The 72,089-nt window shown below is 36.4% G+C and overlaps 1 protein-coding gene and 1 long non-coding RNA gene across 4 annotated transcripts; one reads left to right on the top strand and one right to left on the bottom strand.

The window, feature by feature from the left end:
• Positions 1–5,356: 5,356 nt before the first annotated feature.
• LOC145794843 (uncharacterized) lies at positions 5,357–6,838 on the bottom strand. Its single transcript, XR_014334790.1, has 2 exons — positions 5,991–6,838; positions 5,357–5,593 (listed from the first exon to the last, which is right to left on the bottom strand). It is a non-coding gene; the product is annotated as an uncharacterized LOC145794843 (long non-coding RNA).
• A 5,179-nt stretch (positions 6,839–12,017) lies between these two features.
• On the top strand, positions 12,018–46,032 carry LOC114315562 (large ribosomal subunit protein eL20z). Of its 3 annotated transcripts, none has more exons than XR_014336352.1 (6): positions 12,018–12,410; positions 12,924–12,999; positions 14,187–14,274; positions 14,515–14,770; positions 44,838–44,895; positions 45,579–46,032. XR_014336352.1 is itself a non-coding variant. In XM_082879686.1 (6 exons), exons 1-5 carry the CDS (start codon positions 12,200–12,202, stop codon positions 44,881–44,883), a joined length of 663 nt encoding a protein of 220 aa, XP_082735812.1. In that variant the 5' UTR covers positions 12,039–12,199; the 3' UTR covers positions 44,884–44,895; positions 45,579–46,032. The 3 variants fall into 3 exon arrangements, 2 of the variants coding, with proteins under 2 accessions (XP_082735812.1, XP_082735813.1); XM_082879686.1 differs by having other exon boundaries at positions 12,039–12,410; positions 14,529–14,770; XM_082879687.1 differs by lacking the exon at positions 14,515–14,770 and having other exon boundaries at positions 12,043–12,410.
• The last annotated feature ends 26,057 nt before the right edge of the window (positions 46,033–72,089 follow it).

Genomic DNA, 72,089 nt, shown 5'->3' with positions numbered 1-72,089 from the left:
GGTTCGGTTTTTCTTTTAACCGATTTAAATGGAGCCTTAGTTAGTTTCGCTTTTACACAAATCTCATATTTGTGATTAGGATCAATTTCAAACTTTAGTATATAATCCAAACTAATTAATCTACGCAAAGCATCGAAATTTACATGTCCTAATCTACCATGCCATAAATTCAACTTAAGAATATAAGCAAAAGATGTGTTATTCTTATTCATATAAGTTTTGGTACAACCACCATTACATTCAATTTGAAGAGACCATCACTCATGTATCCCTTACCAACATACATACTACTCTTTGATAATACAAATTATTAGACTCAAATACAAGCCTAAAACCATTTTTACTTAACAAAGAGCTAGAAACTAAATTCTTTCGGATGTCTGGTACATGCAGTACGTTGTTGAGGGTAAGTTCTTTCCCTGATGTCATCTTCAAGTTCACTTTTCCTTTTCCAGCCACAGTAGAAGTAGAAGAATTTCCCATAAAAAGTTGTTCACCATTTGTAGCCTCATTATAAGTTGTGAACATCTTCTTGTTCGCACAAATGTGACAAGTTGCTCCAATGTCAACCCACCATTCCTTGGGATTTCCAACCAAATTAGCCTCAGATATAACAACAAAGAAATTGATGTCATTTACAGTGAGAGATGTAATCTAATTCTGTCACATTGGCTTGATTGGTGGTCTTCTTGCTTGTATTTTCGCGATCCTTCTTAGGGCAACGACAATCAAAAGCTCAATATCCGGTCTTGCCACAGTTATAGCATTTACTTTTGAACTTTTTATTGCCATTATTGTCGCCTTGTTTAAGACCATCTCCAGTAAACTTCCGCTTTTTGTTATGTGGTTTGTGCACTTGTTCAACCACATTAGCCTTAGACTCAATGGGATTTTTACCATTCCTCTTTTCAGCCTTTCGGTTATCTTCCTCAATTCTCAATCTTACAATCAATTCATCCATGGTCATCTCCTTCCGTTTATGTTTTAAATAATTTTTGAAATCTCTCTAAGCCGGTGGTAACTTTTCCACTAAAGCAGTGACTTGGAAAGACTCGCTAAGAGATATATCTTTAGAATCAATATCATGCAAAATTATCTAAAGATTTTAAACATGAGAAATTACCGTTTGGGAGTCTACCATAACGAAGTCTAGAAATTTACCGACAACAAATTTCTTCATTCCGGCATCCTCTGTCTTGTATTTTTTCTCCAAAGAATCTCATAATTCTTTTACTGTTTTCAAAGGGCTGTAAACATTATACAACATGTTGTTAAAACCATTGAGAATGTAGTTTCTGCACAGGAAATCAAAGTATTTCTAAGCATCTATAGCGGCAACAACTTGCCGATCACTTTCATCCTCTCTAAGTACTAAAGCTTCTTCATGAAGAAACCGAGCCAAATTTAGAGTTGTAAGATAGAACATCATTTTCTGCTGCCATCTCTTAAACTCAGTGCCATTAATTTTTTTCGGTTTTTCTCCATGATTTATCAGAACTTGAACATGGTTCGAAATAGGGACCAGAGTCATTGTAACGATCGGATTTGGAGTACTACTTTCAGCAGTCATAATGTCTGATTACAAAAATCAGAAAAAACCAAAACACAAATTAATTTTCTAGTTACTAAAACCAGAAAATAAATTATAACACAAAATAAAATTATTTTCCTTGTTACTAAAACTAGAAAAATAAAATGCCACAATAATTTTCTGTAACACAAATTACTATTCTGCGATTGTTAATGACACCAGTATATTACTACTAATTGTCAAAGAAAATAAACAGTATATTACTACTTTTGTCAAACAGTATATTACTACTATTTGTATTTTCCAACCAGAACATCACTTTGTAAAATCACAAAAAATTAAATGCAATGAAGACACCAAAAAATTGGTCTGTCTGAAGATTGTTGGACAATCTTCACTATATTCGGAATAAATTAAGTTTGTGTACTTAACAACAAACAAAATAAATAAAGGAAAGGAGAGAGAATGTTTGATTACAAAAATCAAACTTGAAAATAAAATAAATAAATAAAAATAGATTTTTATTTTGTTACAAAAATAAAATCAAAATCTGATATAAATAAATAAATAAACCAGAAAATAAATTAACAACTTACTCAATTAATTTCTTAAACAAATTTTTGATCAAGTCCATTGTTTAACACTGTGTCCTTAAGACAGATTCGTCCTCTCCACAGTGCTTTCAGAATGTGGACGTCTATCTTCCAGGATAAAATGATCAACAACGAATAAATGCAGCACTACAATTTATTTTCACAACGAACACACTTTGTGTTTACACTCTTTCTCACAAGAAAATAATGTAGTTAATGCAGCAAAATATGCAGAGAGCAAAACCAGAATTTTTGGACGAAAATTAGAGTGAAAAACAAATGAGGGACTTGTCTTATTTATAGATGCAGTGGTACCCTTTTAGTTTGAATTAAACAGGTAGCATACCTGTTTGAACAGGTACTTAACCTGTTGGGTTTGAATTAGAACTGTTTGGGTTCAAATTTTGAATTCGAACAGATATCAACCTGTACAGAATTCCAACCGGGTTTTTTGAAATTTAAACAGATTCAAATATGTCCGGGTGGGAAAAAATCAGACCTAATTTTGAATTTAATTTTAGAAAAATAAAACTCAAATATTTTTTGCCCAAAAAGATAGATATTGGGCCGGACAAGCCCAACCCAACTTCATACCACGCATCCATGTGTGGTAATTTTTTTTTTTTAGTCCAATGGGTCTAGCCCATAATCTCTCATTTCTACAAACTTGGGGTGCCTCTTGGGGCCCTCCCCAAGTTATAATTCCAAACTTTATAAATCCATTAATTTCTTCCCATCAAACCAATGCGGGACAAGCTTTTATTCAAACCTTTAAAGATTTTCCACCAAAATTCCATTTCTATGGAGCACATTTTGGCTTCAATTTCCCATTCACTTGATAATGGTTTTGAGCAACCAAATATACCACGTGAATCACAACGCGGCATAGAACGTGTTACCACTTAGGCCCGCAAAATTCAATGCATGGGTCCTACCTAAAAATTAGACCAAAGTTTAGAAAAAATTATGTTTTTTATTTCCAGATTTTTTCAAAAACCATTTCTAACAATGTGTAGACACGAGAATAAATAAGATAAAATATAAATTTCAGAGTAACAGAGACAATATCATCATTTTTCCATCGACACGACTAACGAATTATTACCAAGTGCTATGTGAATTAAAAACCTTAAGAGAGTCCAATATAATTATGTCAAATATTTTGTAGGGCTCAATGTCCTCCCCCCTCTAAGGGAGGTTAATGTAATTTATCTTGTTTTAAAAGAGCACGCCGGTCTAAGCATTTGAAGTTGATATAAAAGGTTAATTGGCTAAGTGTAGAAGCATAATATATTGATGAGGGAATTCAAATGATATTTAGTGAATTTTTTAAAGATTGTTTTTATAAATATTATATTTTTTAAGTGTATTTATATTAGATGTGTCTAAAAATTAAAAAAAAAATTGTTTAAAATATTAAAAAAAATTTATTAAAAACAAAAAAAATACGAAAAATAAAAATATAAAATTTTTTGAAAAGTATTTTTTAAAAACTAAAATCAAACAAGCTGATTGTAATACTTTTTTTTATTGAAGTTTTCCTGATTTCTGTTGTTGTGGTGGTCCATTGTTACAACGTGTTTTAAAATTGTGCGCAAAGTGGGCAAATTTCTACAATATTAGGTTAGGAGCCTTAAGTTGCACGCCTATCATTACATCTTGCATTAAGCCTAGTTTGATACTTTAATTTATTTTTCTTAAGCCTTCTTTTGGAATGTGGGTTGATTTTTTTTAGTTTTTTTGCTATTTTAGCCTGGGGTTAGCCTTGTTTGAGATAGGTTATTTGACTTTTTTAATTTTTGTGTGAGAAAAGATGAAATGATTATGATTTAGATGTGATATTTTGTTTTATTTGGCTAAAATAGCCAATTTTATTTAGTTATTCCAATTGGGATTAAAAAAAAAATTGTCAAACAAACTTTTTAATCACAAGTTTAAAAAATCTTAACTTCAAAAAGCCAACTAAAATTTTTTTTTGTCAAACAACAACTTAATTTGTACACATTGGGATTGCTTAGTGCAGCTTAAATAATTTTTTTATAGCCTTGACCCAAAAAATAAATTATTTATAAAATAAAGTTAAAAAAATTAATTAATTATCTAAAAACTAAAGAAGTACTTTTATTTATTTTCTGACTATTAACTTTCAGCTTAATATCAACTTTACATTGAGGACTCATACATTGCAATCGACCGTAATTTGAGTTGTTATTATCTGAATTTGTCATAAGTTCAAATTTGATAATTTCTCTCTATTTCTCACTCCAATATTAAAATTAAAATTTTTTGCTGAATTTTTTCACATCTTCAATTGTCTAGAAGGACATTTGAGCAGATGTCTTGGAGGTCGTTCAAACATGAACAAAAAAGGCTGTCAAATTGCCTTAGGTGGACATTCGGGTGAACGTCTGGTCTAACGGTAACAATTTAAATTTGATAAAGGATCAAATCTTCCTTCATTTGATGAAATATTTACTTCTACCTCTATTTAATATCACTTTGATGAAAACGTTGGAGCTTATTTTTTAAGACTTTTTTTTTTTATTTATCAAATTTGAATTTGATGATAGATTTGAGTAACGATTGAAGATGCTCTACAAAAAATTTGATTTTTTGCGACGGTAAAACGCCGTCGCAAATACCTCAAACGCCGTCTCAAAAGGTTTTTTGCGACGGTAGGTGACTTTTTGCGACGGCAAGTGGGGGGTCGCAACAAAGGGGGTTGCAAAAGAGTTTTTGCGACGACATAGTGCCGTCGCTAATGTTTTGCGACGGCATTTTTACCTTTAGCATAATGTTTGAAATTTCTTGACTTTTTGCGACGACACTATTTTACCGTCGCTAAAAATGTTATTTGAGACGGCAAATAATACCGTCGCTAATAGTCTTTTTTTTGCAACCACAAGAACACTGTTTTTGCGACGGTGTGGTGCCGTCGCAAAAAATAAATATTAAAAATATGAAAAATTCCATTTTTTGCGACAGTATACTACCGTCGCAAAAATTATTAAAAAAATAATAAAATTTCTATTTTTTGCGACAGTTTAGTGTTGTCGTAAAAAATAAAACCTGTAACAAAATCAATAAAAATATTAAAATTTTTTATTTTTTGCGACAGTATAGTGCCGTCACAAAAAAGAAAAAAACATCCTACGATAAAATTATTAAAAATATTAAAATTTCTCCATAATAATTGCATAATAATATAAAAATTTCTGTATCAAAATAACAATTTCTCCATAATAAAATATTCTTCCATTCATAATTACACATCAACAAAATTATCCCACTACATAATGTTCCATAATACATATATAATGTTTAAATACATGATTTTGTTCATAATTCAAAATAACATAAACCAAAATTAAATGTTTTTCTCGTCATTCTTCGTAAATAACAAAAACAAAAATTAGCCACATTCTGCACAGGCATGCATTCCACAAGCACACTCCTACATGAGAAATATCTGAAAAATAAAAATAAAAATAATTAATGACAATATAATTATGTGTTAATGTTAATTACAAAAAAACATAAAAATTTAACTACTATAGCATCAAATACAATATTTTTTTATTAGTCATCAAATCCCACATGGATAATTAAACATCTCAATCAAATACAAAAATAAAATTTAACTACTATAACATCAAATACAAAAAAACATAAAAATTATATCTGAAATCTAGCTCTAACTCCCAACAACATCAAATACAACATTTTGAGGATAATTTCAAATTTAAATGACCTTAAACATCAATCAATGAGTCCAGATCAAGTTTAAACGAAAATTTAAATTGAAGAAACAAAACCACTTACAAACTTCAAAAGGCAATATTTGAGAAAAAAATAAGTATTATTACCCATGAATCACCACATTGACGAGTTGCTTGAGGGAACAAATATCTGATTACCTCCAATCTTCAAATAAATTGTTTAGTTAGAATGGATTCATAAAACCTTACTGATGGATCCATATTTTCTCCTTCTATATCCTCTCCCCTCTGCAAGCATGAACAGAAGTAAATGAACCATATTTTCTCCTTCTATATCCTCAGAAATTCTCTTATGATTGATGATTTAATATTATACATATCTCATTTCCCAAGTGCTACACACCTGCAACAATGCACCATGCTTTACATCAATCTGAACTTACTAAAAAAGAGGACAATAATGTGTGATTCCAATAATGTTCCAGCACATAATTATCTTCCAGCATTGGGGAAGAGAAGAGTGAACAATAATGTTCAACCCAATTGACAACACTGGGAGCATGTCATTTTTTTCTTTCCTAGTAGCAGGCAGGGGTGATTATTCTGTATTAGAAGAGAATGTCCTAAATACCAGGATATTAATCAATTAAATACTAGCATATTTTAGGGCCCTGGAAAGGCAATAAAATGAATTCTATGATTTGAGACAAAAACACATGTCACAACCATCAAGCAACTTCTCACTGCAAAAATTACCAAATGGAGGTTGGAGCCTCCAAGGAAAAAGCAATTTGCAAGGGGTAAAGACTAAGGACAGTCCAAGGACATCTTTGTATATATAATGTAAGACAGGTCAACAAACTGCAGGCACATCATTACGGACTTTTTCAAACATTCGGAAAATAGGAGAGTTATTTTAAACACAGAGCATATACAAGGGTCTATACATAAGATTGCAACAAGAAGTGTGGCTGGTTAATCACATTTGGATACACAATCAGTTAGCAATTCATTTGCAATACCAATTTGTCTTATGCCAACAGGAACTCAGTTTTATTGCAGACTTCTAATTATGACCTTATAAAATGATGAAACCATGCATTTATAGAATACACTGATTTCACAAGATTCAGGGCAAGGAGTGAAACATGCAACAAATAAACACACTGCTTAAGTACAATACATTAATTGAAAAACTAGTCAATCTACAAAATTTCCACATTGCATCCTATACACAGAGATAAAATTTTGATCTATGGTAGACCATCCTCCTGAAACCGGTTCGATGAACTAATTGGAAAAGAACAAGTGGTACAAATAAATAAAATAAAGAGCCCTAATTAAGGAATAAATTTTCCAAACAAGACCCAAATGCCATAAAAAAAAACATGCGATACAGCAGGGGGGGAAAAATCAAAACCCAGATAGAAGCATGAAGTGCTGAAAATTTATAGAAAACTAAAAACCCTAGAAATCAAGGGCAGAAAGCAGTTCAACGAAACAAAACCTAGATAAACTAGGGCTTACGTCAAGCAGAGGAAGGAGTTCATCGACCGAAGACGGAGGTTGAAGGAGCCTATTCCCAGCTTCCTCCAGCTGCTCCTCGAACTCTCTCTCTCCGGACGCCATGCTCTTCTTTTCTCTTCTGTTTTTCTCTCCAGATTCCCCCAAAATCCCTCGATTTGAACTCAAATTTCACACCATTAAAACCCTAGAAAACCAGAAAAATAAAACCAAATCCCAACAATTATACAAACTAGAACACGAAAGAAGAGAAATGATCTCAGAGAAAGTATTGTTTCGAGACGAAATGAATGAAAAAAAGAGGTCAAACACAGCATTAAGATATTTTGGCAGAAGGGGGGAAAAGAAAGGGGGGAATTAGAAAGAGCGGGAAAACGAAAAAGAAAAAGAAGAGGGGGATTTGGCAGAAGCAGGGGTAATTTTTGTTTTAATGAAAAAAAATTAATTCTATTTTCTTATTTTTTGTGTTTTTTTGTTTTTATTAAATTTTTTTAATATTTTAAGTAATTTTTTTACTTTTTAGGCACACTTAACATAAATACACTTAAAAAGTAAAAAAAATTGTAAAAAAAAAATTTAAATTCACTAAATATCAAAAATATAAAAAAATACAAGAATTCAGTATTTTTTTTGTATTTTTATGTATTTATTAATTTTTATAAATATTTTTTTAAATTTTTTTTATTTTTTAGATACATCTAAATAAGGTGCATTTAAAAAAGTAAAAAAAAATACTTAAAATTTTTAAAATATTCACTAAAAACAAAAAATACGAAAACCAAAAAACTCAATTTTCAAAAAATTTAATCCAGAAAACTTTAAAAATGAATATTTAAAAATTTTATTTTTTGTTAAAATAATTTTCTTTTTTATAGTTAATGAATTTTATTTTTTTTTTTCGTTTTCTTTTAGTTATTAAGGTTGAAAATTTATTTGTTTCATTTTTATTTTAATGAATACAAAAGTATTATTATTATTATTTTTCATTTTGAATAAAAAATATTTTTCATTAAAATAAAGTTAATTTTTTGTCATCAATGAAAAATATTTTTCTGCGACTCATTTTTTTTTGTTACTAAAAATCAGAAACTAATTTTTTGTGGCAGAGGATAGAGAGCGGCAATAGTGGTGAAGGTGGTGGATAAGAGGTGATAGTGGTGGTGGTGGTGATACCGAATGAGATTAGTGGTGAAGTTGTGGTAGTGGTAGAAGAGATAAAGTAGCGGTGGTGGATGAGAGGTAATAGTAGTAGTAATGGTGGTAGTAGAGTGGTGGTGATGATGGTAGTAATGATAGTCGTAGAGGCGGAGCGGCAACAGTGGTAGTAGTTGTCGTAGTGGAATGTCATTTGCAGTAGTAGTGAAGGTGGTAGAGGAGATGGGTGGTGAGAGAGAAATGAGTGAGAGATAGACAAAAAGAGAGTGAAACAAGAGATGAGCGAGAGATAGACAAAAAGAGAGAGAAAGAAAATAAAAAGTGATGAGAGAGATAGAGAGACGAGAGATAAGCGAAAGAGAGATAAAGAGAAGAGAGATGAGTGAGAGAGGTAGAGAGAGAAGACAGATGATAGAGATAGAGAGAAGAGATATGAGCGAGAGACAATGAGAGAAAGAGAGAGAGACAGAGACAGACAGACAGACAGAGAATAGTGATGAGTTAGAGAGAGAAAGAGAAAAAAGAGAGGAGTGGCAATGAAAAATAAAAGTTAATTTTTTGTAGTCAATGAAAAATATTTTTCTGCGGTCTATTTTTTTTTATTACTAAAAATCATGAACTAATTTTTTGTAGTAGAGGAAAAGGAGCGGCAACAGTAATGAAGGTGGTGGATAAGAGATGATGGTGGTGGCGGCGGTGATGGTGATGGCGAAACAGATTAGTGGTGAAGTTGTGGTAGTGGTAGTGTAAATGGAGTGGCAGGGGTGAAAGAGAGGTAATGGTAGTAGTGGTGGTAGTGGTGGTAGTGGAGTGGTGGCGATAGTAGTAGTAATGGTAGTCGTAGAGGTGAAGTGGCTACAGTAGAAGTAATGGTGGTGGTGGAATGGTGTTTGCAGTAGTGGTGAAGGTGATAGAGGAGATGGGTGGTGAGAGAGAGAAATGAGTGAGAGACAGATAGAGAAGAGAGAGAAAGACAGAGTGATGAGCGAGAGAGAGATAAAGAGAGAAAGAGATATAGAGAGAGAAATCGATAGAGAGAGACATATAGAAAAATAGAGATAAACAAGAGATGAGAGAGACATATAGAAAGAGAGCGAAAAGAGATGAACGATAAAGAGAATAGAAAAATAGAGAGATAGAGAGAAAAGAGATGAGCGAGAGAGACAGAGAGAGAAAAGAGATGAGAGAGATAGGGAGAAGAGAGATGAGCGAGGGAGACATAGAGAGAAGACAAATGAGAGAGATAGAGAGAAGAAAGATGAACGAAAGACACACAGACAAACAGACAAACAGATAGATAGACAAACAGACAGAGAAATAAGAGTGATGAGTGAAAGAGAGAAAGAGAAGAGTGGTGGTAGTTGAATGGCATTTGCAGTAGTGGTAAATGTGGTAGAGAAGATGGGTAGTGAGAGAGAAAGATGAGTGAGAGACGAATAGAGAAAAGAGATAGAGAGGCAGAGTGATGAGCGAGAAAGAGACAAAGTGGTCGCTAAAAGTGCATTTTCTTGTAGTGGATCGATAAATCGATAGGGAGCTCAATAAATAAAGAAGACAGATAATTCAAAACTCTGTTCAAAACTTAATTCAAATCAATTTTTTAAATATTTTAATTTTGTGAGAGACAGATAAAGAAGAGAGATAGAGAGAGAGACACACAGAGATAGAGTGATGAGCGAGAGAGAGATAGACAAAGTGGTTGCCAAAAGTGTATTTTCTTATAGTGGATCGATAAATCGAGAAGGAGCTCGATAAATAGAGAAGATAGGAGTAAGAGAGTGAGCAAGTTGAACATAGTGAGGGAGAAATAGACAAATAGACAAGTAGACACAGAGAGATAAAAGAGTGATGAGTGAGAGAGAGACATGGAGAGAGAGATAGACAGAAAAAGAAATAGAGAGAGAAAGAAAGAGAGAGACTGAAAGATAGAAAAAGAGAGAGAAACAAGAGATGAGCGAGAGATAGACGAAAAAAGAGAGAAATAGAGCGAAAAGAGATGAGCAAGAGAGAGACACAGAAAAAGAGAGAGACAGAAGGAGAAGAGAAATGAGCGAGAGAGATAGAGAGAGAGAGAGAGAAAGATAGGAGAGAGAGAAAAAAAAAGAAATGAGAGAGATAGAGATAAGAGAGATGAGCGAGAGAGACAGAGAGAGAAAACAGATGAGAGAGATAGAGAGAAGAGAGATAGGCGAGAGACACAGAGAGAAAATGAGAGAGAGAGAAACAGGCAGACATAGAAAGAGAGAGAGATAGAGATAGAGAGAAATGAATGAAAAGAGATAAAGAGAAGAGAGAGAGATAGAGACAGAGAGATAGGAAAATGAAAAAATGAATGAAAAGAGAAATGTTATATCAAAAGAGTAAGACGACATTGTTTTTTTTAATTTTTTTTGCGACAGAAAAATACCGTTAAATTTATTCAAATCATTTTGTGACTGTATATATATGAAGCTATCTCAAAACCACAATCACCAAAATCTTTTAAAAATTCACTAAATACCAAAAATACAAAAAAAAAATACCATAATTCAATACATTTTTTTTTTGTATTTTTATGTATTTATTAATTTTTAAAAATATTATTTCATAAATTTTTTATTTTTTAGATACAGTACATCTAAAAAAAATATTTAAAATTTAAAAAATATTCACTAAAAAAAAAAACACAAAAGCCACTTTTTGTGACGGCAGAAAATGCCGTCTCAAAAAAGCAGAGTATTTGCGACGGCACCATTTGCCGTCTCAAAAAAGCAGAGTATTTGCGACGGCACTATTTGCCGTCTCAAAAAATGAGAGTGTCGCAAATAGTTCCGTCTCATATACCCAGTTTTCTTATAGTGATGGTCTAAGTTATAACATTTTGACATAAAATATGATCTTCTTGAATGCCAAAATGCCAATTGGAGTTGTTTTTAACCAAAGGCTTGTTTTGGAGAAGTAGGTTAAATGTTGATTTTTTTTATTTTTTTGACTTTTTATGAAAAAAATATAAAAAAAATAAAGAAATAATGTGACCCAAATAGGTTAAAAGTAAAAAAAAAGGTGACTTTTAGCCAAGTTTCATAATTAAGGTTTCGTTTGTCAATTGGCTTGCTTTGGCAAGTTAATAAAAAGCCAGCTTTTGACTTTTTTAGCCAAAAAAACTAATTTTTTTACCCAAGTCACTACTCAAAATGTTAGTTTTTTTAGTTAAAAAAATTAACTTTTTACCAACTTTTAAAAACACCACTATACGTTTTAGTCAAAAAATAAAAAATAATGTAAGTTGTCATAATATTTTTATATTTTTTTGTATATTTTTTTATAAAAAATTAAAAATTTGTTAAAATAATTTGATCTCAAACAAAAAAAAATTATTAACTTACAATCAAAGGTGGTCTTATTGCAATAAATTCCTCCAATCATGTCCTACAATCAAAGGTGGTCTTATTACAATAAATTCATCCAATCATGTCCTACGTATGTACACGTGTACGGTCCCCAGAAGACAAACCCAGATAAACGGCTAGGGTTTACATGCACTTTCCTGCATCTCTCTATCTAATGATCAATTGCTCTCGACACTGATACTTACGGAAGAAGAAACAATAAGAAGAAGACCATCTCTGAAAACCCGAAGGAGAAGACCATCTCTGAAAACCCTAGAAATTTCCTAATTGTTTTTTTAGGAGAAGAAGATGAGCGAAGAAGAAGGGAAGGTTCCTTATCATCACCGTCACCAGCAAGAGCAGCAACAACAACAACGAACTCAGTACGGAACGTTTCAGGGCGTTGCCAACTACCCTCCTCCGCAACCGGTGATCGGATTCCCTCAGCCTATTCCGCCGCCCGGTGCCGCCGATGCTCCACCGCCGGGTTACGATGCTCATGGGTATCAGGCTGTTCCAGGTAATCCCTGCTATTCTAGTTGAATTCTTGAAGCTCTCTGTTTCATTGATTCACTCCAAATTTAACAATTCCTGTAGATCTTGCTAGAAAGCCTCGATATGATCTTTGTTGTTCAGTTTGAAAGACATTATGACAAACAATTGAGCCAAACAGAAGGAAATTAGGGATTGAAAGTGGGTTTTTGAACTTCTATGAATGATCAGTGCTTGGTAGTGGGTAACAAATTGAAGTCATTACAGGTTTTAATCTTTAAGGCTGTGTTTGGTTTATGGATTTGGTGAGAGATTTGGAAAGGAAAAGGGAAAAGATATAAGTGAAATGTGAATGCCCCTTCCTAAATTCCTACCCAAATCCATGAACCAAACATGGCTTAAGGCAATTAGGTGTGAATCCCACATGAACTTTTTGGAAAACAAATTTGTGATGATCTATGAACTTTTTAGTTATTTGGGTTGTTATTTATGAGTTCAGTTATTTTATATTTGAATTTAAATTAGTGTGATGCTGCTCTAGGTTATGCCGTTGCTGAAGGAAGGCCTGTAAGAGAGCGCCGCCTTCCTTGCTGCGGTTTTGGGTTTGCCTGGTTTCTGTAAGTTTTTATTATTATTTGTGTGATTGACCTACCAATGTAGGTCATGATTTAAAGATTATGGCATTGGTTTGTAGATTTGTTTGGCAAGCTTTGCATCTTCTCCTTTGAGAAAACAAGTGGGTTAAGGTTTCAAATATTTAGCTGTACTTGTGAAATTGAAAATTGAAAATTTTGCTTGGATGAAATTGATTTGGAAATTTTGAATGTTTTAGGTTTTGCCCTTTTGCTCTAGCTTATCTTTGCTTGGTCACATTGTTTTGTGTTACATGATAGTAGAGCTTGAAAGTCGACACTTGCACTTGTGAAGAAGTTGGACTTTATGATAAAAACTGATGCTGTTCATCCATATTACCAAAAGAAAGTGTGAAAATAAGGAGAGGGAATGATAGGAAGGAAGGAAGGAAGGAAGGAAGGAAGGAAATGAACTAGAGAAAGAGAAAAATCTGATGTAGTTGGTCGCTGTGAAGTGCTATGCCAATTATGTTCATTTGGTGGATGAGGTTAAACTTTTTTGTGTTTTCAATTTCCTGCATTTCTCTCCATCTTCGGCCCATTTTGCCGCAATGCATAAAAAAATTGGAAACATCTCTTTGTGTGTACTTATGTGTTTTCAATTATGAAGGAAGTAGGCCTTGTTCATTTTTGTTCCAAACGGACCGGAGTTTTTTCCTATAAAGGTTGCACTAAGTGTGATGAAATGGACCCTTTGTGTGATTCTCTTCGGCCCAGTTCTGAAATTCAGTTGCCTTGTATGCATTGTAACTTGTAAGAGACTTTGCAAGTTTCTTGAATAAGCCACTTTACAATTGCCTAGTTATTTACATTTAGGGTAACATAATGAGTTTACATTGTTGTTTTTCGTACAGCTTGTGTCAATGTGATCATTTACCAATTTATAAAAATAATCATTATTAGATAGAAGAATTTCACTTTTACGCTTGAAGTGACTGGAGTTACTTTTACTTGTATCATTATTTTGGTCATGAATCTGACATGATGTGTTAATATGCCCGGGTTTCTGATTTCAGAAACCTGATATATAGTAATGTTTTGATTTCATTTGTCATTTTCTATAAAATTCTTTTATTTTTCTTTTGCTGCATTTAATCCTGCCATGCATAGTTAATAGGAATTTTCCACTTCTTCATGATGGTTGATAATAGTGAGCTGTTTGTATTATGAAGGTTCATCATTGGTTTCTTCCTTGCTGCTATCCCCTGCTATGTTGGGGCAATCATTGAGAAACCAGGATATATCACATGCACAGTTGCGGTGAGTAGTTCTTTTCTGTCATTTTAGTTTAATTTGCAGACTCAGGACAGTTTCCTATTTTTTCGGTCATTGATTTTACTTCTTGGTTTAATTCTTAGTAACAAAGTTAGCACCGTTGTTTTCGTAGTTATGTTACTTCCACATACATTGTCCAAACAGGCCTAGGATGGAAAAAAGGGCTTGTGCAAGTGTTGTTTATATGTTAGTATATTAACTTATGAAAATTCTGAAATTAATTAGTTCTGTGGAGTTAGGGAAACCATTGCATGATGTCCCCAAAAATGGTTGAGGGTGCTATGGCCGTGATTGGTTTGATCGCTATCATCTTGCTACGCCATGCCTCCCTACGTGTGGCGCCCTATGTTGAGTACGCCGGTTTCCTATCTCTGGCAATCAGCTTCTTCGCAATCACAACTATGTTTCTGCCTTTCACCTGGATCATCTGTCCTGCTGTTCTCCTTTTGCATGCGTTTGTCCGGGCGTTCTTCAAACTCCGGTAATCCTCACAAACTTTAATTAGGGTTTTCTTTTCAAATGCCAAAATTCAAATATTATGCACTCACTATTTTTATGAAAAAAGTACATATAGAACCCATAAATTTTTTTTTTTTTTTTTGAACGGGTATAGAACCCATAATTAGATACACAGATCTCAATAGTCTAATTATTTATTTATTTTTTTAGGGTAAATTACAAATGCATCATGAGATTTACTTAAAATATAAATTACTCATTGTGTTTGAAAAATTATAAATATTTCATTGTCAAATTTTTTTATTTATCAGATTAACTGAAAAATTGAAATTCTTAACCGCTGTCCTATGTAATAATAAAATTTCCTAAATTAACATCATTACTATTAATTAATTTGATGTTTTATTAATAAAAGGGGTTAATTGTTATTAAATTAAAAACCTCAAGGGTTGGGATGTAATTTTCATCACTGCAAAGAACAATTTGTGTTTTAAGCGAATGTATTCGCCGGAAATCGCCTCTCTCTCTCTCTCTCTCTCTCTCTCTCCCCAGTGAGCAAATGAACAGTCTTTTGAGAAAGGGAGTTTATATACTTTGGTTTTTCGTAATAGTTGAAATTGACGAGGGGCATTTAAGTAATTTTGCTCCTCGATTTTCAGCTTTCCGTTTAAGCTAAATGGAAAAGCAGCTCCTCCCCCACTCAAAGAAAAAGCTGAAAATCAGCTTATAAAAAGCTATAATCTACACCATTAAGCTACACCAAACACACAAAAATAACTTAGTTTAAGCTATAAGTTGACTTAAGCTAAAAATAAATTGTGCCAAACGGGGCCTTAGTAACTAATAAGCTACAAGAGCTTACACAGTATTCACAACAAACCATTGTTAGACATCACTGAGAGCTTTGATAGTTAACAAAACCAGTGAAACAAAAACTGTTGTAATAGAAATACCAAATTAGTTACAGTTGGAGTTGGTTAGCTAAATAGTTAAGAGTTAGATTAATCCTAGTTAGTGAGTTCTATAACTTACTTTAGTGTCTATACAAGATAGTCTCATCCCTATGATCTGTATTAATATTGAATCAATTGAAATGAATCCTTTTTAGAACATTGATAGCAGATGCTTTCTGTTAAAGGTTATAGGTGTTTAGACTCTGCCACTAGCAAGGTTTATATGTCTAACGATTATTTTGGTTATGGCTTATTAATTGATTTTTATATTTATTACGAAAAAACGTGTAGAAAAGTAGAGAGATGATGTGACCCAAATAAACTAATAAAAGTATTGCCAAATGAACCTAAGCATGTAATTTTTTATGAAGTTCATTTTCCCTTTGCCAGTTCTCGCTCTTCTCTTCCTTTTGTGAAGTCTTCTTCCAGGCATAAGGGTTTCTAAGCAACCTACTATCCGATTCTTTTTGTTTGGCTCTTCACTTTCAGTGGAAAATTAAGCAACTGAGCATCTCCAATGCCTCTTCATGGTATTTTGGAAGAGGACGTCTACATGTCTCAGTCAGGGCTTTGTTGATTAAGCTCATCCTCATCTTATTTACAAGCTAACCAAAGCCATTTATGGACTTAAACAGGCCCCTAGAAATTGGTTTTCAATCTTTTCCTCTCTCCTTTTAATGGTTTAAAAAGCAGCAACCATGATGATTCTTTTTTTATTCGAAAAGACTTCCACTACAATTATTATCATGCTCATTTATGTTGATGATATACTCATCATTGGCAATGATTCAGTCTATATTGCTTCTTTAACTCACATGCACTCTTTGTTTCCTATAAAAGAGTTGGAAAATATCAATGACTTCTTGCCAAGACTGGCATGGCTGAGTGCAAGCCTTATTCCTCACTCATATCTGTCATGCCCTTTTCTCATATTGGTGCTTCAATGCCATATTCTCAACTATCCTTCATGGAAGGTGAGAGGTCTAAGGAAATTAATTAGGAAGCTTGTGATGTCTAGGAAATTAGTTGTAGTGTTCTCCCAAAAGATTGTTCTGGGAAAAGGTGATTTTTTATGGAAATTTAGTAAAAGGTTGATCTATTTGGTAGTCTACATTCAATTTAGGCTAAAGGCTCTTTTATTTTGCAAAGGAATTTATTTCTTAGAAACTTCATCTTGCACGAAGGTTCCTTTGTGTTTTGGTGAACTTCAACGGGTCAATTGGTGAAACTCAGTGCTTTCAATTGGTCTCAACTCAGTGCTCTTTATCAAATGTTCTTTGCCCCTTGGACTTTGGAAGGGATTTATTTGAAGTCTTCACAGTTGGCGATAGGAATGGTTGTCTAAGATGTAGCCAAGGCATAATTGGTTTTAAGATAATTCATTGATGAAATGGTCATTTTTGTTCTACCCAAGATTGGAAGAATATTCACAAGCAATATGTGGAGTAATAGAGTAGGCTCCACCGGTTGTTATATTCAATTTCTGCCTTGATAGTATCATGTTCATCGTTTGGAGCCTTTCTAGATGTCTTTCTTAGCAGTGCCCAGTTCTCCTTGTTGATGAATCTGCTGAGAGTGGTTTTGCTTCAATTCGATTTTATGATGTTGAGATTTTATGAGCGAAGAGGTTTTTTTTTTTTGGATAAGTGTCATGCCTTTATTAATTAGAAAGCAATAGAGTTAGGCATGGAAGCTTCAAACTTAAGAGATTATTTTGGAAGGACTTGTCCATATTAGAATACTTTTCTGGACAACTGCTCTGTTGCTATTGCCTCTTTTTTCAGTGGACTGCTCCATTAAGGCCTTTTGGTGCTCATCTTGAGTTTAGTATGTTGGTGTTCTATTACTTTGGTTAGCTGCAAAAGTCTTGAGTTTAGGTGTGTAGCTGTGTTTTTGGGTGTATTCATTTTAATGCTTTGGTAGTGTTGTCTTGCCAACTTTGTTTAGGTTGGTTTGGGATTCTTACTTGATTTGCTTGGGCCATATTCTAACTTAGAATGTGCTTATTAAGCAATTATATTTTTTCTTGAACTTCTCGATGTAATTTGTTGTACTTTTTGTACTACATAATTCATCAGTAAACTTTTATTTTGCTGATAAAAAAAAAAAAAAGTAAGTTTGCTTAGTGCTTTGTAGTACTTAACAATTACAAGGTCAAATTTGGCTTTTGCAGTTAATCATACTTGTCAATTTATGCAGAATCCAACAAATGGACATTTTGGTACTTATACGCTCTCCATTTGGACCTGTTTTAATTCTTGGATGCCTTTGTGGTATTCCCAATGAAGAGATCGAGAAAGATCACCTTTTCGATGGCCAAAAAAAGATGATTTCAATTGGAAAAGGCTTCAACACCCTTTCCCAACCCTTTTTTTATTTTTTATCTCTCAAAGACTTAAAATTTCATTTTTGACCCTTAGAAGCTCAAAATACATAACAAAACCCTAAAGTCCCAAGTTTTCCTCAGAATGATGCACGTATATTGAGTTTTGATCAACATGGTGCAAACTAGACTAAGCACGGCACATACCCCCCCCCCCCCGCCCCGCAAAAAAAAAAAAAAAAAAAAAAAGTGTTTAGGTTAAGGAGATATCATTAATGAGTTCTTTGGTCAATAGTCTAGTAAGATTCCAAGAAAGATCGGAGTAGTCAATATAGCCTCCCTTCGATGTTCAATCTCCTTAGATAATAAAGTTATCTTTTTGACAAATCTCACAAGGTCTCAACCAGTTGATGGAAATGTTGAAATTTAGAAGTACAAATATATATGAATATATATAAGCAGGTGAATAATTACGAAGTCATACTTAGCCACAGACCAGAAGTTCTATTATATTTCCAAAAGAATAATACAATTTTGGATGGACTTTAAACAAAAGGATACTCTACTAATGTCTACGATAGCCAATAATCTTCGAAAGTTTCTGGCTCTCCTTCATCTTAGTAGGTCTCCATGATATCTGGCAAGAAACGCCATGAGCTTGGAATGCTCAGTAAACGTATACATACCCCACCCCATTTTATAATCCAATACACAATAATGATATGATCATAATATATAGTGGAAGTAATAATCAAGCAAAGCTTAAATTAAATTTCATTTCTCAAGAATAACGGTCAATCAAGTTAATTTTCGGCAATTCCCCGCGAAATGCTATTCCTACCCAACCACTCCCATTGGCCACGGGCAATTTTGACTCCCCATTGATTAAACAAATACCAATGCGTCGCATATCGCACAATTACCAATGATGCCCATGCACCTAGGTTACATACCCGAGTAGTGACATTACGGTCTACCACAAGGGAATGGGCTTCCAGGCATACTCTCGTTGTGTGAAACTTTCACTGCCACCCTTATACCTCCCAATTCCGTTAAGCAGCTACATTACCTCTCGTGCCATGCTAGGGTTTGAAAACACACTTGTGTAATACTTAACTCCTGAGTAGGGAACACATCCCGCCAATCAATAATTGAAATCAACAAGTTGTTATCTCATAAGATTTATCTTAGTGATCGAAAATCTAATACCATCTTTATTAAGCTTCCCATTGAATTAGATAAATTTGGTTAAGGCTAGTGCATGCCATGAGACAATAATTCATGAACAATATCATAGCATCATTATTATGAAAAATAGTTGCAACACATGTAGATAATCATACTAAGGCATGAACAAATGGCTACAAGCATATTCATGAAACTAGAACTATGAGCTCACTAATAAAGTAGATTTCCAGATTTGGTACTTTCTAAAGAGACATATGCATATTTTTCCTGAACTTGGCCTCCTTATGGTGTGTAGAGAATTTTGTCTAGTTTTCGGAACATGTTTTAGAATTTGAATACCTTTCCTAGATTTTTATTTATTTGAGAAATACACCAGAGCTGTCTCCGTTTGTTGGCTGTTACGAAAAACGGATTTTCTCTCAAACCACTCACTCTTTTTCAATAAAACCTTTTTTCCTTGGAAACTAACACTTAAAGGAAGATTTGGACATAAAAATGAGGTCAAGGAGATTTTTCTGTATTTTTCTAGAATTTTTTAAAGTAGGCTGTAAAAATCTATCTTCTTGCACAATATTAAATATAAGAAGGTTTGAGTGAAAAGAAGGCGACTTAGGGAAATTTCTCACTTCCTATGAGATTAAAACATGTTAAATAATGTACTTAGATTTTTAGAGTGATGGTTTGCCTTTGAACTAGTGTGAGATATGGAGAGAAAAAGATAGCTATCATCCCTTGAGTGAGAATACCAGTAGGAGAAGACTCAAGGCTCAACCCATCCATTTCACACACAGGAACAACAGAATATCAGAACTGAAATGATAGTAACGGTCCTCTAGGACTATGTATTTGAACAAGAAAATAGAAGAGGAGATTGTGTTGTGGCTTACATGAATATTTATGAAATGGTGGCACAAGATTTTCCTTCTATCTTCCCTTCCTTCACCCCCAAAGCTTTTTCTATTTATCTCTTTTCCTTTCAGCTGTGGGTGAATGTGGTGTATGAGTGTTTTCTTTTTTTCCAAAACGTGGAGGGAGAGTGACGTATTTATAGGTTTCACAAGCTTACTCTACAATTTTCCCAAGCTTCCTTCAAAATCTATGTTTAAAGCTTCCTCAAAAATCTGTGTTCAAAGCTTCTCTAAGAATCCATGTCGAAGGCTTCCCTCAGAATTCATGTTCAAAGCTTTCCTAAGAATCCATGACCAAAGTGTACAAGTTTAAACATATATATATATATATATATATTATGGTACTACTTGGGGTCCAAGTATAATTTCAATAAATTATGAGGCTAGGGCTTAATTTGATTACTTGAAACATTTACATAAGTGTAATATTTAATTGGATTAGGATTTGAAAGTTTAATTCAGTTAAAGTTTCTCCGTTTTGAATTAAACGATGAATGCAATGAGAACCAGAAATCTAGGATTTTAGTTGACCAATCCTAATAAAAAAGTTAATTAATTATCATTAAGGTATTAGAAATGATCCCTAAGTTATCGGAAGTGATTAGGGTTTGCACCTTTTTGATCGGCGCTCACTTCCAATTTTAGGGTTAAAATTGCAAGAAAACAAGAATTCGAGTGCTTGCATTGAAATAATTCTAAAATAAGGGTTTAGAAGAAATTACAAAAGTCAAGGGCCTTACACATACCGCACTAAGTTCTCTATGCTACTGTAGACACAAATTTTAAAACATTAAGTGTTTCAACACATTTCAAAATTTTATGTTACAAATGTCCACTGTTTAGTTTTTTGACTAAACAGTGTTGATTATTTGAATAGTAGGTTCTTATTTCCGATCTGTATTTCAGATTGTTAATTACACATTTTATACAAATGAAACCTCCGATTAATGAAAAAACAAAATAAACAACAAAAGACAATTTAAAAAAAAAAGAAATATTTTATTGAGATTGTTATGGCTTTTGAACCCTCGAATACAAAATACAGTTTGGGTTTGGAACCCTTTACCTATTCATCACCATTAGCGTAGGCTCTGAGTTCTCTAGGCTTATCGTCTTCTTTCTTGTAACGATTTGTTTAGCTCTCAATTTCTTTCTCTCTCTCTCTCTCTGATCTTTTCACTTCTGATTCTCTCTGATCCTCCGTCTTGTGTGATGGTCCTCATATTTATGGAAGGCCATCAGGTGATAGGAATGCTTCATCTTCAATTTGAATTTCAAATTGAATGATAGCGCCATTTAAATTTTGAATAATAGCGCTATCTGATTAATCGTATATCTGATTAACCGGATTGATCTTTGGGGTTTCATCTTGTGTGGTGTCCTTGCTGTAGGCTCTACAGGTGTCATCTTTCGTAGGCTCCACGTGTCATTTGCGCATCTTGAATAACGTCGTTAAGATACGACGCCGTTTTACTTATGTACTTCAACGGATCATATTGATTTTTTTAAGGAAGTGATTACCTACAGCCTTCTTATTATAGGCTCTATACGTGTCATAAATTTAGTTAAAATTTATGTGTCAACAAATGCCCCTCGTGGTTTGCACAAGTGAATTTTCTCAACTGTGTGAGTCACGACAATTTGGCACTTTTATCTGGATGATCTTTAGGTCTTGGATGAGATTATTTCTTTGCTTTGATCCCTAGCCCCTTTTTTTTTTTTTTTTTTTTTGTGGTCGACGGCTCTTTTTTTTATGGGCCCTTTTACTTTTGTTACATGGGTCCTTTTTATGGGCTTGATCATTTTTAAAATAAAGGGTTAATTGCCCTTTATAGTCCATGGGCCATTTATTTTTGTTGCGTGGGTCCTTTTTATGGACTTTTATTTATTTTAATTTATTTATTTATTTATTTATTTTTTTTTGAAGGGTCATGAGTAAGGTCCAAGATTTAATTGGGCATTTCCTTTTGTGGGCCTCCAAGTTGCCACCATTTTTTTTACAGTAGATTTTTTTTCTAGGCCATCATGGATTTTTCTAGACCATCATGGATCTTTCCTTTTCTAGGCCACCATTTTTTTAATTGGGCCTTTTCTTTTGTGGATCTCCAACTTGCCACCATTTTTTTTTTGTAGGCCATCATGGATTTTTCTAGACCATCATGAACCTTTCCTTTTCTAGGCCACTATTTTTTAATTGGACATTTTCTTTTGTGGGCCTCCAACTTGCCACCATTTTTTTTACAGTAAATTTTTTTTTCTAGGCCATCATGGATTTTTCTAGGCCATCATTTTTTAATTGGGCCTTTTTTTTAGCAGATTTAGCAGATTTATTTCATGAACTCACCATTGAATGCTGTGCTTTTTATATGATGGCAAAAACAACCCCTTTTGCTGGCCCATAAATCCACATAGTTCTTGAAATCAGGACAACCATGTAAATAATTTTTAAGACCAAACAGTTTCTTTTTCTTGTGCTTTTAACTTCCACAAGATTTTCTTCATCTTTTTCTTTTTTTTCACTTAGCCCTATAGCAAAATTTCTTTTTACATGAGCCCCTCTTTTTTTTATTACGCATATATAACCTGAATAAACCCCTTTTTTCTTTTCTTTTATTTTTACCTTCCAGCAGAAAATTTTTCTCCATGAGCCCTTTTATAACCCATATGAACCGCTCTGCTGTAATGTTTGTTAAGCAGATATGGCTTAGATATGAATAAAGGCAGTCCATTTTGCTAGACCACAAACCCAAATAGTCAAACAAAAACCCTTTTTGAAGCCAACACAAGCATGTAAAGATTGAAACCACACCCTTTTTTTTTTCAGCAGCAGCAACCCACACCTTTTTTTTTACATTCTTCGCTCTAAAAATGTATTATGTGTATAATCTGCTGTCATGTTTGTTAGGCAGATATGGCTTAGATATGAATAAAGACAGTCCATTTTGCTAGACCACAAACCCAAATAGTCGAACAAAGACCCTTTTTGAAGCCAAGACAAGCATGTAAAGATTGAAACACCTTTTTTTTTTTTTTTTTTTTTTTTTTTTTTTCAGCAACAGCAACCCACACCCCTTTTTTTTACATTCTTCGCTCTAAAAATGTATTATGTGTATAATCTGCTGTCATGTTTGTTAAGCAGATATGTCCTAGATATGAATAAAGACAGTCCATTTTGCTAGACCACAACCCAAATAGTCAAACAAAGACCCTTTTTGAAGCTAAGACAAGCATATAAAGATTGAAACCACACCTTTTTTTTTTCCAGCAGCAGTAACCTGTTTGTTGTCTAGCAACTTTTTTTTTTCCTATTTTATGGCTTTTTCCCTCTTTTACAGGCAACCCGCAAGGCGTCAGAGTTTGTTTGAAGGTATCATTGCCCCTTCTAGCCTAATGGCAATGAGTGGCTTGAATTCTTGGCAGTGATTGTGTCCTTTCACCCCAATGGCTTGAATCCCTGGCAGTGATTGTGTCCTTCACCCCAATGAGTTGAATCCTTGGCAGTGATTGTGTCCTTCACCCCAATGGCTTGAAACCTTGGCAGTGATTGTGTCCTTTACTCCAACGGCTTGAAACCTTGGCAGTGATTGTGTCCTTCACCCCAACGGCTTGAAACCTTGGCAGTGATTGTGTCCTTCACGGCTTGAATCCTTGGCAGTGATTGTGTCCTTTCACCCCAACGGCTTGAAACCTTGGCAGTGAATGTGTCCGTCACCCCAACGGCTTGAATCCTTGGCAGTGAATGTGTCCGTCACCCCAACGGCTTGAATCCTTGGCCGTGAATGTGTCCGTCACCCCAACGGCTTGAATCCTTGGCAGTGAATGTGTCCGTCACCCCAACGGCTTGAGTCCTTGGCAGTGATTGTGTCCGTCACCCCAACGGCTTGAGTCCTTGGCAGTGAATGTGTCCGTCACCCCAACGGCTTGAGTCCTTGGCAGTGATTGTGTCCGTGACCCCAACGGCTTGATTCCTTGGCAGTGAATGTGTCCGTCACCCCAACGGCTTGAGTCCTTGGCAGTGATTGTGTCCGTCACCCCAACGGCTTGAAACCTTGGCAGTGATTGTGTCCGTCACCCCAACGGCTTGAAACCTTGGCAGTGAATGTGTCCGTCACCCCAACGGCTTGAGTCCTTGGCAGTGATTGTGTCCGTCACCCCAACGGCTTGAAACCTTGGCAGTGATTGTGTCTGTCACCCCAACGGCTTGAAACCTTGGCAGTGATTGTGTCCGTCATCCCAATGCCTTGAAACCTTGGCAAGGGGCTTTCGTCACTTTCTTTATATTAGGACATTTTACCTCAACTAACCCCCTTGAGGCCCAATACTATGAGAAGAAGCTTCATTTCGACAAAGTTTCTGGCGAACATGAACAGTTGTTTGCTTCAATTATCAAGTCGGATGAGCGCATTGCGGGTCTTAATCAAAGGTTTATTCAAACCAAAGAGTTACTCAAACACCTTGAAGAGGAATTGTCATCCACCCAAGCGGAACATGCATCCTTTATGTGTGATTTTGCACAAGCTTCCGAGAATGTTTCTAAATCAGAAGAAGACGTACAAACTGCTTTGAATGTTTTGAGCCAACACAAGAAGAAGAATGGACAACACGGTGTTGTGGAACACGCCTTTGAGAGGGCTAAGGCTTCTCTTAATGAATGAATGCACTTTTATTTTGTTATTCATCCGAACATAATGTATTTATGAAATTTCGCTCAGTGATGGATTTATTTGTTATTCGAAATTTCTCAATACAATACATTGATTTGTCTTATTTTAGCCGTATACAATAGATATATTTGTTATATGAAATTTCTCAATACAATACATTTATTTGTCTTATTTTGGCCGTACACAGTTTATACTCTTGCGGGCCAGGAGTATCCTTAGATTTCGGTGAGGTATTTTAGCAGTTTAACCACATACAATACCGTTGGTGGTTTTTTTGACTTTTGTTTGGCCGTACACAGTTTATACTCTTGCGGGCCAGGAGTATCCAATGTTTTACCACCTTAGATTTTGGTGGGATATTTTAGCAGTTTAACCACATACAATATCGTTGGTGGTACTGACCTTTGTTTGGCCGTACACAGTTTATACTCTTGCGGGCCAGGAGTATCTAATGTTTTATCACCTTAGATTTCGGTGAGGTATTTTAGCAGTTTAACCACATACAATACCGTTGATGGGTTTTCTTTTTATTTTTTTTATTTTTATTTTTTTTTGCCCTAACTTTTGCCTAGGCCGCCCTTTCGGGTTTTCAACCTAGCAGACTCTTTTTTTTTTTTTTTTCTTTTTGCCCTAACTTTTGCCTAGGTCGCCCTTTCGGGTTTTCAACCTAGTAGGCTTTCTTAAGGGTAATATCTCTTCAAGAACCTTGCATTGGTTAGGGGAATGATTCTGTCACCATCCATCGTTATCAACAAATAGGCCCTATTAGAATAAACCTTCTCAATCACATAAGGTCCTTCCCATTTGGGCTCAAGCTTTCCTTTGATTCTTCGTGAGACTACTATGGGTGTTCTAACCATTAGTACCAAGTCTCCCTTTTTAAAGGAACGAAGCCTCACTCTTTTATTGAATGCATTTGCCATCCTTTGTTGGTAGATTTCCAAGTTCTGTTGAGCATACAACCTTCTTTCATCCAGGGTCTCCAACTCAACCAACCTCACTCTTGCACTTTCATCTTCTGTTAAGGACGCTTGTATTGCCACTCGTAATGATGGTATTTGAACCTCAAGTGGTAACACTGCTTCTCCTCCAAAAACCAACGAATAAGGGGTTGCTTGAGTAGGAGTTATGTGCGAAGTTCGATAAGCCCACAAAGCTTCTTGTAACTTTTCGTGCCAAGCTTTTTTGTTCTTATCCACCATATTCTTTAGAATTTTGCACAATGTCTTGTTGAAAGCTTCTGCCAAACCATTGGCAGGTGCATGATATCTTGATGAATGGTTGTTTTTGATTTTGTACTTGGCAAATAACTTGTTCAAAACATCACTCCTGAATGACTGTCCATTATCCATGATGATACTTTTTGGAATCCCAAACCTGTAAATGATATGGGTTCGGATGAACTCGGAGACAACTGTACTTTTTATATCCTTTAAAGCCACAGCCTCTGCCCATTTTGAAAAATAGTCCGTTGCAGCTAGGATGTATCGATATCCTGCTGAAGATGGAGGTACAAAAGGACCAATAATGTCCATTCCCCATGCTGCAAATGGCCAAGAACAAGTTGTTAAATGTAAAGGGTCTGGGGGTTGGTGGAGAAAGTTCCCATGGAATTGGCAGACTTGGCATCTTCGAGCATAATCTATGCAATCTGCAATCATAGTCGGCCAATAGTATCCCAACCGTTTTAGCTGCATATGTAATTTAGGACCACTTTGGTGTGCCCCACATACACCTGCATGTATTTCTGCCATTACCTCTTGAATACCCTCCTTGGCTATACACCGCATGAACATTCCATCCAAAGACCTTTTGTATAACGTTCCATCTTTTCACAGGACGAATTTGGTAGCCCTGCGTCTCACTTCAATTCTTTTTACTTTATCTTCAGGTAGCCTACCATGTTGGAGGTAAGCTATGAATGGTTCCCGCCAATCCTCCTCGTTTTCTCCTTTCGTGGTGACGACCAAAATTGGAACCAAGTCAGAAACCTCTTTTAAAGGTTGTAACACCCTTCTTTCACCTACCGTGATAGTAATTGTTTTGCTATCTAGTAGGGTGAATGATGCAGCCAAACTTGCAAGTGAATCAGCTCGAGCATTTGTTCTTCTCTTCACATGGAAAATATGTGTTTTCCTGAATTGCGAAAGCAATTGATCAGCCCTTTCATGATACGGGATGAGACTTGTTTTCTTAACAATGTATTCTCCATGGAGTTTCTTTACCACCAGTTCCGAATCTCCATAAATTGAGAGTTCTTTAATAGGAATTTGTAATGCCAATTCTAATCCAGCAATTACAGCTTCATATTCTGCCTCATTATTGGAGCATCCTTCACTTAAGGCGAAAGAATGGGTGATTATAGCATTGTCTGGAGTCACAAACACAATTCCAATTCCGGCTTTATTGTTTTTAAAATTTTCTTGCTTTTTGCCATCTGGACTCCTTGAAGCTCCATCAAAATACATCTCCCATCCTTTCTGAATTTCTACTTGCATAACCTTTTCATCTGGTAAATCAGTTACTAGAGGTGAGTCATCAGGTATAGGATGTGCTGCCAAAAAATCTGCTAGAGCCTGCCCCTTTACAGCTCTTTGGGGAACATATTCAATTGCGAATTGTTGGAGAATTACAACCCACTTTGCAATTTTCCCTGAAAGTATGGGCTGTGAAAGTATATATTTCAAGGGGTCTGCTCTTGATATCAACTTGACTTCGTGTTCCAAGACATAGTGCTTTAGTTTTTGCAAGGCGAACACCAAGGCATGACATGTCTTTTCGATAGGGGAGTAATTGACCTCTGCCCCAACCAAAGTACGACTCAAGTAATACAAGGCATTTTCTTTCCCATGCTCATTATGTTGTGCCAACAATGCCCCTAACAAACCATCCAAGGTTGTTATGTACAACAAAAGTGATTTTCCTTTTATTAGGCTCATAAGTACTGGAGGCTTCAAAAGATACTCCTTAATACTATTAAAAGCATTTTGGCATTGCTGATCCCATTCAAATGGAACACCCTTTTTCATCAATTTTGAGAACGGCAAACATCGACCAGCCAAGTTAGAAATAAATCTTCTGATATAGGCCAATCTCCCTTGTAGCCCTTTCAATTCCCTTAAATTTCGTGGAGGAGGCATTTCGGCAATAGCTTTAATCTTGGTAGGGTCAATTTCAATCCCTTTGTTTCGAACCACAAACCCAAGAAATTTTCCTGATGAAACTCCAAATGCACATTTTAGTGGGTTCATCTTGAGTTTGTACCTCAAACGTTCGAAGATTTTTCTCAAATCTTCCACATGGTTTTCCTTTTCCTTTGTCTTGACGACAAGATCATCAACATAGCATTCGATGGTGTCATGGAGCATATCACCAAAAATTACAGTCATCGCCCTTTGATACGTGGCCCCAGCATTTTTCAGGCCAAAAGGCATTACCTTATAGCAAAAGACTCCTTTTGGAGTCCTGAATGCAGTCATTTCTTCATCTTTAGGTGCCATTCGGATTTGATTGTATCCTGAGTATCCATCCATAAAAGACAAGGTTTCATACCCAGTAGTTGCATCTACAAGAAGTTCAGTGATGGGCAAAGGAAAGTCATCTTTAGGACAAGCCTCATTGAGATCACGGAAATCAATGCAAACCCTGATTTGACCATTCTTTTTCTTGACTGGCACTATGTTTGCTAGCCAAGTTGGATATTTGACTTCTCTGATGAATCCTGCATTGATAAGCTTGTCGACTTCGGCTTCAATTTGGGCTGTAAGCTCTGGTCGAGTTCGCCTTTGAGGCTGTTTAACTGGCCGTTTCTCAGGGTGAATTGCAAGCTTATGGACTGCAATCTCTGGATTAAGACCAGACATCTCACTGTAGTTCCATGCAAATATGTCACGATACTCCCTTAAAAAGGAAATATATTGCCGAGCTTCTTCTTCCTTTAAATTTGCACTAATGAAGGTTGGTTTGTTTTCTCCTTCATCACCCAGATTTATTTCACGAAGGTCATCCACGGTGGCTTGGCCTCCCGCTTCAAATTCTGTTGGTGCAGGTTGAGCTTCATCTTGGTCAACATCTTCCAACACATCTTGAGTGATAGTCATGTTTACTGGAAATTTTTCCTCATTCCCCTGATAGCCTAACCCCTCTGTCCTGGCGGTGATAATACCGCCTTGCTGGATAGCCTGCCTCTGTGAAAGTGTTAATGCAAAGTCAAAGGGTGTCATTGTTCCTGGTATTTTTTCAAGATCTAAACCAACTTTTACCAACATTTGTGTGATTTATGCACTGAAGGTAGGCTTCTCAAAACTCGAGATGTTTTCTTCTGGCATTTGTTCAATTTTTACTTTCTGTTCAACATCTCCAAGCGAGTGGAATATGATGGGTTTCGACCCTTTTCCTTTAGAAGGGACCACAATCTTATTATATTTTTCCACATAGGTGCATTCTGTCCTCCTTAATGGCAACGTGAACTCACCCTTGAGATCCAAAATTGGATTTATTGGGGCTAGAGCCTTTGCCCCCAGTTTCCTTTCGGACTTTGGCACATATCTAAAAGTTCTTTTTGTTGAAACTGGAGTAGACTCTAGAGCGTCTTTGACATTCGGAGTATCTTCAGACTTTTTCACTTCTTTTCCCTTTCTTTGTGAAGTCTTTGTATAGAAGCGAGCATCAGCATAGTAGGCCTCTACTTCTCCAAATGGATCATTGTCAGCCACAATTGTCCCCTCTTTTTTGGGTGAAGGCAACGGGTACTTAATACCTAAGAAGCACGGACACTTCTAAGAAGGTAACGTATCCGTGTCGTATCCGTGTCGGACACCGACACTCTTTGGACACTTTCCCGACACGTGTCCGACACTCTTTAAAACGTGTCCTATTTTTAAAGACCCGGACACTCTTTGGACACTTGGAGAATACATGTGTATCTCTTAAACACACGTGTCTATCAATTAGACACATGTGAAACCAATTATAAGTTTGAACAAAACAACTTAAGATACAATAATAAAACAAAAATCATATAAATTCATAAGAATTATTGTCATATTTAATATTTTTATTATCTTTGAATGATATATTCATATATATAACATATAATAAATATATAAAATCATATATTTCATGCGTGTCCCCCGCGTGTCGTGTCCTGCATTTTTTGAAAATTAGCGTGTCGGCGTGTCCGTGTCGTATCCGTGTCGTGTCACGTGTCCGTGTCCATGCTTCTTAGCTTAATACATTGGTGATAAGTTGATGGCAATGCATGATGATTATGCATCCATGGTCTCCCAAGAAAAGCATTGTAAGAGGTGTCTACATCAATAACCAAGAACTCAGTGCTTTCTTCAATATCCCTAAACTTGGTTTGTAATTCAATTTTCCCCATTGGGTGTTGCTCATTCTGATTAAATCCTTGAATGACCAAACGACTTGGGCGAAGTTGTGAAATTCGAACCCTTAATAAATTTAAGGCCCTCCGAGGCAGAAGGTTCACCGCAGATCCTCCATCAACGAGAATTCGAGAAATTTTCACATCATGGATAAGCCCAGTGATAAACAAAGGCCGATTATGGTCTGTCATTTCAGCACACATGTCTTTGTCACCAAAGGTTACCATAGCCATGCATGTAGTTGCCTTCTCTTGATTTCTACCCTCAATTTCTTTGTGGAAATCCTCTGGCTTGGATAGGGCATATATTAAAGACTTTCAAAGCTCTGGAGACATTTTTAGTGCATCATATACGCTCAACAATGCTGGAATTTTCTTTAGATGAGCTAGTACATCATATTTCACTTGTTCTTCCTCCATCAAAACTTGTGGAACTTCCGACGTTTGAGGGTCCTGAGGATTTCGTAATTTCCTCCGGTAGGTCAAATAAGTCTGGCATACTTCAGCAACCGCCTTTTCGTTGACCTCAACTTCTTTTATTCCCTCACTTATTTGGACCATGTTAACTGGTCCAGCTGCAGGGTGATCATCATCATCAGTCACTTCACCATCTTCTTGGAGCTGCATTCTTCTCCCATTTCTTAGGTACCAGGAGTCACGCCTATAAAAGCATTGAGATTCTTCAAAACCATTCTTCTTGGCCTCCCAACTAGGCACCACGACTCCATCGAGGGAGCAATACCAGTCAAAGGCGATCCCCTCTAAGGAAAGGGGGAATTGTTTTAGGCAAAGTGCTTCATTTTGAGCTGTTTTTCCACACTGTTTCAAAAAACGCCTAATATGTTTTTGAGGATCTCCATACCCCTCATATAGGACAAAATTTGGAAGTTCGTATCCTTCAGGAAATGGTGTTTGCTCTACCCATAAAGGGAACAAATCCCTTGGGCGATAAGTGCCCATCTCTCGAAGTTCAATGGCAGTTTCAATCTTCTCCTCAATTGTGCCTTCTATGAAATCATATGTTTGAGAAGATGTACCTTCGTCATCCAAATGTTTTGACATCTCAATTTCTATTGGCCATGGTTTATAAAATGTCCTATAGAATCGATTAGCCATGGTGTCCCAATCTGGGATTGAATTAGGTGGTAGGCTGAAGTACCAATCCGCTGCCCATCCTTCCAAAGAAAGAACGAACTGCCGTAGAAGTAACGCCTGGCTTTTTACTGTGTTTCCACATTGTGCAAGGAAACGAACCAAATGGCGCCTTGGACAACCTGTCCCATTATATAAAGGAAAACGAGGTACTACATATCCTCGTGAAAACTGAACCCATTCGATCCAATTAGGGAAAGGGTGTCCAAAAATTTGATTTCTTTCAATACTCAAATTTTGATGGGCTTCAAAACCCTCATCTTTCAAAGAGACTGTTACTTTTGCCTGATGTTCCATTTCCCTTCTAGCTTCAATTTTTGCTTTCTCATCATCACCTGGATTGCGAATGATATGTATTTCTCGCTCTTCAAAATTTACGTCCACAGTGATGACATTACAAGGAAAGTCAAAGTGGTCACTTGATACACTTTCTCCATCGTATGTCCTAACTGGGGATGTGTATGGTGAATCATCAGGGGAAAAGTCAAGTTCCCAATCTTCATTAGGATTCTTAACTTGAGATGACTTTGCTTGTTTACTTGAATGCTTCCACACTTCATCATCCGACTTACACCTGCCATTCACCTCATCATCCTTGAAGTGTAGTCGTTTTTTCGCTTTTTTTACAAGCTCAGAGTCGGACCTACACCTAGTGTCTCTTTGTTCTGTTCCCCTTACTTATTCTGGAGTGCTTTGATAGTACATTGGTGGTACTGGCGAATACTTTGGAGAAAAGGCTTCTGGTGTATACTCTGGAGAAGCTGGTGTATATTCTGGAGAGGCTGGTGTGTATTCTGGAGAAGTTGGTGTATACTCTGGTGAGTCAGGTATACAGATAGGAGATGTAATGCAATCCCCTTCCCTAACTTTTGAACCAACTTCACCCTCATCTTCCTCGCCATCACTCAAAACAATGATGATTAGGCAAGGGGCCAAAGTAAACTTTTCCTCCCTTCTTTTATCAAAGTATGTCTGCAACTCTACAGATTGAAATTTTGAAGGTAGAAATTCCTCCAATGTGACTGGGACAAGAGGACCTTGCTCTAACTGCTCATCAGGGACCAATTTCTCCCCCTTTTCCTTCTTTGGGTTCTTTTTTCCTTTTCTCTTACTTACTTTGGCTTTTTTCTGTTTCCTAGAAACTTTTGATTTTTGCTTTTTGAAAACTTTTGGCCCTTGTGTTGTTGAATCAACCGCACTTCTAGCTTTCACTGTGGCATTTTGTTTTTTCTTCATGCTTTTTGACTGATAAATAACCCATTCACCTTTATTATCATTGTCGATAGTGATTGGGTTAGCAGATGCTTTCTCTTGAGGAGGGAGTTCGATAATTTTAGAGTCCAAAAGTTCCTGAATTTTATCTTTCAGAACAAAGCACTCTTTTATCGGATGGCTAATCAAACGATGGTAGGGGCAATACTTTGGATCATTGGTCTTTCCTACCTCATGTGGTCTTTTCACCTCAAGGAGAGCAATCAACTTTTGCTCCAACAGATCTTCAAATAGGTCTTCGACCAAATCATCCATGAAAGAATACTTCTTCTCCAACCTCTCTTTTATAGTCACCTTTTTAAATTCCTTAGGCTTTTTAGCCCCTACTACAACGGGACCCTTCTTTCTGGTTTCGATTGTAGCTGCAGTCGAGGACTCAACCCTTTCAATGGCCTAGGCCTCCTTCGTTTAGCTAGATGCAGCTCCATGTCATGAGCTTTAGTGCATAGATCATTAAATCCTTCAAAAGTTTGAGCCATAAGAGCCGTAGAGAGCTCATGTCGGAAGTTGTTAAGGCACATCCGAATTAACTCTAATTGTGTAAATTTTTGAGGACAAGCAAATGTCAAAGCTCGCCATCTTGCAATGAAATCTGTAACAGACTCATTGTCACGTTGCTTGGTCTCAATCAGTTCTGGTACTCCAACTCGCCTTTGTGTGTTGCAGAACTGTTTAAGGAACTCCTTCACCATAGAATCTCAATTTAGGATTGATCCCTCAAGAAGGTTAGCATACCAAGTAAATGCAGAACTTTCAAGTGACTGAACAAATAGCTACAGACACAGGGCCTCATTATGGGCTATTGGCCCGCACCTTGAAAGAAAATGAGCCACATGTTGCCTTGGATCTCCTGTTCCATCAAACATTTTGAAATCTGGTTGGGAAAAACCAGAAGGGAATGGAACACCATCTACCCATGCTGGGTAGGGTTTTGTAATTATTCGAAAATTCTCATCATCTTTTTCTTTGACTTTCTTTACTTGTCTCCTCACCATATCATCAATCATGGCCATGAGCATTGGATTCATACCACCACTGGTTAGATCAGAGTAACAAGGACCATTGCCCCCTGGGGCTAGTGTACTTTGTATGCCTACAGATGTCCCCACAACAGGTTGTGTCATTTGTTTGGGTGCACTTCCTGGTCCCGTCATTTGGGCCTGCAGCTGTTGCATTTGCTCCAACATAGCAACCATTTCCCGTTCTTTTTTCTTGAGTTGTTCTTGTAGGGCCACCACTTTTTCCTTGAGACCTTGGTCTTGTTGGACCTGCGAATTTTCACCTTCTTTCTCAACCTCAGTCATCATAACCGCAACTTTGTTGATATCTTTCAATTCATTGTTTCCAATATTCGTTGAAACAAACGAGATAGAATCATCTTGTTCGTATAAAGGATTATCAACCCCCACAACATTACTCATATTTGAAGCATCTGATGCTTTGTTTTGAGCCTGACGGGTTATGGACCTTGTTACAGGCCCTTTTCTTATTCCCTCCATAGATAGTTCAACCAAAGTAGAAATATTTCCTAAGGGTTGCTTACCCTCCTCCACCTTGGATTTTCCGACAAAGACAGGACCTTCAATTTGTTTTTGGGGTTCATCTTTCGAGAGAGCCCTTTCAATAGCACCTATAACATTTATTGCCACTGTTCTTAGTTCCAATTTCTTTAAGGCCTTATTTCTTCTTCGCCTTTGTCTTTTCGAAACTGGACCGGATGACATATCAAGTCGAGCCCCTAAGGGCATAGAAGGAACGGTTTGTGCCTTTGTAAGTTCCTCATGAATTTTCAAAACAGTCCCTACATTTTTAGAGCGGGTCAATTGATGTTGATTCAAATCCCGTTGGGCCAACAGGTGTTCCTTATTCGAACCTTCCCGGGCCAACGGGTGTTCCTTATTCTGTCGGGCCAACGGGTGTTCCTCATTCGAACCCTGTCGAGCCAACGGGTGTTCCTTATTCTGTCGGGCCAACGGGTGTTTCTCATTCGAACCCTGTCGAGCCAACGAGTGTTCCTTATTCTGTTGGGCCAACGGGTATTCCTTATTTGAATCCTGTCGAGCCAACGAGTGTTCCTTATTCAAACCTTGTCGAACCAATGAGTGTTCCTTTGGCTCCTGAGAGTTGACTGAGATTTGGTTTGACCGATTTTGTGCTCTGAACAGAACTATCGGTTCGTAGGCAGCAACTATTTTTTCAACAACAGGGGCCTTTTTTCCATCAACAGGAGTTTGGGTCATTACCCTCTTCCCAATGGCCCTAATGATGGCCATGTTTTCAACAGAAGCTTTCTTCTGGGCAGACTCCACCATTTTAATGGAGTCTTCTACCTTTTTGAGTAGTTAGGCCACAACATTTTTTGTTGCCCCCGTTGAAGCTGCAACAAAAGTCGTAGTTGCAAACTGATTAGCCTCCTTTGCTTGAATTAGAAAGTTCTTCGTTCGGGCTGTGGCCCTCACAATTGCGTACTGCTTTGACGCTTTCACATAATCTTCAGTAATCTTTTTCAAACTTTCAGCTTTCTGGAGAAGTGTGACTTTCTTCGTCACACCAGTTACCTTCGGGACAGCCAAGAGCTTTCGCTCCGGAGCCCCTTGGGTGACAGGGGAAAGAAGTGCATCTTTCTAGGATTTCGTTGGCTCTACCTTTGGGATAGCCAAGAGCATTCGCTTCGGAGCCCCTTGGGTGATGGGTGTTATCTCCAACCTTGGTGATTTCAGAACCACTGGAGTGCAGGTTTGTCTCCTAACAGTTGCTTCAGCATTCCTATTACAAAAGAATACGTCAGTAAGTTTCAACTATATATATATATATATTTTTTTGTTCTTCAAAAGATGGGAGGAGAAATAAGGTCCCATTGGGCGTGCCAGAATTTGTAGACACAAATTTTAAAACATGAAGTGTTTCAACACATTTCAAAATTTTATGTTACAAATGTCCACTGTTTAGTTTTTTGACTAAACAGTGTTGATTATTTGAATAGCAGGTTCTTATTTCCGATCTGTATTTCAGATCGTTAATTACACATTTTATACAAATGAAACCTCCGATTAATGAAAAAACAAAATAAACAACAAAAGACAATTTAAAAAAAAAAGAAATATTTTATTGAGATTGTTATGGCTTTTGAACCCTCGAATACAAAATACAGTTTGGGTTTGGAACCCTTTACCTATTCATCGCCATTAGCGTAGGCTCTGAGTTCTCTAGGCTTATCGTCTTCTTTCTTGTAACAATTTGTTTAGCTCTCAATTTCTTTCTCTCTCTCTCTCTCTCTGATCTTTTCACTTCTGATTCTCTCTGATCCTCCGTCTTGTGTGATGGTCCTCATATTTATGGAGGGCCATCAGGTGATAGGAATGCTTCATCTTCAATTTGAATTTCAAATTGAATGATAGCGCCATTTAAATTTTGAATAATAGCGCTATCTGATTAATCGTATATCTGATTAACCGGATTGATCTTTGGGGTTTCATCCTGTGTGGTGTCCTTGCTGTAGGCTCTACAGGTGTCATCTTTCGTAGGCTCCACGTGTCATTTGAGCATCTTGAATAACGTCGTTAAGATACGACGCCGTTTTACTTATGTACTTCAATGGATCATATTGATTTTTTTAAGAAAGTAGCCTTCTTATTATAGGCTCTATACGTGTCATAAATTTAGTTAAAATTTATGTGCCAACAGCTACACTGAGTTTTGGGCATGCTTTATGACATGGCACGTGTTGTATTGTCGCGATATGGCATGTGCCATAATGTGAAATGGCATGCTCCATATCATGTTGACACAAAATGGCGGGTGTCATATCATGATAAGATAGGCACCGTATCGTGATTAGTGTGTGCCATTCTGCAATTGTACTTGCATGTCCTTGCACATCGGTCCAAGATTTGTCTAGTTGACTTTCCCCACCATCTCCGACCTTTGACTCTATAAATAGAGGCCTCTTTTTAGTTGGGAGGAGAGAGGAATCATAGAGAAAGCTTTGAGAAACACTAGGGCTAAGAATTGGTAAGGGAAGGAGATCTCAATTCTTTTCACCTTGCTAAAGTCTTGTGTAAATATCTTCTCAAACCTCTGAAATCATCTATATCCCAGCCCCTAAATCAGTATTTAAACACTCTACAACTCTCAAACATTGAAAATCTTGTTCAAGTCTTCAAATCAAGCTAGTCATCTTCAAGTAAAAATAACCGAAGGAATATCGAAAGGGACAAGGCTGGCGGCTTTGTTGCTATTTCAATCACGCTTCTATAGGTATAACTTACTGTTTTCCTAGTTTTTATTAACTTTGGCGTTCATTTCTTTAAACAAATGCATAGATATTTGCTTGAAAATGCATGTTTTGACTCTTAATCATGTAGTGATAGATTTTAATACAAATGTACTGGTTTTTCATGCTTAGCTAGCCATAATATAGTCATTGCATAATTATGAATTCTTAGAATAATCATTTCTCACATGTTATTCAAGAAAATCACATTTATCGCCTTTAAGGTGAATTATTAGAAGAGTTTTATTTGTGTATGTAAGATTTGTATCTTTGAGGAGTACGTATTTTCCATGTTAAAGTTCATTAGATTGTCATAAAATTACGCATTTTGCTTTTCCTTTTAGCATTTCTTTAGTTTGTAAGTAGTGAAGTTTTGAATTGCATGCCACAACATTTTCTTTGATTTTTAGCATTGGAATACCTACTGTGTGAGCATGAAATAGCTGTGGGAAATTATAGTTTTAAACTCCAAATTGTATCGTATGCCCATGAAACATGCCATGCATTTCTTTAGATAGGTCCATCCATATTTTCCTATAGTATGTGTTTTATAGCCATAATTTGCTCACTGTTTTGATCCTTTTGTTGTCATTTTTTATTTAATTTGCAGCATATTAGTGTAGTTTGAACACTTAGAAACATGATAGGAGCTTCCTTTAAAATTAAGATTACATGTTACCTTTATTCTGCACATGTATTGTGTTATTTAGGAAGTTTACTTCATTATCTTTCTTTTTATTACATTATTGAACTAAAAGATTTTTCATGATTTTTTTTCCCTCTTCCTTTCTTGTTATCGAATAATAATTATTTTTATTGCTTTGATTATTTATCTTTTTGCTCATATCTCATAAATACGCATGTAAGTTTATTTTTAGTTTATAAAGAAAAATTCATGCTAACTAGAGACTAACCGTATGGTTAAGTTAAATGGGTACTTAATACCTTCATAATTATTAACTTGGCTTCCGAACTCATTTTCACTTGGTAATGATGGAGCTAATGCTTATCCTTGGATTCATATAAAAAGTTTCAGGAGACATAACCGGGTGGCAACTCTTTAAATCAATTAAACCCTTTTTTGGACCTCCAGTTTCCTCTGGGACATCATTTACTAGACCGTTCTACAAGTGCTGGTCCCAAAAGCCCCACAAGTTTTATTAGGAGGGAAGACCAAATGTGGTCCACCACACACGCACCCTGCCGCTAGGGGTGGGCATCGGCTCGTTGGCCCATCCAACCTACTTGGCCTAACCCTATTTTTTTAGGATTTGAGAAGGTTGTTTTAATCCATAAGGCTGGGTTGGGCCAACATTTTCAGCCCATATATTAATGGGCTGTGTTTGGGATTTATATTTTCAACCCAGCCTGACCTGCTATTAAATTAATTAATTAATTATAATATATTAAAATATATATTTTTTATTGAGATGTATACTTTATCTTTATTGATTTTATTAAAATTTACATTTGTAGTGATGTGTGCTTGAATTTATTTAAGAAATATAATGTGTGATTGAATTTAATTATGGAATGTTTTAATTTTTTTTTAACATATAATCCCGATGGGTGGGTTTAGGATTTATAATTATTTTTGGGTCGAGTTTGGACAGATGTAGAGGCTCGATGTTAGGGCTGGGACAGGCTTGGACAGACAAAAAATCCCTTATTATGTAGATGAATGCCCACCCTTACCTACCGCTACCCCAAGCTGAACTGGGCCAGGACGTGGGTCAATCATTTATAATATATTAATCAGGATGTGGGTCAATCATTTATAGTATATTAATTTTTGACAAAGTTTATTTAAATTAAAATAAAATTATTATTTAAATAAATCCGTGATTGTTTATTTATTTGGTCAAAACCGAATTGGGTGTGATCCATAATTCGAACGCACTACTCTAAGAGCAGACATGATTGTTCTAATGCACCTCTTCCACCAAACAGGCCTTTTCAATCTCAATAGTCATCGTGGTCTTTCGAAAAAGCATGAATTTGCCTATATAACACTGTTGCATTCATTCTGCTTCAAAATCAACTCGTCTTCTCTCCATTCTACTCTTTACTTTCTGTCAAAGAGAGTACACCACTTTGTTCGTTCACCAAACTCGACCATTGAAGTGTTACTTCTACTAGGTTCTTGATCGTTGTATCTTGAAATATGGACGTCCATTCAACTCGTGAGCACCGGAGCGAGGGGCGAATTAAGTCTTTAGAACATTGTGGCAAACACAAGGCTTGATCATTTACTATTCTTTGTGGATTTTCAGAATTTTTACATTTCGTAAGTTATTATTTTCAGTTTAATTTTTGAATTATTTTGGTCTATCATTGGTTTCACACACAAGTACACAAGATCGTCCAACAATTTGTTTGTTAGCTTTTCTATATTTCATATTTAGCATAACACATACTACGTGAGAGCAAGGATGGATCCAGAAGGCAGTGACCTCACTCCTAAAAATTTAGAAGAAAAAAAACCCCTCATATTATACCAGTAATTAATAAGAAAATTTTAAAATCCTAACATTTCACATTACCAAAATTATAGAGGTTCGCACCCCCAAAACTTTAGGGCTTGCATCCCCCAAATTAAATATAATGACTAAATTTTAAACTAATTTTTTAAACAAGTTTTATCAAATATTAGTCTCCCCGTCCTTATTTATGTCTACTTTGGGGTATACTCTAAAGAAATTGTGAGATTCATTCCATTCAATACCAGTTCCATGTGATACAATTGCTTAACCATAACTACTAACTACCTAACCTAACCATAACTACATGCATCTAACTATGGTTCTAACAAACTAACTTGTTCTGAGGAGAGTCGACTTAGGCTTCATACTGCAGGTTATACTGCAGCCTTGTCATGTGTGGCTTGTGCTGCAGCTGCTGTGTCTTTGGCTATGGCTGAGGTTGCAGCCTTGGCTACTACAGGCTGCGGCCGCAGCCTTGACTGCTGCTGAAGCTGCCCTGTGTCTATGCTCAGCTCAGATATCTTATCATTTCCCCTCAAACTTTGGGGACATGGAAAGACCTGAAATTTGCCTTGAAGATACTGAAACCTAGAGATTGAAAGAAGTTTAGTGAGAATATCTGCAATTTGATCAGTAGAAGCAATATGGCAAATGACAATCTTTTTGGCGGCCATTCTTTCTTTGACATAATGATAGTCAACCTCAATGTGCTTGGTCCTAGCATGTAAAACTGGATTGCGAGCCAAGGCTATGACAGACAATTATCACACTAGAGAGTGGGAACAGATGCATGGAGTTCAGCAAGAAGCATGCCAAGCCAGCTTCACTCAGCAGAAACTTGAGCTAAACCTCTATATTCTGCTTCTGAGGATGATCTTGAAATTGTGGGCTGCTTTTTAGCACACCAAGAAACAAGATTGGGAGCAAGAAATACACAATGCCCTGTAGTAGATCTTCTATCAATAACATTGTTAGCCCAATTCGAATCTGAGAAAGCATTAAGAACAAGAGGGCCATTGGTAAAATGAAGGCCACGACTTAACGTTACTTTGAGATATCTGAGAAGTCTCTTAACTGTTGTAAAATGACTTTGCAAAGGATTTTACAAATATTGACAAAGATGATTAACAGTAAAACTAAGATCTGGCGTAGTGATGGTTAGATATTGAAGAGCTCCCACTAAATTTCTGTAAAGACTAGGCTGAGAGAAAGGAGGGTCATCAACAACAGAGTTAGCAACCTTAGTAGCCATGGGAGAAGCATAGGGCTTACAATTACTCATACCAGCCTTAGCTAAGATTTCTAAGGCATACTTTTGCTGAGACAAAACTTAGCCTGAAGAAGAAGAAGAAGAAGAAGAAGAAGAAGAAGAAGAGACAGAGATGCCCAAAAAATAATTGAGAAATCCGAACTCTTTCATAGAGAAAGCAAAATGCATTTGTTGAATAAGAGTGGAGATACTAAGAGGATCACTACCAGTGAGAAGAATATCATCAACATAGGCGAGAAGAATGGTAATGGAAGTAGGAGTTTTCTTGACTAATAAAGAGGAATCACAATGACTAGGAATAAAGTCATGAGAAAGAAAAAAAGAGGAAAGTGTAGAGAACCAAGCTCTTGGAGCTTGCTTTAAGCCATAGAGAGTTTTGTGAAGTTTACAAACAAGAGATGGATTAGAAGTATCAATGAAACCTTGGGGTTGCTGCATATAGACTTCTTATTCAAGCATTCCATGAAGAAAGGCATTTGAAATGTCAAGTTGCTTAATAGACCAATGATGATGTAGAGCAAGACATAGAAGCACCCTAATTGTAGGTTGTTTAGCTACAGGACTAAAGGTTTCATGATAGTCCACCCTTTTAGTTTGAAGAAAACCCTGAGCAACTAATCTTGCTTTATGCCTAGCTACAGAGCCATCTGAGTTTCTCTTAAGTCTAAACACCCATTTGCAGCCAATGTCTTGCTTGGTGGGTGGAGGTGGAACTAAAGACCAAGTACCTTGTCTTTGCAAGGCTTGATATTCATCAAGCATAGCAGCTTGCCAATTAGGAGAAGTAGATACTTCCTGATAAGATTGAGGTTCAACATGATCAGTAGAAGCCAACAAACAAGTAGAAGAAGACACAAGAGGAAGTTTGGCCTTGTATATGGTTACCATGGAATGAGAATTTGAAGAGGAAATATGAGGAAGATCTATAAAAAGAGAAGAAATTGGAATTTGAGGTGAAGAAGAAGAAATAGGGGCATGTGAAGGAACAGGAGGTAAGCCAGGAGAGACAGCAGATGCAGGTGCAGCAAATGCAGAAGCTGCAGACGCAAGTGGAGCAGGTGTAGGGGAGACGGGTGCTACTGGAGCAGAAAAAGGAGAAGGCACAGGAGATGTAGACCAGAAAAAATTGTGTAAGGTAGTGAGATGGGATAAAGTAGAGAAAGATGGAGCTGATGAGGAAGAAGAGAACGACGAAGACTAAAAAGGTCTCACAAAAAACAACATGGCGAGATTCATAGACTTTGTTGGTACTTGGGTCAAGATATCTATAGCTTTTAACAGAGGGTTGATATACCCTATAAACACACATGGAACAGACCTAAGCTGAAGTTTAAGGGAGTTGTAAGGTTTAAGCCAAGGATAACACCTGCAGCCAAAAGTTCTCAAGAACTGATAATCAGGTTTTTGATGAAACAAAACCTCAAAGGGAGTACTGTTTTGAAGTTTGAGTGTATGCAGTCTATTGATTAAGAACACAGAGGTGGCAAGAGCATTGAACTAATAAACCAAAGGCAATGGAGATTGATGCATAAGAGTAATAGTTGTCTCAATATGATGCCTACAAGTTAATTAATGGTCAATGCCTTTTAGTTTGAGAAATTCCTGGAATTGAGTACTAATATATTCACCCCCATTGTTTCTTTTTAGAACTTGTAACTTGGTAGTGAATTGTGTTTCAACAAAAGATTTAAATTCCAGAAAGTTAGTGAATACTTCACTCTCATAATGAAGAGGAAAAAGCCATGTGAATTTACTGAAATCATCTATGAACAAAACATAGTATTTATAGCTTGAACAAGAAGCTGAAAAAGGAACCCATGAGAGCCAGTGGTTTATTAATAGTTGAATTGGACAAGTTAAAAGGTAGTCTATGACTTTTGGAAACACAACAATGCTCACATAGACTAGAAGTTTTATTAGTAGACAAATGACTATGAGTAAGAACATGATGAAGCTTCCTGGAAGAAGGATGGCCAAGTCTAAAATGCCAATTAGGAGCAGCATTGAGTGAACCAGGAGAAGAAGGCCTTGTGGAACAAGACAAGCAGACTGGAGATGAAGTTGCAACAAAAGTAGAGGAAGATGCAAGAGGATAGAGGCCATGAGAATAAGAACCTCTATATAGCTCCTTCTGAGTAGTCTTGTCCTGAGCAACAAAAGAATGTTCATCAAAAGTAATGGTACAATGATTATCTACTGCTAATTGATGAACTGAAAGCAAGTTTGGGGAAATGGAAGGAACACAAAGCATGTTGGTGAGATGAAAGGGAAACTTAGGAGTTGGAAATAAATCATTACCAGTGTGTGAAATAGGCAAGGTGGAACCATCACCAATAGCCACCTGATTGTATCCTTGATAAGGTTGATAAGTGGACAAGTTACTCAGGTCATTTGTCATATGACTTGTGGCTGCAGAGTCCAAGAACCAATTTGAAGCAGATGAGGAAGCAGATGATGGTGAAGTCATAGCTGGAGTTGCAGCCACATAGGCTTTGGCTTATTGTGATGGAGTGTGTTGACCTGTCTGATAAGATGTGTCCCAACTGAACCAGCATTCTAGGGGCAGTGTGATTTGCTTTTCCACAGATCTGACAGATCACAGAATTAGTATTGTGACCTGTCCTACCACCTCTTTGATAGTGATGACCTCCTCTTGTTTGAAAGGGATTAACCTGAGTAGTCTGAGAACCTTGACAAGAGCCTCTATGGGTATGGCCTCCCCTACCTCTTGTGGAATAGCGTCTGCCTCGAGAAGAAGAGCCTCTATAGCCTCGAGTAGCAGAATAAGCAAATGGAATTTCTGCAGCATGAGTGTGTTTGAGTGAAGACTCAACATGAATGGGTTCAGAACAGAGAAGAGCAGACAAATCTTCCAGAGAAATAGGAGCAGATCGGGCCCTAATTGTGGTTTTGAAAGCATTATATTCATCTGGTAAACCATTGAGAATTAACAAGATCAATCCTCTGCATCCACATGTGATGAAGTTAAAGAAAGCTGATCTGAAATGGATTTGAATTGACTCAAGTAATCTTCCATTGTTCAACCTTTTTTGGTAATTCGACTGAGTTTGTGCTTTAACTGATGAAATATGAGATCTGGAAAGAGATGTGAATCTCTTTGCAAGAACATTCCAGACCTCAGAACTAGATTGACACTGAATCACAGATGTGTAAACAGATGGTGATAATGTTGCTGTTATACAGCTCAATAGATGGGCATCAATTGTGATCCACGGTGTATATTCAGGATTCTGAACTTCATTATTGTTGGAATCAACTACACTGAGGGAGGACATACCTCTGATCCATCAATATATCCAAGAAGCTTCGTAGCTTTCAGGATATTATGCAATTGACTCTTCCAAACAATGTAATTTGTTGAATCAAGCATGGTTGTAACAAGAGCATTGAGATTACAGATTAGTAGTGTCAGATTTGCAGGTAAAGAAGATGAGGAACGTGAAGCCATGGAGATTGCTGTTGCTGGTGTGAGGCTAGTGAGGTTAGGGTTTGGAATAGCCATTAAAAGACCTTAGATCGTAGTAGCTTTAGAGCTCTGATACCATAAAGAAACTGAGATTCAGTTACAGAGGGTTCTAGTACATTATATACATGTGATACAATTGCTTAACCATAATTACTAACTACCTAACCTAACCATAACTACTTGCATCCAACTATAGTTCTAACAAACTACCAACTTGCTCTGAGGAGAGTCAACCGAAGCTTGATACTGCAGCTCATACTGCAGCCTTGTCATGTGTGGCTTGAGCTGCAGCTGGCTGTGTCTTTGGTAATGGCTAAGGCTGCAGCCTTGGCTACTGCAGGCTGCGGCTGCAGCTTTGACTACTGCTGAGGCTGCCCTACATGCTCTGCCCTGTGTTTATGGCTCAGATATCTTATCATACTCTTTTATTTAATATGTGAGTTGTGTCATTTATATTTTTTTCATTTATCGCAATAGTTATTTATTATTTATTATTGTAGTTAATACAATCAATAGAATATGATCATAATTTTGTAGTCAAACTATGTTGATAAACGATGTTTAGTTGATGATAATATTATTGATATTTTTATATTAGTATTGCATTTTAAATTTTTCAACAAATTTTTCGATTAGGGGTAATATACTTTGACCCAGTGTTATAATTGTGGATCCATCTCTATGTGAGAGAGCGCGTTGGATTTTGGTAATATATTTTTTCTCTATGCAGAGACGCTGGGAAATGGGAAAAGGCATTACCGTCAACTAAACAGTGAACAGACTCTTTGGTAAGGCTTTTAAAACTCAATTTTACCCCTTGGTTTGAGTGTGGTGTTTGGTTAAAGTTTTCAAAAATTGATTCTATAGCCACTTTTGAAAATACATCCAGACGTCAGGCCGGTTGACCAGAACAGTGTTTGTGTTTTTTTTTTTTGCACCCATTATTTTTATATTTTAAATAAAAAATATTTTCGGAGTTTTTTTTAAATTTTTTTATGAGCTTTGAATAGAATTTTGGATTGTGTGTTTAGTTATAAGTTATAAGTTTTTGAATCAAATATCTCACATCAAAAATTTCAAACTCAATTTTAAACTTTTTTTCAAAACTCATAACCAAACAAATTTTTCACACTCAAATTATAATTCCAAAACTCACAAGTTCAAAATACAATTATATTCTCAAATCATGATTCTAAAACTCTACCAAACGCTACATTAGTTTTTTATATTCTTCACCCCCTTGCTTTTAGTTGAAATCTTAGTTTAACTCTTTATATTTCTTGTCTTTGTGTCATTTTGGTGTGATTTTTATTGTCCTTTTTATTGATATTTGAGGACTTCTAGTCGCCTTTTGTATTTTTTGGCTTTTTACTCGATAAAATTACTTTGTTGCTGATCAAAAATATAAAATAAAATATTCTTTACCCCCCTTGCTCAGCTATGACTCAGTGATGCTGCTTATTATGTGCAGGCTGTTATTGCTATCATCTTTGGCGCTACAGGCAATGACATTAATGGTGGTGATACTGAATAGCTTCTTTTCCTGCATGTATAGTCTAGTTACTCATTTTAATGGTCGAGATTGTTGAAACTCGATAGAGACGTCAATGTCACATAAATTTTTGTGAAAAACAACATAAAATGATCATCTAAGCCTCCGTTTGGGAAGTGAGTTTGCTTTTTAACTTTTTTGGCTATTTTAGCCTGGGTTAAAAAGCTTGGTCTGGGAAGGATTTTTTGATTTTTTGGCTTTTTTGACTTTTTTTGTAAGAGAAGAGTGTAATGATTATGGGTTAGATGTAATGTTTTGTTTGTTGTGACTAAAATAGCTTATTTTGTTTTTTATAGCTATTTTAGCCGCAACACCACTTGTCAAACACCACCTAAAGATAATAAAAACATAATATGATATTAATTTTTATAAATTTAAATTGTTTTGTTTTATTATCGTATCTTAATTTATCTTGTTTAAATATATAATTTGTTTCACGCGTATCTATTCGATAGACACGTGTCTTTCAAGTGTTGTGGTTTTAAAAAACAAATTTAATACATTTTGATGAGTGTTAAACATGTATGTATCATGAAGTATCTAACGAATATTGGTGTCTGACACAAACACATCACTTTCTTAGAAATGTTTGTACTTTTGAGGTTTTATATAATTAGTTGTGATGCGTTAAACAGTACGATGCTTGATTGCAAATTGAATAGGTAATTAAAACCTTGCTTGACATACTGATTAAGATTGGTAATATACTTTCTAATCTTGTTTTGCTTGTTCTTGATTCATTATAAGTAGTTTATTAATTGAATAAAATGATTTAGATCTTTTTGAAGGACAATTCGCTTAATCTATCATCTCTTATTCATTTATTGGGGGCGTATCATAGAAATTGAATGACTACATAGTTTACAAAATATTATGAATGTTATATAATTGGTTGTAATGTATTGGGTCATGTTTGTTTGGGCGGACTGGATTAGCATTCTTATGACTAATAATCCTAGGATTGCGAATCCATTGGATTATGTATCCTATCTTAACTAAAAGTCAAGTTTAAAATAATTAGTCCGTACTTCAATTGTTTAATCAAACATCGGATTAATAATTTTATTGGACTATTAATCCAATCCCAAGTTCATGTCTACCCAAACAAACATGAGCTGAGGGTACAATGCCAGATTGGTAAATATAAGCCTCGGTAGGTTGGTTTGGTTAAAAAGTGGGCGATCTCTTATGAAATTGATATAGATTAACAAAAATGTTTACAACTTCAGACTAAGAAGCTATTAATTGAAATTACAAATTTTATTCTTAAAATAATTTAAAGAACGATGTAGAGGTGAAGGGCTGAAGAAATTTCACATGATAACAAATTCTTTAAGCACCCAAGAAAATAACATGCACTTGTGCACGCAAGCAAACAACATGCACATGTCTACATCCTTACACCAGCACACACAGCGGAATTATTCATTTCTGGTTAGGAAATTGAGAAGAAAATTAATATTTATTTACTATTGTAAAAAAAATTCATTTTTGCTTTGGTACAAATAGAAAGGACAGTAATGCTATGGTGACCAGTTTGATCAATTTTGAATAATCCATTATGCTATTTTATTTTATCTCACTTAGGAAAATTTAAATTCTAAATTAAAAAAAATTGGGCAAATTTTATTTTATTTCCTGTAGTTTGGACCATGTGCGGTTTACTTACCCAACGTTTGAAAATGACAATAGAACCTCTTTGTAGTTTGTGAACTGAGGTGCACAATTAATATTCCATCCAATTTAATAGCAAGTATGAAACATGTAACATGCATAAGGGGTTGTATGCTCATTTTTAAATTTCTTTCAAGGGAAGTAAATCATATATGAAATAAAGTACAGAGCGTTAAAGTGAGCTTTATCATTCAAACAAATGATGAAAATACAGGGATATTTTGGTATTTTTCATTAAATTGTTAACGGGCTAACGGTATATTTCAATCTACAATTCACAAAGAGGTTATGTAGTTATTTCCAAACGTTAGTAAGAAAATTGCACATGGGCCAAATCATTGGAGACAAATTAAAATATGCCCTAAAAAAAAACCTTGACTTACAAAGAAAATGTTGTAGATGTTAGATAGAAAGTGGCTTTTGCATTTTTATTATAACTAACAAAATTATCATATGAATATTGAAATTTGAAATTATTTAATATAAAAACTATTGATATGACATTAAGCCTTCGTTTGGCAATAACTTTTTTAGTTGACTTTTTGACTTTTTTAGTCGGGAATTTTTTTGTTTGTTTGATTTTCTAGTTTGACTTTTTGAATTTTTTGACATTGAAAATGATGTTCCCAAAAGTCAAATGACAAAATTGCTCTCCACTTGCCAACTCAAAAAACACCTCCAATTAATTACAGATTTTGCAATGGAATTGCACCATTTTTTTTTAATTTTTATTTTTGTCATTTCCCTTTTTTGACATTATTTGTACTGTGCTTCATGAAATTTGTTTTACATGGCTGCTGATTTGCAATAGGAAAAATATAAAACAAATGAAACAAACTACGACAATATTACGGAAATAACGGAAAAGTTATTTTCCATATTACAAGGCTCTGCTAGTATGGCATTTCCATACGTCAACGAACATGGTCCACCAAGCCACTGTTGCATATCCCCCCAAAACAGAAACGTCGCAAATACATTAATGAAATTAATTTTCCAAACCACGGCAAAGGTTTGTACGAACAATTTTCCCCTCAAGTAATACATAGGACAACAATTTCTTGGTAATTATCTGTCCGACAATAACCAATGCATGAACCTACCATAATGGGAATGTACATACCTAATCACATAACATATATACGCACAAGACCATAAATACCATGGTGCTACAATTCCATACACATACAAACAACAACAAAAACTCCCTTGGGTTCGATGTCACTTACCGAATTCCCCCTAGATATTTCCCAACATGTCATGGTTGCGTATGTGGACCAAACGTTTCTTATGAGAAGGCGCATGTTTGCCATATGTGGGTCATCATCCCTAACCATTAGTCCATCCTCTCCATGTGCTACCAAAGGTATTGCATATTGATTATGGTTGCCATGTCGTCCTTAGTTATTATGGGGTGCACAGTGGTTGGATTACCCGTATTTCTACGTATGTAGTTCAGTAATGTCATTGACGCACCAACTAAATGCACTTGCACAGTCACAAAATCATAACGAGGCATATTCTTGATAAACCCCCATTGATTTTTCAACGCTTCGAATGTTCGTTCAACGACACTGCGTAACGTCGAGTGTGCCTTGTTAAATAATTCTTTTGGGTTCGCTGCTTCCTTGCACCTAGCCGAAAATCTTGTTAGTGGTAACGATAGCCCTTGTACAATGTGAGGTTACCCGTTCAATTAGGATAGCCCGAATCAACAAGATAATATTTCCTTGCCGGATGTAAACATATAACGCTATAAGCTTTCCCTCCATATTTCTACATACTTAATTTTTTTTAAACAATTGTCTATACCTTCCTCCAGGTGCGAAAACAGCACATTTTCATTGTTGATTATTTTAGCAAAAATTCGACTGTCATGCATACTGCCTTCCCATCCAATTGATAAGAACGTAAAACACATGTTGAAATCATCACGACCATGATATTTTGGATGTGACAGTATTTGCGTCCAAAATATGTCACTACATCGGGTCCCGTCACTTTCGCAACAACATGCGTGCCATCGATTGCGCCGATGCAATCCTAATTTCTAAATTAAACAGCAAAACAAAATTCAATATATGCCAAAACTTTGACGTAAAGAAACCGTATGTTATGAAAATATGAAAGTTGTACATTGAATGGTAGGTATTTCATTTTTGCACTACAAGAAAATACACCTTTGACGACTAAATCCTTTTTTAGTTGCCAAAGGTCGAATTTTCACTTTTCCCGACAAAAACTTTTAGTCGCCACTGTTATCGCGAATTCATGGTCGCCCATTCCTTTGGCGACTAAAAACCTGTTAGTCGCCAATTCACAGGTCTTCAGCGACGAATTTTTTTGTCGCCAAATGCAATTCCATTTTTTGAAATCATACATTTAGCGACTAAATTTTTAGTCGCCAATAGTGATTTTTTTTATTTATTATTTAAACATTTCCCGACTAAGATTTTCGTCGCCAAAAGGTATACCTTTCGGCGACCAACGCCTTTAGTCGCCAAAACCATATTTCAAAAAAAAAAAATGTTGCCTCTGCTGGATGTCCCAAGGTTCAAACTTGTGTTCCCAACTTGCACCCCACTACGCCTTCCCAAGGCTTGCTCCCCCACTACGCCACTCACAATTCATATGAATATTATTGCAACAAATATTATTTATATACTATATTCACTGGCATTAATACAAAATTGTATATATGAAAATAAATTTTTTTATTTAATATATTTTATGTAAAAAATAAAATATTTACAAAAAAAAATAGGGTAAGCACTTTTGGCGACTAAAGTCAGTTTTAGTCGGCAAAACCTCTACATTTAGCTACTAATTTTTTTTTTAGTAGCCAAAAACAGCCACTTTTGGCGACTAAAGTCAGGTTTAGTAGCCAAAACTCCTCCTTTTAGCTACTAATTTTTTTTTAGTAGCCAAAAACAGCACTTTTGGCGACTAAAGTCGGGTTTAGTAGCCAAAACTCCTCCTTTTAGCTACTAATTTTTTTTTAGTAGCCAAAAACAGCCACTTTTGGCGACTAAAGTCAGGTTTAGTAGCCAAAACTCCTCCTTTTAGCTACTAATTTTTTTTAGTAGCCAAAAACAGCACTTTTGGCGACTAAAGTCAGGTTTAGTCGGCAAAACCCCTCCTTTTAGCTACTAATTTTTTTTAGTAGCAAAAAATCTGCACTTTTGGCGACTAAACTGAATTTTAGTCGCCAAAACCCTTACTTTTGGCTACGAAATTGATTTTAGTCGCCAATAACTATGCATTTGGCTACTAAATTGTCTTAGTCGCCAAAAGTGAACACTTTTGGCGACTAATTCCATTTTAGTCGCCGATTGTCCTACTTTCAGCGACGAAAATTCATTTTTTAGTCGCCAAAGCTGGATTTTCTTGTAGTGTTGACTGCAAGTGAGGATGTTGAACATTTTGATTTGTTGTTGGCCTACAATGCACAACCGTAAACTTCTTCATCGCCTCCAAAACATTATGAACGTGGCATGATATGGTTTCACCCGAATGTTGAAATCGTTCTTGGATGGTTCTATTCTTAAACCCGCTCAATGCTTTCTTCCACGGCTAATCCATGGCTACGTTGGTTAACACATAAACCGAATTTTGCAACTAACATGTCACACAACGAAGAGAATACTTCTTTTGGAATACATACATTTTCTTCAAAACGACCAATGTGCCCATCGTATAATTCACATATTCATGCACGTCTAGTCAATATTGATGTTCGACATAGAGTATTTAACATGTATATTTCGTAATACTCTTATACATACCGACATGCTTGCACGTACGCCCAATTATTTTGTCGTTGTATCTAAATAGCCATTTGATTTATTTGCTCGACAAAGTCATCGTTGCTGCTACCTTCCCTATTGGACATGGCCACGACTTCGGCGAGGCCTACAAGACATATGTCCAATGTTAAAATCATTACTGTAACTGTTAACTTGTTCAACCATTTCGCCAACATGAAAGATATACATCAAACCTAATGACACATAACCATTATAAAAAAAGAGCAAGCTGTCAAAGGAAAAAAAAAAAGAAGCATAAACCATCCATTCCATACTGCATTATGAACTTAATGAAAAAAAAAAAAGCTGGTGATGTTTCATGCCAACCATCCAACATTTGTGATATGCAAGTATGTTGTTCAGGACCAACCAAATACGGTAAATGAGACACACCAAAAAAAAAAAAAAAAACCTTAAACACGTCCTACTGATCCAACACACCAAACAAGTTCCCACAAAAACATCATAACACATCGAACCCGAATAACCATCACTTAACAGCCCCAAACCGTTGCCTTATCCCAACAACCATCAAACCCATCGTGCACCAAAGAGGTTCGGAAATGGAGCTCCAGCGTAGCTTTGTAGTTGTTTCTACATACGCCATCCGATAATATGGTCATCATCGGACTGGGACATCATAACCTCAAGATAATCAGCATTGTCCATAAGCGAGGATGCAAAGTGGAACAATGATGTACCAACAAGGGTGTGAATGGATTTCAGCCTCCATGCACTTTGAAATGGTATATAATGACTCATTACTAGTTAAGTGCCTAAGAGTAACTTGCTGGTTTTCACTCCGGATGACATTGGTCAGATTGTTCATGTTGTCAGCTATAGCTGATGCTCCACTAGTTGGCTTCCATGACTTTCCAGACCTTACGGGTGTATTCCTTTTCCTTTTACCCCTAGTTTCAACACCTTCCATTGAGGATTCAGCGTCCACGTCAATACCAACTAAAGGGATTGGATATAGGAATAGCCGCATACCAAGGCTCTGAACTGAATCAGAAGAGCCCTTGTTGTCTTCGATAGTCTTCTTGCCCAGTGTCCAATGATGTTTGTCGATTGTAGCAACCCCTATAAAGACAATCTCCATCAAATCCCGGTGCTCCAAAGTTTTATTCCTAAATTTTGCACAAGTCTTGTTTATTTGCAGAACAGGAAACATAACATAATTAGTAAAATATGTTACTAATCGAAATTAAAAGCAATGCAGAAAAAAAAAAAAAAAGTGCAAATGCTATACCAGTTTCCTCCAATCCCACCACTCATCGGAAGCCTAAAACATGCCTATTTTGTTGTCAAATCCAATTCCTGTAATTCCTTTGGTACGATCCATCAATTTCATTCGAGCAGTCCAATCTCCTTTCATGCTCGCGTACTTGTTCTTCAACTGCTTCACATATGCTTTCTATCGATTATTTTTTTTTTCAAACTTTTTCTCCAATGATTTGTACCTAGCGCTACTCAATACCATGAATGGCCGGTTCACCCCAAGAATCTCATCGGCACACAACTTTGTGAACATGATATGTGTCCTCAATAACGATTGGTCCACCCATTGCAATCTTTTTATTTTTGGAAAGGGTACATGGTGAAGTTCGTATGGAAGCCATAAAGACAATGCAACTGATACATGAAAGCGTAAGTACCTTATACATGTATGCGTATTACTCACCCAACCCAATTTGCGCAACAAAATAGATTAGGCATTATGACATAAAAAAATAAAATAAAAGATTACCACAAAGTTAAGACAAATAGTTATGTAGAACCAAACCATCCAACATTACATGTCATGCACAAAGCTATTGCTATCAAGTCCACAACAAACATACGTCATTACAATACTAGCTTTGCAACTGCCTACTAACACTTAGAACATTTTCACATACGCAATAACAAAATTACGACGACAATGCACAACACGGAAACAATGGTTTTCAAAATTTAAAGCTAAAAAAACATATACATAACAAGGATTAAACAAAAAAACAAGAACCAAATTAAGTCCAACAAAATTTCACAAAATTAGACAAACAAACCTGACACTTTCAATCCCAACTGGACTAAAACAGAACAAAAAAAATATTTGCTTGAAATTCAAAAAAAGCACTAAAAGGTTCTGCTTTATTTGGTCCTGAGAGACAGCAACTAGTTTGGCTACACTTTTGTCAGAGAAAATGGATAGTTAGACATCTCCAACCCTTCTCCAAAACTTGACTCAAACTTAAATTTAAGTATGTAAAACCACTGAATTTCCTCCAGTCCTTTATTCAAACCTATACCAAATTAAATTTTGAGTTAAATTTTACTCAAATCAAAGACCCATTTTATTGACTCAAATTTCTATCCAAACAAAATTTCACATAGGTGCTTCAATCCAAACTTTTCAAATTCTCCTTTACTCCCAACTTCTAAGCATCTCCAACCCTCATTCACAAAATTTTAATCAAATTTAAATCCAAATTTGATTAAAATTGATTTGATATGTGAAAATCCTAAGTGATTCGTGATTAGATCAAGATTTAATTACTCCAATTCCTAATCATATAAAACCCACAATCTAAATCATCAAGCACTTACGAAAGTGATTTATATTGTTGTTTTCGAAAAATGATAAATCGACACAAACGATTTTTATGTGGAAAAACCACAATTGAAGCACCTTCAATTGTGATAAAAAAAACCACGGGTGAAACACCACTAACCAATCCACTATTAAAGAAAGAAAGATTACAAAGATAACAAATAAATTACCCAAACGCTTCTCAATTTGTCTTCAAACCTTCTGTATATCTTTCACCGCAACCTCCGTCTCAGAATTGATTAGACTGAAGTTGAATCCACAACTTCTATTGTCGAATCAACGACTACGTACAATATCAAACTCCTTTGAAACTCCACGTTTGAATCTCCGGATTCCACCGAAGAAGAACACACTTGAATATAACCAATCAACCTCCTTGATATGTGCTTATCAGAACATGAGTTTAATACTCACTCAAATCATCAAGGAAAACTCACAAAAAACTCTAAAAGAAAACCTTAGAAAACCTTAAAGTAGATCTCAAAACGTAATCCTAGTATTGGACCAAAACAAATACTTATAGAAATCTGAGACTGCGAAGCTCGCTTGAGTGAAGACTCACTCGCTCGAGCGAGGAACTTATCTCGCGTGTTTTCCATAAGCGGCTTCGCTCGAGCCACGCAACCTGTGCTTGAGCGCACATACATCCTTCTCAGGTTTTTGTAGACGCAGCCTTCGCTCGAGCGAGGAAGACAAAACAACAAGGAAATTTACAACTCAATAACTCAAGTTTGTTCGTGGGATTGACAAGACTAAGGGACCTAACAATCTCCCCCTTTGTCAATTCCCGGACAAAACTTTCTAACACAATTTCCAAGAAAACAAATGTACTAACTAAACAAACCAACTATCAAAACAATCTTGATGGATAAAATCTGCAAAAAATAAAAATAGAGAGAATAGTTATTCATAATCAGAAACCATCAAGACATAAATCCAAAGCCCAAAAGAATTAGATCCCAATAAATCAAAATCTATAGATCCCAATATATCATATAGCCCATACAAAAACTAGTCCAGTGCTGCCTGCAAAAATCACTATGAGTATGCAAAAAAAAAACATCTATCCCATATATACCCCCCAAAAAACCATAACCACTTCCCTTTTTTGTCCGGGAGTGACAAAAGAAACAGTTATATACAGACCAACAAAAAATTGACCAAGAAAATAAAAACTGTCCAAGAGCCACAGTCCAAATATTGTCACAAACTAAGAGTCTGATGGAGGTGGCTGCTGTATCTGGAGCAAGGAAAAAATCTGAGCTAGCATGGTGCTCTGCTAATCGAGGCGACCATCCAGTGTATCTAAGCGAGCATCCAACAGATCAAGGCGATGTATGACCGACAGCTCAAACTGCTGCAGCTAGCCACGAAATGAACGAGGACGTACCTCAGGCATCTTTAGTGCACTAGCAGCGGCTGTATCATACTCAGCCTCCTCAGCTAAAGGATCATCACCTGTATCAGTACCCCCAATTCTCGATGGACCCCCTCGAATATAAGCTTGACTTTGAGACACGGTCAACTTGGTAATGGGTTTAGTAGGAGAGGCAAATTCATCATTCTCAAAGACATGGACACCAAGAGAAGTAAGGAAGCTAGTGAGAAAGCAACCATAAAGAAGACCTAAGGACTTACGTCCCTTAAAAACAGAGATCATTTTGGTGACAATCATAGCGGGCAGATCAATCGGTAGACGGTGATCAATGCAATATAACACATATCCCTGATCTTGGGTTATGTGGGAGGAATGAGTGGTCACATGAATATTGGCACAGACAATGATATTAAGAAGGCGAAAACGAAGAAGAAGCTCATTCTGTTGAATGAGCGCCCAGGCAATCCAAGTTCGGGATATACCACAAAGCTCAGTGGCAACTCGATCAAAATCAACACCAGTACGAGTAAGGAGAGGAGAATGAAGATTCAGGACTTCTGGAAGACCAAGAAACAACCGAAAAACATCACCAGTGATGTCTAAAGATTTCTTCCTAACCCAAGTGCTAAAAGATAAAGGAATTTCTTTGTGAATAGAATGCATGTTACAATAAAACTCATGGACCAGACTGAGATTTTGAGGCCCTGAGAAAAGGAACACCTGATCACCTCCTAAGGAATCAAATAATGAACGAATGAGGAGCAACTCAAACGCATTAGAAAGGACATTTCTTTCAAGATGGACTTTCCTAGAGGCATAAAATTCCCTAAACAGTTTGGATTTTTCTTTGGAGGCAAACTTTTCAGTGTTGAAATTGGAACGGGAAACAGTAGTCTTACGACGTTTTGAAGGCTCACCCATGGCTGACCAACTCACAAGGACAAGACAATTACAGAGAATACCTAGCAACCCATAACACAAGGTACCCAGTGAAAAAAAAAAAATAGAAATCCCAAAGTAAAAAACTAGAAGTAGCCAACAAAACACCATTAGTCCAACATGGTTAGAAAAAAAACTAAAACTCATAACCTTAGCATAATATAAATGTCATGAAAAACAGAGCTAGGTTAAAAAACAACAAGCACAGATGTAGCAATGAGTGAAAGAAATTAACAATAGATGAGATGAAGCAACATCAATACAATTCAAATAGACCACATTAATTAACATATGAAGCACAGGACACTATGTAACATATAAAAATAAAACCCCAATTTAAACCCTAACAGAAAAACCTAGCAAAAATGATCCATACCACTACACCAAGATGCAATAGAGAGACACTACTGTAGAACACACAATGTAGAACCCTAGATAGACACACACAAACAAAAGCAAACAACCAAACCGATTGAAAACAAGGAAAATAAAAAGAACGACTTACCAACAACGAAGATGCACGACTAAAGTGGTGTAACACCCTCAAAAACAAGAGAATCCCAAGAGATGAACAGCAATGGAAGCGAAATCGCCCAATGAGAGTGATAGAGACGCTCAAACAAAGCAAAAGGGGAACAAACTGAAGTAAAGAGACACAATGGCAGTATTTAAACCTCGACAGGTCGCTTGAGCGAAAACTCTCTCGCTCGAGCGAAGACACTTATGCGCAAAGGGTCGCTCGAGCCAAGAGTTTGTCACTCAAGCCAAAAAAGCACGCTCTCAGATTCTAAGCCACCAACAAAAGCACGCTCAAGCGAACACTCCCTCGCTCGAGTGAAAAAGAAAAAAAAAACACCAAACAAAACTTTTTGAGCAAAAACAGAATACTACACCATGATGTGGAACCTGAAACAAGAGTAGGTGAGCACAATAGCATGAAGGTAATACTAAGATGATATAATCGACAAACCATGAAGCCCGCAAACTTGCAATTTTGACAATATGAAGCATATAATCATGCGCAAATCAGATAAAATATAATCAATGATCATAAGCTACATGAGAATGTTCAACTCAGAAACCAACATGAGAGCTCACAAAATGAAAGTGTGTGTGTGTGAAGTCCTTGAAAGGCCACAGAGCTAGAGTTAATCCTCGTAGTGATCGAATGGCTGGACCTCCGGAAAGAGTAACTAAACAATGCAGAGAAAAGTCAAACCACTAGGAATCATGGGGTATTTTGTTGAGTAAATGCGGAGGCTCCCCCTCAATCAATGAATCCCTTTTTTTTTTTCAACTTTTCTTTCTTGTGGGCACTCACTAGTGGCATGCACGCTCAAGAGTGTGGAGACTAAACCAGAGAATCATGAAAATAAAAAAAGATGGCCTGGATGGTGCCTCTGAGGTAGCCTTTTCCTAATGCCTAGACTTCAATGAACTAAGAGAGAAACCGTGGAAGTGAAATACAATGGTAGATGGTTAAGAGACTCAACATCACCCGTGATATACTAGTATAGGTCAATTCCTTTGAAAAAGCACAAGAAACACTATTATTGGTCCATAGAGAACTTTGATCACTTGTGTGGAAACCCCTGCAACAGTTTATCTCAAGGATGTGTACAGAATGAGATCATGAGGTCAATGAGCATGGGCATTCAGAATGAGCTATGAGCAAAGAAGAATGAGATCTCATAAGCAACATGAGCAGTGTTTCATATAAATTTAGATGCAGAGATGACAGGAATCAATGGCAATGAGATTATAGCATCCAAGCACACATAAAGCCAAACACACACACCCTCTCAAGAAATAGGTAACACCCTAGTGACTGAGCACTACACCCAAGGTCTTTCTAAGGAACTCAAACCGAAGAAGATCAAGGGATTTTGTAAAAGTATCATCTTTTTGATGCTCAGTGGGTACATGTTCAAGAACAACAAGGCCCCCTTCCACTAACTCTCAAATAAAATGATGACAAATGTCAATGTGTTTGGTGCGAGAGTATTGGACAGGATTTTTTGAAATGTTTATGGCACTTGCGTTATCACTGAAAAGAGTCAGTGTTCTGATCTATTCCATAATCATGAAGCATTTGTTTCATCTACAACATTTGTACACAACAACTCCCTGTAGCAATGTACTCAGCCTTAGCAGTTGAAAGAGAGATGGCATTTTTCTTTTTACTATGCTAGGAAACCAAATTATTTCCAAGGTAAAAACACCCCCCGGATGTACTCTTCCTATCATCAGCACACCCAGCCCAGTCAGCATCAGAAAACCTAGTAATTTCAGCTATAGTATCAGTAGAAAACCAAACCCCATACCCCAATGTCCCACTAATATATTTAATGATGCATTTGACAGCAATAAGAGGAGACTCTTTAGGACTGGCTTGGTAACGGACACAAACACCTACACTGAAAGCAATATCAGGACGACTGGCTGTGAGGTAAAGAAGACTCCCTATCATACTCCTATAAAGGGTAGGATCAACATCAGTACCAGAGGAATTTTTGGAAAAGTGAAGACTGGTGCTCATAGGAGTGCGTGCATGTTTGGCAGACTCAAGATCAAACTTTGACACAAGATTTTTGGCATACTTGGTTTGAGAAACAAACATACCCGAAGGAGACTATTTAATTTGGAGACCCAAGAAATAAGACAACTCTCCCATCATACTCATCTCAAACTTATGTGTCATGCAATCTGAAAAATATTTCACAAGATGATTAGCAGTGGATCTAAACACAATATCATCAACATAAATCTGAACAACAAGAATATGGGACTTAGTATGTTTCACAAATAAAGACTTATCCACACTATCCCTTTGAAAGTCATTATCAAGAAGAAAGGTAGTAAGTCTATCATACCAAGCCCGAGAGGCTTGTTTCAGCCCATACAAAGCCTTGTCTAACTTGTAGACATGGTTTGGACATTTAGGGTTCTCAAACCCTTTTGGTTGCTCAACATAAGCCTCTTCTTTCAAGTACCCGTTCAGAAAGGCACTTTTTACATCCATTTGATACAATTTGAAACCAAGAAAACATGCAACACCAAGTAAAATATGAATAGATTCGAGACGTGCAACTGGGGCAAACGTCTCATCATAGTCAACACCCTCTACTTGTGTGTAGCCTTGAGTAACCAACCTGGCTTTATTTCTCACCACAGTACCATTCTCATCAGATTTATTTTTAAAGATCCACTTGGTACCTATCATATTCATGTCTCTAGGTCTGGGAACTAAAGTCCAAACATTGTTACGTTCAAATTGACCTAATTCTTCATGCATAGCATTGAGCCAACTATCATCTAGTAAAGCCTCTTTAATATTCTTAAGTTCAATTAATGAAACATAACACATATGAGATACCTCATCCCGAATTTGTCTTCGGGTTTTCATTCGATCCGATACACTTCCAATCACCTGTTGAGTTGGATGATTCAGTTTCAACCTTGCTGATGGTTTAAACTCAGGACTTGTGGTGATAGAAGCTTTAGAAGTGGTGTCTTTTTGTGCACTCTTTGGACTCTGACTTACCTGAGAAGATGGTGCTATCTCAACTTCTTGTGCTTGGACTTCAGCTTCTCTTTGACTTTGTGGTTCAGTATCCAGGATTGGAGACTCACCATTTCCATCCTCATTTGTTGCTGGAGTAAGGGAACCTGTGTCATCTATAACCACATTGATTGATTTCATTAAAGAAGAAGTTCGCAGGTTATAGACACGAAAAACCCTACTAGTGGTTGAATACCCTAGAAAAATACCTCCATTGCTTTGGGAGTCAAATTTGCCCAAGGGCTCTCTATCTTTAAAAATGTAACAATTACTCCCAAAAGTTTTGAAGTATTTTACATGAGGTTTCAATCCCTTCCACAATTCATATGGAGTTTGTAAAGTACCTGGCCTTAAATACACGCGATTTATGACATAAACAGCAGTATTTAGGGCTTCAGCCCAAAACTTTGGAGGACGTTTCTTACTAAGGATCATGACCCTAGCCATCTTTTGAACAACCCTATTCTTCCTCTCAACCACTCCATTTTGTTATGGAGTAATAGATGCAGAAAATTCATGCTTAATTCCATGCATATCACAAAAATCTGAAAATGAACTGTTTTCAAACTCATGACCATGATCAGTTCGGATTCTTATGATACGCCCAATGGAAACACCCTGTTCATTTTGGATTTTAAGGACTAAGGCTTGGAAAGCATCAAACATATCAGATTTTTCCTTAAAAAATTTATCCACGAAAATAGAGTAAAATCATCAACAGTTAAAAAAATGTATCTTTTACCTCCAATGCTTTCAGTGCGAGTAGGTCCCATGAGATCCATATGAACCAATTCAAGAGGATGTTTGGTTGTAAAGTTGTTCACCTTTTTATAAGGGGCACGTGTTTGCTTCCCAAGTTGACATGGTCCACACACATGATTCAGATTCTTACCTAGTTTAGGTACTCCTCTCACAAGCTCTTTGTTGGCTATCTTAGTTAGGTCTTTGAAATTCATGTGACCTAATCTTTGATGCCACAAATCAATGTTACTTATGATGGCTGAGTGACAAGTGAGATCATCAGTAGTAACAATCCCATAGCAGTTGTCAGATGTGCGAACCCCATGCAAGACAGTATTTCACTTTTTATCCAAAATTTCACATTTATTTTTTGAAAACAATACTTCATAGTGGGAATCACACATTTGACTGATGCTCAAAAGATTTTCTTTAAGACCATTAACAAGTAATGCATTTTCAAGTTTGGGAAGACTAGCTACACTTATAGAGCCCTTACCAATGACTCTAGAAGTGCCACCATCTATAAAGGTAATAATTCTACCTTCATATTTTTCAAGGGAGGTGAAGTAGGATTTGTCACCTGACATGTGGCGAGAGCACCCATTATCAAGATACCACATGTGTGAGTCACGTACTTTTAGAGCAGTGTGAACAACTAAACAAGTCAAATCATCTTTTCTCACCTATATCTTTTTGGTCTTAACAAAATCAGGACTGGCGATCTTAGTAAATGTTTTAGCATTGTGAACACCCTCATGTATCTTGGTGTTCCTCCTAGACGTGTAAGGTTGTCTCCTAACCCAAAATGTATTAGAATTTCTACCCTTTTGAGACACCTTACCAAACAATTCAAAGCAATATGGACGAATGTGGCCATACCTACCACAATGATGACAAATAAATACAGGTTTTACCTCCCTTTTGTTGATTTTACCCCTGTTAGGTAGATGAAGAGAGGGATCACCCTAGTGTACCTTCAGCTTTCCCTTTGCTTGAGTCTTCAGGTCATGAGATGTGGAGGCCTGTCCTTTGTGGGCGGTCATAATACCATAGCCTAGTCCACTTTTGTCACAACCCATTTGTTGAGATCCAAGGATGTCTTCTAATGATTTGGAACCTTTGTTCCATATGGCAATTGTGGCTCTTGCAATTCCGAGTTCTTTATCTTTATGGCAGACCATCTCTTCCAATGCAGCTTGTGACATTTCAAGGCTTTCAATCTTCTCTTCATATGTGGAATACACTTTTAGGAGTTCATTCCTTTCAATCTTACAAGATAGAAGTTTCCCATATAGGTCTTGCCTGTCACTAGAGATCTTGATGACATTCTGTTTTTGTAATAACCCGGCCCTCGCCCATGTTTCTGACATACTTTTAGTCCTTGACTCTGTACCTTTATATACTTATTGTGAAACTCCATGTGGAATTAGGTTTAATTAAGTGAACGTTATTACCTATTTAATAAGAAAACATATCTCTTGGGCAAGGGTAGTATCTGTCATAATTAAACTGGTTAAAGCAGGAATTGAGGTCCCTTGAGACTTGATAATCTGAAATTTATTTTATATTTGAAACCAGCATAATTTGTAAGTAATTATAAGTGTGGTTGCAGAAATTTGATTTGGGATGATTAAACGATTGAATTTTGTCTTTATTCCCCTTTATATGTATATGCTCCCTCTTGAGACTAGTACTAAGCCCTAATTACTATCTCCAATAGTGATTGAGAGAAGAGAACTAGAGAGGAAGGGGAAGTCATCATGAAGAAGGGTTGAAACCTTGTGAGGGATTGTAGAATTGAGGATTCAAGGTATGTGTGTGTTGCTTGAATTAAGCTCCCTCTTCAGTAATTTCCTTTGATGATCATGTAAGTTAGAGAAATTAAAAGAAAAGGGTGTTTTCTCAATTGGTTGATGTTGAACTAGTTGCTTATGCACACATGTGGCAAGAATTACCTCCTATTCCTTACTTTTTCATGAAGGTTTTATGAAGGTCATGAAGAATTTACCTATGTATATATATGTGGTGTTATGTTGAATGCAAGAGAAAGCTAAGTTATGGTTAAGAATTCAAGAACTAGTGTTTATCTAGATTAATGTATGTGTTTGAAGTCTTTATTAACATGATCTTTAGGCCATGTATTATCACTTAAGAATGCTACTATGAGTCTTGTAAAGAGGTACCAAAAGATGAGATTTGGTTGCATTTTTTCAGACCAAAACTGGACAATCGCTGCACGTGTGGGGCCAACTACCGCACATGCGGCTCATGCTGAGAAATATTATCTGCTCCGTTTTGCGTGCTTAATCCTCTGATATTTTTTAAAATATTTTTCTGATGATTTTAGGATGGCTGTAAATTCATTCGAATCGTGATGAGTCAGGAAGTAATTTGACAAGGAAAAAGGGAAGTTAATATGTGAACCTTGTATGTGTGTAGGACACGCTTCAGGGGGGGAAGTAGCGCTTCGCCACAACACTGTGAGTAGTAGTACGGAGATCGTGCATTTACTTACCGTTAATGATTCATATTCTTAACACTTTATTCCTTGCAAGTAATTGTATTAACATTTATGTTGGTTGGAAATCGGTGCGAATGTATGGGAACGTTGAAAGACTTATGTACACTGGTATGACTCTGAAACTAATCTACATTCCGGTTATGATTAATGGTTGTCGATAATGGGCCATAGTCTGTAAATTATCTATGACTTCGCATGAAAATTTCATACGAATCATTAACGTTGGACTAGTTTAAAGATAAATCTAACAGGAGGGATGTGTTTTAAGAGCATTGTTGTATTGTGTTCTGTATTCGGGAATTAATACTCTGGAATTGGTTAACAGGAAGAAATGGTAAATGTAAACCCCGCTTACTAGGAACATGATATTCTGAATGGCCTATCGAAGGCTACTATAGTTCATTTGGCTCAACACATGTTTTATGACATACATATCTACCCAGAGTAGACCCTCAAAATGAATAATTGGATAAGATCATGGGTTGTTTTATACGTTAACAACTGTTACGAATTATGATAAACGTCAGAGTGACTTACGAATGACTCAACTTGAAGACAGAATAATGACATTGTCATGTAACCCATATTGTGATGAAATTGTCTTGTCTTTGTTAAGTGTACTGTGATGACATGATATAACAAGAAATGCCCTATGTTCTGATATGTTACGTTCTGACTTATTGAACAGTTGTCCATATATGTAAAGTACTCATGATATCCGTAGCACACGGCCCTTACTCGGGGGTATCACGTATGTTACAAGTTTACGTATGTTACAAGTTTAAGCATGCACAAGTTTAGGTATGCTACAAGTTCATGTATGTTATAAGTTCTCAGTATCGGGGGATTCCTTTATGGAACTACCAAGAATGCTTTATATTGATTTGTTAGCGCTAGCGAAGCGCCAAGTATAATTTCTAGTATTTGTTTATGATTCAAGTATAATGCATATGTATGAATTTGTTTCCGTTTATGGTTTGACATGATATGTATGGTTTGGTCTGTAAGACCTATTGGGCATGTTTGATTGGGTGGATTAGAGCATGGGATTGGGATTATTAATCCGTGGGCCCAATTATCCTATGTTTGTTTTAACACTTTGGTTTAGGATTATTAATCCAATGGATGCTTAATCCAACAAATTTGTAGGATTATTAGTAATGGGGTAGGGGTGGGATTACTAATCCAATGGATATTAATCCAATTGGATAGTGAATACCACACTAATTTAATAGGATTATTAATACTTCATTATTAATCTTGTGAATCAAACATGACCATTAAGTACTGGTATGGAACAAAGTGCTACTTGGAACTAAGTGCTACATTGTAAGCCACCTCTAGAGTCCATGTGAGACACCTCTCGAATCCATACATATATGAACTAGGCTTAAAGCCAATCTGGGCCTATGGCCATTTTATATGATCTATTAGGCCAGAGGCCATTCTGTATTTTTGGTATGGAGCAACGTGCTGTACGGAACTAAGTACTGCAGTGCGAGTTACCTCTAGAATTCGTACGAGCCACCTCTTGAGTCCATATATATGCGAAAGTTATGAGGCCTATGGCCATTTTGTATGATCTGTAAGATCTGTTAGTATGGAACAAAGTGCTGTACGGAACTAAGTGCTGCAATGCGAGTCACCTCTAGAATTCGTGCGAGCCACCTCTTGAGTTCATACACACAAGTTCAAGGGCTTAATGCCATTCTGTTAAGGGCTTAATGCCATTCTGATAAGGACATAATGCCATTCTGATAAGGGCTTAATGCTGTTCCGAAAAAGGGCCAATTTGTGAAGTTGTGAACCGTCAAGGTCGTTCTGAAAATTAGTACAGAATCATATTAACTACATAACTTCTGCATTTATATACACTTTAAAATGTATTCTATTTTAAGATGTGCATCAATTTGTTTAAGTATTATTATTCACTGAGATTGTCTCACTCTGTATTTTGTCTGATTCTGTAGGTACTAAATCTGGAGGTCAGCCTTAACCCTCGATGCTCGCTTCTCTTTTGCCAACCTTTGTGTGTCTAGGCATTTGAGTGAAGCCTGATCATTTCTTGAAGTTTTGCTAAGTTTGACTTGCACTCTGATTTTTCCAATGTTTTTGATATCTGCCCAATTAAGGGGCGGGCCTTGTATATGTGTATGTAAATATTTATCATCTGATGCACTATTTGTGATCCTGGCATAATATTGGTCGCTCAATGGATGTCATTCTTTTACTTTATGTTAATTTCTCATATTTAATGCTTCCGTTCAGGCCCCATATGTTATGTACAGTAGGTTAAGTGTCCGTTTCCAAGTGGGTCATGCCCAACCTTTTAGGGGCAGGTTTGGGGTGTGACAGTTTTGCTGTTACAAGTTCTCCTTTTAGTTTGACATTCTCGCTTTCACATGCTTTGAGCTTGAGAGTGAGTTTGTCATTGATCTTGGACAAATTCAGAGATTCCTCGTAAAGCTTTTTGTAAGCTTGTTGTAGATCATCACCATCAATCTCATCATTGTCTTCTGATGTTTCATCATTTTCTTTTTGTTCCTCATTCTCCTTGACCTCATCCAGTCGGGCAACTAAGGCAGGAAAGATGATAGATGGTGGTGAAGATGACTCTCCTCTTTTATGAAATTGACTCAGAATGTCCCATGCATCTTTAGCCTTTGTGCAGTGAGCAACCCGTGGTTGTTCTTCATCAGAAATTGCTCCATGAATAGCAATAAGAACTCTCTGATTGTTCAGATTGTCAGCACTTCTAACATCCTCTTCAATGCTTGCCAGCCTTCTAGGTCGAAAGCTCTCAGAAACGCCTTCATTCTGATCTTCCAAAACAAGTAATTACTCCCATCAAAGGTGGGAGCATGGTGCAGATTCTGACTATGAGCAAATCCCATTGGTTTTGGAAGAGATTGAGTGAAAGAGGACCAGAATGCCATGAAAGCACTATCCCCGTCTTCACTGGATTCAGTTTCTTCAGGTTCTTGCTTCGATCCGCTTTCATCATCCCAAGTCACTGTATAGACTTTCTTCCGATTATTTTTCGATGGACATTCAAGAGCAATATTTCCAAACCCTTGACATTCATAGCACTTGACCCCTTGCCCTTTTAGCATCTTCTTTTCAGTTTTTGGAGCAAGTTTTGGTGGAAAAGTTTTGGGTTTATCATTACTCTTGTCTTTTGAAATAGGGTCTCTAAAATTAGGCTTCTTTTTGTTTAAATTTTTTTGAATTGTTTCGTAAACATAGCCGTCATCTCGAACTCTAGATCAAATTCAGACTCAGGAATTGTTGCAGTCTCATGAGCACTAGTGAAACCCACACTATCTTTTTATTTTTTCTTAGAAATCTGGTGGTCTTCATAAGTCTGCAAGTTTCCAACCAACTGATCAAGCTTGAGGGCATCGACATTCTGAGCCTCCTCAATGGCTGTCACTTTTGATTGAAACCTCTCAGGTGAAGACCTCAAAATTTTTCCAACAACTTTAGCTTTAGGGATTTTTTCACCAAGTGTGAAATAGGAATTCACGATGTCACTAAGTTTAGCATAGAAATCATCAAACGTCTCATCATCATGCATAAAAAGGGTTTCAAAGGCAGAGGTGAGACGTTGAAGTTTTGACCTTTTGACAGAAGTAGTACCCTCGTGAATCGTTTCAAGAATATCCCAAGCCTCTTTTGCTACCTCACACGTGCAAATACATCGAAACTCTTTAGGTGTGACGGAGCAAAAAAGGGAATTGAGAGCCTTACTGTTCCAACTTGAGTTTTGGTAATTGGTTGTGTCCCATTTATCAAGGGATTTGGGAATATCAATGTCATCAATGGTGACAATAGGTTCACTCCACCCATAAATCACACAGTGCCAAACTTTCTCATCGATTGATTTTAAAAATGCTCTCATACGAGCTTTCCAATAAGAATAGTTTGTACTATCGAGTAACGGAGGGCTATGGGTCGAGTTACCTTCACGAATTGAATCCATATCACCAATCACACAAAATCACACTCCTATAGTTTTGAAAAAAAAACAAAGAGTGACCTGCTTTGATACCAATTGAAAATTCTAAGTGATTCGTGATTAGATCAAGATTTAATTACTCCAATTTCCAATCATATAAAACCCACAATCTAAATCATCAAGCACTTGCAAAAGTGATTTAGATTGTTGTTTTCGAAAAATGATAAATCGACACAAACAATTTTTACGTGGAAAAACCACAATTGAAGCACCTTCAATTGTGATAAAAAAAACCAAGGGGTGAAACACCACTAATCAATCCACTACTAAAGAAAGAAAGATTACGAAGATAACGAACAAATTACCCAAACACTTTTCAATTTGTCTTCAAACCTTCTGTATATCTTTCACCGCAACCTTTATCTTAAAATTGATTAGCCTGAAGTTGAATCCAGAAATTCTATTGTCGAATCAATGACTACGTACAACATCAAACTCCTTTGAAACTCCACGTTTCAATCTCCGGATTCCACCGAAGAAGAACACACTTGAATATAACCAATCAACCTCCTTGATATGTGCTTATCAGAACGTGAGTTTAATACACACTCAAATCATCAAGGAAAACTCAACAAAAACTCTAAAACAAAACCTTAGAAAACCTTAAAGTAGATCTCAAAACGTAATCCTAGTATTAGACCAAAACAAATACTTATAAAAATTTGAGATTGTGAAGCTCGCTTGAGCGAGGAACTTATCTCGCGTGTTTTCCATAAGCGGCTTTGCTTGAGCCACATAACCTGCGCTCGAGCGAACATACATCCTTCTCAGGTTTTTCCAGATGCAGCCTTCACTCGAGTGAGGACTCCTTCGCTCGAGCAAGGAAGACAAAACAGCAAGGAAATTTACAACTCAATAACTCAAGTTTGTTCGTGGGATTGACAAGACTAAGGGACCTAACAATATGAACTTCAATCCTTTCATCAATTTTCTATCAAAATCTTTTTAAAAAATTCCTCTATCATCCTAAATTTCCATTTTGATTAAATTTGATGAAAACAAAAATCATCTCTAATGCTTCAGTTATTAAATCAAATTCAAATTGATGAAGAATTATCCTTCACCTTTTCTTAAGTGCTAAAAATTGATCACCAATTCTTCCATCAAATTGAGAACCCGTCAAAGTTGATGAAAATAAAAAAGTATTTTGATTATATAATCAAGCTTTTTACTCAAATTTTGAATCAAGCTTTTTATTTAGACATTAGGTCTAGTGAAGCAAAAAAAAAAAAAAAATAGTAACAGATTTATTTATCCAACTTATTTGTTGCTATATACTGCTGTTCTTCATTGAAGTCATCAACAAGAAAAACAAAAAAGAATTATAGAAAAAAATAAAAATAAAAATAAAAAACCATAATCAGAGTTAAAACAATCTTTACAGAGATAAACTGATTGAAATAGAGGGAAACAAAAGGTTTGTATGGGGTAATTGGTTCTTCATTTTCGAACATCATGTTCGACAATGTGGTTGCTTGTAATACATACAAAGGAGTTCAAACTGTAACAATATTTCAGATTTAAACCTCCATTGATACCAACAAAAGCATATTACAACTAATCCAACACGACAACGATAGATTTTGAACATATACACAACAAACAAGTATGATCTAGTGCAAGGAGAGGAAAACCCCAAAATAAATCGAGTTATGCGCACCAGAGATGCAAACACGAAACAATATTACAAGTAGAGGATGGTTATAGCGATCCCGGATTTACCCTTGTTGTACAGTGATCCGGACATGTGTCCGTGGATGTTGGTAGTTGATTATTATCTCGTTTACATCCTTTTACTTCGTATTTGAGTTATAGAATGTGTTGGGCAGGTTTGTTAGAGGTTGGTTGAGTTTAGAAACCAAAACTAGTTGCCCAGATTTTGACCTGTCCGCTCGAGCGGGGGTTTTGGCGCTCGAGCGGGAATTTCACCCATCCAGTATTTCCTGTGCAGTGTTGGACGCTCGAGCGTGGAGTTGGCTGCTCGAGCGGGGTTGTGTGAGTGCCGCTCGAGCGGGGAGCTGGAAGCTCGAGCGAAGACCTGGTTCTGTAAAAGTTCTGGGAGTGTGTATCCTCCGCTCGAGCGGGATTGTTGACGCTCGAGCGGGAGTCTGTGAGTGACGCTCGAGCGGGGTGTTTGACGCTCGAGCGAGGCGACTGGGTTTAAGTTCTGAGTTTTGACTTTTCAAATCACTTTTTCACTTTCTCTTCTCTCTCCTACTTTTCCAAAAACACCATTGTTGAGCCTCTCACTCTAGAACTCTACCTTCTCTCTAGGTTTTGATCTAGTAGGAGTGATTTGCTCATATTTGGCCTTTACAAAAAAGTTGTTGATCGTCGAGGGCTACATTTTAATCTGAAAATTTCGGGATTTGGAGCACGTTGGGTTTTGTCATCTTCTCCCTTGGGGCTCTGAATTTGAGGTAGAGATATCCTACTTCTCTCTATGGATTTTGCCTTTAAATTTTGGTATTTTGAGATGTTGGGGTTGGTTTGGTAATTTTGTGAAAGTTTGGGGCTTTTGTGTTATTTTACAAAAGTTGGGATTTTATTTATAATAAACCTAGATGCATGTTTGGTATAGAGGAATGGAATAAATGTTGAATCATTGATGAAAATGGGACCTAAGGGTTGTAATGTTAATTATGGAAAATGACCTAATTACATTGGTTGATTAATTGGGATAATTAATTGTGAGAAATGAGGAAATGAAATGGAATTGTTGAGATTGGGAGTGCATGGGGTTAAAGGGTGTAGTTGAATTGTTTATCACACACCGAATTGAAATGTTGATTGAATATCCATTTGTGCATTTATTTTCTGTTTAGAAATAATTGCTTTGGGCTATCGGTGGAGGATAGTCGTGATTGTTGTAGACAATGCATGATGATTAGGCAAACGGAAACTAATCAATGGAATGTGTCATGGAATTTGACGGTTGATAGAATACATTAACTGTATGTATTGAGTGATTGTATATAGAACCAATGTGTTTGTATACGTTATGTGTAGAGGAGGAGATGGGGGATGTACTCCGCGGTTTAGGGGAAGATGGGGGATGTACCTCTAAACCGGATAGTATTGGGAGAAGATAGGGGATGAACTCCGTAGATACAGCTCATATGCTTGTCTAGAGAAGTGAAGATAGAGCTCATATGCTTATCTTTGTGAAGTATAGATATAGCTTATATGCTTATCTGTGAAAGTGGGATATTGTTATTATACATATCTGTTGAGAATGTGGATATAGCTTATATGCTTATCTGTGAATGTGGGATATTGTTGTTATACATATCTGTTGAGATGATGATAGAGCTAATATGCATATCTGTTGAAAAAGGGAAAATGAAAAGTAACTTGGACTCATAAGTCGGATGACATAAAATGTGATTTATGTAGATGTATCAGTGTTGGCCATCTATCAATTGCTAATCTTTTAGTCATTGTTCATGGTTGGTTTAGTGTATTTCTACTGGGCTGTGGCTCACCCTATATGGGAATATCATTTTCAGGTACAGGTAGCATGCCACCTCCAAGGTCATAGCTTAGGAGGCTAGAGGCGAGCAGATTGTTGTTGTTTTAGTTCTTTTTGATGTATTACATGTATATTCAAGCCGAGGGCTTAATGTGTAGATGAGTTAGCACTCTTTTGTTGTAACCAAGTGTTAACTTGGAAAGCTGTAAGCCTGTAGGGCATTTCGCTTTTGTTGTTAACATGTAATATTTTTGTAATGAAACTCTGATGAATAGAAGAATGTGGTTATTTCATATGTCAATAAATGTCTTATTTGATGGGTTTAATGTCATTATTTTGAGGGCGTTACAACTTGGTATCAGAGCGTACCGAGTTCGAATACTTTGGGTACATGGGAAGTGATTAGTATCACAATGGGTTTGTCTCGCTTGATAGAGACTTAGATGTAGTATCATATGCTATGTGCTTGATTGATAACATGCTTATGTGACTATGTGGGTATGGGATTTGATTTCTAGGATGTTGATTGGATCCTTGGGTTTCTGGGAGTCTTGTTGGAAAAGCACTTGATCAATGCTGTTTCTAACCGGAACTCTAGTAACGCCTCGGGACTATCATGATGTCAAAAGTTTGGGGCTAAATGTAATTTCATGAGAAATCCAAAATTGGAAGTCCTAATCATTTTACAATCCCCAAAACAATGTTTAACCTACAAATTAAGATTAGTAATTTGCTTTCAAATCTTGTTGCGTGTGTTCTTGATTTATATGCTAGTTTAGTAAATAGATTAGATGATTTAGATATTGTCGAAGCTTTGTATTTATATGATTGTTGTTATATGTGAACATATGTTATGTGAAATTTGATGGGAACCCAAAAGTTGAAATCCTAATCATTTTGTGGTACTCAAAATTGTGCTTAACTTACCGATTAAGATTAGTATTTTACTTTTAAATCTCGTTGCACATATTCTTGATTCATTATAAGCTAGTCTAGTTATTGGATTAAATGATTTAGATCTTGTCGAATGATAAATCAATTAAGCTATCTTTGGATTCATTTATTGAGGGTGTTTCATGGAAATTGAATATCTATATAGTTAACAAATTGTTATGAGTGCTATACTAAGAAGCATGGATATGAACATGACACGCAACACGTCAATTTTTTAAAAAAATTCAAGACACAACATGTAGGGGACATGCATGAAATATATAATTTTATATATTTGTCATACGTTATATACATGTACGTACAATTCTCGTTCCCGCCTTGCACGAGATAACACACACGTAGACTTGACGATAACTTGTTAGATGAGTTTCGCATATATATATATATATATATGAATATATCATCCAAAGATAATAAAAAACACAATATGACTTTAATTCTTATAAATTTATTTTTCTTTCATTATCATATCTAAATTTATTTTGTTTAAACTTATAATTAGTTTCATCCGTACCTAATGATAGATACTTAAGTGTCCTGTCTTAAAAAGAATAAAATAAAAAATAGGACACATTTTGATAAGTGTCGGACATATGTCGAGAAGTATCTAACAAGTATCGTGTTCAACATGGGCATGTCACTTTCTTAGAAGTGTCCATACTTTTGAGGTGTTATATAATTAGTTGTGATGCATTGAACAATAAGATGCTTGATTGGAAATTGAATAGGTAATCAAAACCATGCTTAACACACTAATTAATATTCACGA

This window comes from Camellia sinensis, chromosome 7 (assembly GCF_055761805.1).
Source record: "Camellia sinensis isolate YWXY chromosome 7, ASM5576180v1, whole genome shotgun sequence".
Lineage (NCBI taxonomy): Eukaryota > Viridiplantae > Streptophyta > Magnoliopsida > Ericales > Theaceae > Camellia > Camellia sinensis.
The sequence above is the reverse complement of the archived record's forward strand: the minus strand, read 5'-3'. Positions and strand labels throughout refer to the sequence as shown.

Coding starts and splice junctions, on each gene's coding strand:
- LOC114315562 (XM_082879686.1), top strand. CDS start 12,200: ATGAGCGAAGAAGAAGGGAAGGTTCCTTATCATCACCGTCACCAGCAA. Junction 12,411..12,923: donor TGGGTATCAGGCTGTTCCAG/GTAATCCCTGCT, acceptor ATGCTGCTCTAG/GTTATGCCGTTGCTGAAGGA. Junction 14,771..44,837: donor CGGGCGTTCTTCAAACTCCG/GTAATCCTCACA, acceptor TTCTCTATGCAG/AGACGCTGGGAAATGGGAAA.